Source organism: Felis catus, chromosome A3 (assembly GCF_018350175.1).
Source record: "Felis catus isolate Fca126 chromosome A3, F.catus_Fca126_mat1.0, whole genome shotgun sequence".
NCBI classification, from domain to species: domain Eukaryota; kingdom Metazoa; phylum Chordata; class Mammalia; order Carnivora; family Felidae; genus Felis; species Felis catus.
Window position 1 is genome coordinate 123,100,421 of NC_058370.1, and position 72,089 is coordinate 123,172,509.

The window sequence follows — 72,089 nt, forward strand, 5'->3', positions numbered from 1 at the left end:
GCCACTCCTTCCTCCAGACTAATAGAGGGAGTGACATACATGGTAAGCAGCAGTCATATTGTTGATGATTCATTGCTGGAAAATTAGCAATAGATAATATTCTCTTGTAATAGGAACCCTTGCAATTTAAAAAGTATTTCACTATTTGACATTTAAAAAACATGAAGTAGATATTTGATTTGCTTGTGTGCTCTCTTAGGTAAGTTTGTGACCCCTAATTAACTTACAGAGAAGTCATTTCCTGGTGCTAGTCACTGGAGCAGATGACATAGCATTTTTCCTTTTCATTTCTGCAATTTCATTGGGATCTTTGTAGATTCACAACACGAAAGGAAAATTTGATCGTTTTCAAGTTAGATGGAAAAAAATGTACTTGTCTTTAGTCTGTTTGGCAGTAATGGGTGTATACTAACTGCATTCAGTAACTACTGGATATAGATTTGATGTTGTCAGCCTAGTCTGGGACAGAACAGTGAAGTTGAATGAGGCAGCTAAAAATAAAGCGAGGGATGTAGATTGTTGTATGAAGCAGGCTCATGCGGTATAGGCTCATCTGCCACCAAAGCTCAGATTCAGGCCATCTGAGGACCACTGCTTGACAGAGAACTACATACTCACCCACCATTAATAGGAAAGGAGGCCTTCTTAAAGGAGTTGACTTATCACTTGTTTTCCCCCCACATAAATATAATTAACTATGAAAGGTAGTGATGGCAGCAGAACATCTGTCTTTAGCTTTCAGATTTTTCACAGTCTGTTGATTAGGTTATGTTTTGTATTATTCCAATGTCCACAGCTGTCAAGTGAGATGGGAGCAGGCCTGCCCGAATCGGGGAGCGGAGGTCTGCAACGGCTCTTCACGTTCCACGTGGTAATAGCCGGTGACAGCTTCTACTCCGAACAAATTGTTTTCCGTTGGTTGATGGGTCTCAGCTGTTCTAACCTGGGAAGTGATGAGTTTTGCTTTCATTTGGAAAGTAAGATCTGTTCAAATAGAGTTGCTGGCTTCTTTGGGTATTACTCTTTGTTTGAATGGGTTTTTTTTGTTTTTGGTTTTTTTTTGTTTTTTTTTTTTTTTTTTTTGAGCTATGTGTGTATGCACATGCAGTGGTGCTTTGGTCCATTTTGACAGCAAGTTCTAAACTTACCAAAGCGTGATATGTGGAGGCTTCCAAGGTCTGTGCTGTTCCTGATACATGGGAGGGGGTGATCAACAAAGGGCACAGGAGCATTTTAATCTCACTCCCACCAAAGTCTCTGAGATTGATTTTCCATCTTGATTCAAGAGCATTTGTTCTCAGGCTGCTACCTTTTCCTGGAAAGTGAGATTAGCTCACACCAATATCCTTGGTAATGCCAAACAGTGGAGTGCTTATTAAAATAATAGGATGGGGAAACACACAGGGTCTTCTTTCAGCATTGTTAGATCTGTAGACTTAATTTTATATGCTGTAAGTGGGAGCACATAGCACGGGAGTTGAGTATGCTTAAAATGGGTAAGTCGAGAAGATTTTCCTCAGTTTCTTCCTGTTCCTTTCCCCCTTTCTCCACATCAGAACATAGCCTTAGAAAAGGATTTAAACATTCTTTGTCCCAAAGGTATAAATCACGAATGATTGCTTGGTTACGTGCACTTTAATAAGAAACAAGGAAAGGTATCTATTGCTATTCACTACAACTTTCTGTGATGGAAGAAACGTTCCATAGGAAATGTGTATAGTATGCCAGAGGGACTCAACTTTTATTTTCATTTCATTTCAATTAACTTAACTTTAAATAGCCACATGTGGCTAGTGCCTACCATATTGGAAGTATGGAAATAGACCATTAATGATGAGCTTTATTTAAAGCCTTCAGCTATTTCGAATGCAGTGTGTATTTTTGAGGAGGGCTTAATTATCCTGACATTAATGAAATGGTACCATTGCCACCTGAAAGACTAACTCTGACCAATTCTAGTGTCTAGCACAGCAGTCTTAAATCATAATAGGCAACAACAAGAATGAATATATGAGTATAATGCATTAGATCTCCAGTGTCCCTTTCCTTTCTTAACTTTGATGATTACATTTGAAATGTCTACATGCAACTAGCAAAGAGTAAATACTCCATTAAAGGCAGCTGCATTCCTTTTTACTATCATAATTATATGACATTTCTATACACTCTAATTGCCCATGTGGCATCAATCAGAAGGGTCATTGAGTCATAGAATCCCATAAGTGATTCTGCACTTAATGTCACCAATGACAAAAGTATCACAAAATTATAGTTCTAAAGATTTAAGCATCCCAAAGAGAGTACTAAAAACATTACGTCCCAGACAGAAGAGCTTTTGCTGTATGTGATTCTATTCTCCACTCAAAATCAGCATTACTACTTATGAATATAATTACCAATATCACAGAATTTTGGACTTTTAAAAAATCCTGTACCTCCTTGTCTGAGTAACTATTGTATGGTGAATTTGGTGGGGGCAGGGAGGGGGAAGGTATCTGTAAACTATATTTAATTGTTAATTAAGGGTGGATTGAATCTACCCTCATTTCCACTGAGTGTAGCTATAAATTTCTGCCATTCATTCTTCCTGAAATGAATTCATTCCTGTATTTCCTAGTGTTCCCACCCATAGGACTTGTCAGCCACTGCTCCAGGCATTGAGATTGGTGGAAACTTATCCACTGGTTATATTAACATGGGAAAAAAAATTCTACCACAAGGCACTAGCTGTCAGCCATATGATCTGAAGTAAATTCAATGGAATTGATTTGTTTTAATTCTTCAGTATTTCTAATTGGTCCCAAGCTGATTGCCAGTTAGTGTTTATAGCATTAAATTCAGGTTAACCATTTGGTTGTCAATCTTTGCATTAGCAATGGACTCAGTAATGTCAGGGCTCCTCAACTTGACTGTAACTTCTTAGTGACCATATTAATATTTATTTTCTATTCCTCTTGTGACATATAGAATGATTCTGATGACACGAAATATATTCAGTGGGCCTCTAATAGATTATTAGCAAAACAACTGAATTCCTTGGAGAAGGGGTCAAGACGACGATTTTGTTGTTGTTCTGTAGCAAAGAAGACTTGCAGGTATGGTCTGCTGTGCAGAGATGGAAATACAAAACTACAGGAGAGATCATCAGGTTTGTGAAGCCTGGAAAACCATGAGTAAGAGGGCAGACTGGTCATTGGGCAGGGGAATTGGTGGGTGGAGAGCCAGTGTTGGAGGCTGAGACTTGAGAAATGTCAAACATATGAGTAGAGTGAGGAAAACATTGCTGGCCCAAGAATCAGTTTGGGATGGAAAAATAGAGACGAGGCAGAGTGAAAAGATGAGTCTGAGTCCTCCTTTGCTAGAGAGCTAAGCTTTATCTTTGTAAACCCAGGCACAGCATCTGAGACTGGATAAGTAGGACACCGGATTCAGTTTATTTTGTACATTTTTTTCCTTTGATAAAAATATAAATCTCTACTCACTCATTTCCTTCATTTACATTCACATTGATCAGTTAAGACAAGCAGTTGAGATGGGGATAACTTTCCAGTTGAGCATGTGTCAGCATGATGCTAGGAAATGTAGTTGGTGCACTGTACTCACCCTCCAAAAATTTGGATGTATTTCCTTTATGTAAACAGGCCATACGAGAGGTGATCTTAATAAGTAATAAGGAAGGAAGAGATAACAAATTTTGAAAAAAAAATTAACTCACAGGCCAAATCAACAGCATTTCATTGAGCAGGATGATGGTCCTTCTTCCCTACCCTGCTGTAACTATAAGGGAAGGAAAATCACACTGACTTGGTTCTGAAATTCTCTCCAGGGGAGCCTGTTCATCTAAGGCTATACTTTTGCCTGTAGTGAGTTTTTACCAACAAGTGAATAATAATCTGAAATTAAAGGAGGGAAAATCAGAGATGATTATTCAATAAATTGCAATCAGAAGTTAAAGGAAGGCAGGCCAGCGATCCAGGTTTGAATAAAGTGGCCGTGAGAAGTCAGAAGCTGCCAAATATTACAATCACAATTTCATGCTTTGAAGGGTCAGCTGAGTTGATGTAGGAATCAGGCAGCAAGGGTATAAAAATTTTGCACAAAACGTTCTGTGATGAACATTCTCTGCTACACATCTTCATTGTGTTCAGGAAGCAGAATCTTATGCATGCTCTCAGAGCATGAAAGTTTCAAAAAAGAACATTATAGTCACAAGACCACGTTATTTTTTTTAATGTTTATTTATTTATTTTGAGAGAGACAGAGAGAGACAGAGAGAGACAGAGAGAATCCCAAGCAGGCTACATGCACTCAGTGCGGAGCCTGAAGCGAGTTGATCCCATGACCCTGGGATCATGACCTGAGTCACAATCGAGAGTCAGTCACTAAACCAACGGAGCCACTCAGGCACCCCATGAGAGCACTTTATTTAATCTACATATATATACATATATGTGTGTGTTTCCTCCAAAATAGTATCTTTTGTACTGTTTTATAATATGCTTTTCTCACTTACCAGTATATTTCCCATATAAATATTGAAATCTAAATTCATATTCATGGTTCTATATGGTTCCTAACAAGAAAAAATATGCTGTTTTATTTGTAACTATTAGCTAATTTTATTGATCTCATGTTATCTGATAGATCATCATTGGAGCTAAAGATATAGTGACCCAAGATTAGCAAACTTTCACAAAGGTTTAAAGGGCATCAATATATTCTTTTTCTCTATTCTACTTCCAATTCTGCTTTTACCCCTTATGATGATACTCAAAGGCTATAATGAAAAATATAAACATTACAATGCAGATTGGAGGAAGGGAGAGTCTAGGGTTTGTTGGGTCTGGAGCCTCAACTTTTTCTATGCTATTACATATTTGTAGGGTTTATTTCAGATTTCATAAGTTTTTATTTGAAAATTATATTGAGATAAGTATAGATTTATATTCAGAAGTAAAAGAAAAATACAGAGTGATTCTTTGTTTATTTTTCCCAGTTTCCCCCAAAGGTACCATTTTGTAAAACCATGGTATAATATCACAACCAGGATATTGACATGAATACAATTCACCGAGCTTTCGTAAATTTCCCATTTTATTTTTACTGGAGTGTGTTGTAAAAATACATGATTATATTCTTTACTAATGCATATTTAGTAGTTTTTTTACTCTTTGGTCACCTTCTCCAAGTTTGAATATTTAATGTATTTTACCTTTTGTGTTTGGTGTCAGATATAGTTAGGGTTTCTTTTTTCTTTCTTTCTTTTTAATTTGAGTATAGTTGAAATGCAATGTTACATTAGTTTCAGGTTCAGTTCTTTTTATTTTTATCCTTTTATTTTTTATTTTCTTTTATTCCTTGAGTGGATAGAATTTTTTTTTTAAAATGCCTCTTTCTCTTGGATTTGAAAGACTTACATGATCGTATACTATGATTGTAATACATTTGTTTCCCTGACTTTTCCAACATGTGGCACTGATACATCTGCCTTTTCTTGGCCTCATCCAACATCCTCTAGTTAGTATAGCTTTAAAATATATTTTATTCTGTGGGAGAGAAAAATCTACTCTACTGTCATTACTCTATTTAAAATGAAAGCTTATTTGCAATCCTTAGACATTTATTCTTCCATATAAATAATTCATATAACTTGGTATTTGTTTTCATTTCTTAAGGAAATCATGTCAGTATATGATTGGTTTGTATTATGTTCATGAATTAATACTTGGAAACTTTTTCTTTCTTTTTTGTCTTCTTAAAATTTTTTCAATATAAATTCTTGCCATTTAACTTAATGCCATATCTTTCTTTTTTGTTTAAGTCTTTTCCACGGACCTCAGCAGAGTTACTCAGTTTGCTTCACACAGGCACGGCACATTTCCCAAGAGCCTTGAAGAAGGTCCTGTAGCAATTAGATTGAATTCTTAAAAACAGGTCTTCCTCACATGCTTCAGTACATTTCTCTTTAGACTTGCTAGTGTCAGGGTGGCCACAACTGTTGGAATGTTTCCAGTAAGTGAAGGGAAGACTGAGTGACATGATTGTTTCTCTCTAATGGAAACTTGGGGTCTAATTTCTACCAAGACTCAAAGTTGTTACTCAGTGGGACAGGACTGATTTCTGAGCAGGCTAAATGATCTCAGAAGAGTCTACTGCTTTCAATATAAGCTATACATCTCCCTAGTTGTGTTCTCTCCGCAATTCCATTTCCCCCCACTCCATCTATGCCCTCACAATACAGAAAAGACAAGAAAGTGCTCTGTCACTCAGAAAAGTAGCCAAATGACTCTCACATCAGGTGGGAAAGATTCAAAGATAATTCAAGTAGACCACATCAAAGTAAACAGAGGATGTGGGAAGTGGTTTCTTGGAATACAGCAGCCTTTCGCCACTATTTTTGCCATTCAAATATGATCATAAGACTTAAGTTTTGACCAAAGGGATTTGACCTCCAGATTTTTCTTAGTATGAGAGGAAAGTAAACTATTACCTTGTTAACTCACTGTTATTTTGGGGTTTTCTGATCATTGCAGCTCAACTTGATTTTAATAAATATAGGATGAGACTTTTGCAGAAAAATTCATACATAACAGCTGCTGCCACAACATATCCTCAACAAATTATTGAACTTCATGAATGGAGAAAGAAATTTTCAATCATCCAATCAGGAAAACAACTATGTGAAAAAAAAATCAAGTTTACTTTCTAATTCATAAGAACAATGTTGAATTTTTACAAAAAGGCCTAGGTCTACAAGTTAAGCTTGCAATAGTACAAGACCAAATGATTATAACAAGCTGAGTTATGTCTCCTATCCAAATCTTAGAAGAAGACATTCCAAAAAATGGTGATAAACTTGGAGATAACTGTTCTGTGGGAGAATCTTGGGGAGAATTTCTAAAGAAAGAAAGAAAGAGAGAGGGAGGGAGGGTGGAAGGAAGGAAGGAAAGAAGGAAGAAAAAACCAAGAACACCTGACAGTGAAATCTATCCAGAATCATGAATGGGAAAACCATGGTAAAAAGGACTGGTGAGGAACACTGGTGGTATTTAAATATTACACTGTAAAGAAATGGCATTGGAAGACATGATATTTTTAATCTTACGCATAATGAATGAGTAACAAAACTCCCAGAGTGAGAAAGGGGAAAGTGGGAGAAATCATAAAGTCTACTTGTTCCAGAGTTCTATATCAAGTCTTGATATATTGTTTGGACATCTTAAAGTCAATGTATATAAGGCCAGATTTGTGGTCTTTCTCCCCAAATGTGGGCCCTTTTCATTTTCCTTATCAGTGAATAATATCATTCGTTTCCAAACCTGTCTGAAAGATTCCAGTGATCACTTTCCATAAGAGGCTTAGTGTTCTTGGTGCTTAATCTCAGGTACATGCATGCTTTTTCCTCTGTGTCTTTCTGTCTCTCACCTTACCCTGTTTCTCACTCAGATATGGACATGCAGGGAAGCAGCCTTTCACTTCTACTTCCTGGGACAGGATCATAGGGCCAGGACTCCTACAGATGCCTTCCTTGAGTGGATAGATTTAATTCAGGGATTAAATCTATGTCCCCAGTATAATTTTACCAAAATAGGCGCTGTATCGTACCTCATCTGTATTCTTGAGTAAATTCTCAACATTGTTCAGAAACAAGAGAGAGAGGCTTATAATTAATCTCTGCCCCCTCAAATCACATCATTATCTATTGTTTCTGCCTGTGTGGGTGAAGGACATTTTACCAACTCACTGTAACTGAAGACTTTGGTAACCTTTCTGAATCATTTAAGTGTTTCTCTTGTATGGAGTACATGTGGGGTTTTGATTTGTGGTCCAACTGATATCGTTTCTTTCAATTAGTATTGTAGCCAATTTACACATGCACATAATATAACAAATATGTTTAGCTTTAGAATTTTTGTGTGTGATATGTTTTTATGCTCTTTAATCTTCATGTGGTGATTTTATTTACTATGTTTTGTGTATGCGTTCTGATAATTTTGAAGGTCTGTACATATTCTCCTAGTAGGTTTGTAAAGATAACTATAACTAATACTTTATATAATATAATTAGCATTTTTTAAAAGTAATATCTATTAAGCAATAATAGCCTTACAAATTTTACTTTCTCTTCATTTTTCTGTTCTTAACCTCCTGCTTTTCATTGAACTTTGGTTTCAAAACATGAAGAAATTAGTATCTATATTCTATTTCCAACCATTTATTTGGTTATAGCATACCTACACTCTCAGTGTTTATGACTAAATCTAAAACTAAAGTTTATGACTAAATTTAACCATAATCCCCACATTTCTTGTACCTCAGTTGCATAATTAAATGAATTCAATGCCACTTGACTATAGACTGTTTGAATCTTCAGTAGGTTAATAATAATAATAATAATAATAATAATAATAATAATAATAATAAAGTACACAAAGGACCATGGGAGAATCTTCTTTAAGTTAGCATTGAGATACTTGAGTAGCTCCCTAAAAGTATTAAGGTAGCATTTTAATAACCACCATAACACAACTAATATATTTTTTAATTCCCTCTACTCGTGTTTGGTTTGTGAATTGGTCAGTGTCTGTAGAAGAGAGGAGAGATGTTCATTACTAACATGCAGAATTCCAATAGAGAACATAAAATATGCAAAATGGTGGTTAAAATAATGGCTACAAGTTGTGGGATCAATGGCCTGATTTGAAGCCTTAACTTTACCACCTACAGTTTGAGAAAAGTACTAATATTTCCTATAAGATGGAGATTAGAAATGAGACCACAAGTTAAATGAGTAGTATAAAAAAAAATAAAGCATGTAGAAAAATGTCATCACATAGTATGTACTCAACAAAGGCTGGCCATTATGGTATTATCCATCTTTTTAATGTTTGCTGGTCTGCTAGATGAAAAATGGTAGCAAACTGTTGTTTGTATTTGCAGCTTCCAGATCAATAATAAATTAAACATCTTTTTAAAAACATGTTTATTATCCATTTGTATGCCTTCTATGAGTTGCTTGTTAATGCTCTTTGCCCATTTTTCTCCTGGGTTATTTGTCCTCTTCAGATAAATTTGTTGGAGCTTTTTTTTACATTAGACACAGTAACCTTTTCTGTGTGTTGTATCTTTTTTTTGTAAACTTTACTCTTAGCCTTGTTTATGCTTTTAATTTTTTTAGTAAAGTGATCTACATTTAGGAAAATTTACATCTTGATGAACTTTCATAATCTGAACAAGGCTGTGTAGCTAGCACCTACATCACAGAAAAAAGAAAATAATCCAGCAGCCCAGAAACTTTCTTCTTGGTCCATCCTAGGCATTACCACATCCAAGTGTAATTATTATCTTCACTTCTGACAATGTAGATTAATGTGTTTAAGTGAATTGAATCATATGGAATTGAACTCTTCTGTGTCTGGCTTCTGTCACTTTAATTTAATTATGGCACCTCGCATTTTAGTTTAGTGTTTTTTGATGTTTTAAATAATTTAATCTCTTAAACACTCAGTGAATAAAGAAAATACTTTTACACATGTTTGTAGAAAAGGAAAATCTAGTAAATTTTAGTATAATGTGATTTTTTTTAGTAATTTTATCTCCTAAACCAGTGTTTTTCATAAAAAAGAAGGAAAAGTCTTTTAATCATTGGGATTCTAATTTTCAACAATATCTCATCTAATCTTCATTATGTAGTTTTTAAAGATTTCTATGGTCTGGTTCACCTGACCTTTGCATCCATATTATGTGCTACTCTCTGAAGCAGTCTGTAAAGGCAGAACTGTCATTATCTTCCACACCTAAGGTCTCTTCACATCTTTCATTCTGTTGGAATTGCCCTCTTAGTACCCCTTTGCTATTCAGATCCACATTATCCCTGATAGCTAACTCTACAGTCACCATGTCTTCAGGCCAATGCATATTTATTGTGAAACTCTGGTGTTTCACAAAGGTCCTGAGGTTAAAATACATAAATAGATAAATAAATAAGCAAGCAAACAAGTTAGAAAGTCATTGTTATTAATGTGCTCACAATGTACAAAGAGAAACATTATTAAATGCATAATTATAATCAAATAAGTTTGGAAATATGTGCAAGTTACAAAATTTGTATAAAGGAAAGAGTGGTTTACTTTGCATACATCAAAACACATTACAATTGTGAAATGAAAGCTTGACAGTCAGAGTGATATATGAGTGTTAGGAACAATGCCTACGAATTCCCAGACAGTGGGAAGGGTGTATTAAGAAGAGGGAACAGATTGTGAAAACCTACAGAGGACTGAAACATTCTAGCGGTTACAAGTGCAAGTCACTGCATCCTAATGGAGAAGGCAGAAATCAGTCTCCATTTGGAAAGGAATCCACAAAGCACTGAGCAAGATTAGGCAAAGGGGCATTTATTAGGAGGTAAGGTTGAAGAGGTAGATTCTGCGCATATCACGAAGGGACATGTCTCATAGAAAAAAAAAAGGTATGAATTTTCTCCTATTGCTGGTGAGGGATATATAAGGGATGACTCTGCTTTAAGTAGATCACTTTGCACTTAGGGTAGGTGCAAAGTGACAGGGCTGAGGGGAATAGTTGTGCCACTAACAGAGTAGGGTGATACATCTGAAATCCTCTCTCACTAGAACCATCAGTGAACCATCATTGCTATCTTCCCCTGGTCTCCTGGTGGCCCAGGCCTGGGGGATGCCATGATCTGCACTCTCTATTTGCATGCCTAGGTGATGGGTAACTTTTGAGGAAAACACCACCATGCCTGTAGTTGACAAACCAACCCATGTCCACTCCTGAAAGAGTCTCAGCATCACTCAGCAACCATTGTAGTTTTTTCTTCCTAGGAAGGATTGCTCTCATTTTTTGTAGTTACTATTTCAAAACTTAGATCTTCTCTTAAACCTGCTCTCCAACTACATAATTTTATTCTCAGCAAAGAAATTTGCCTTTTATTTCTTGAAGAATATTGGAGACTTCATGAACAACTTCTCTAAATACTTCCTCTCTCCTATATTTATCTCCTTCCTCTGGACGTCAGAGATATGATGTCCCTTTTCTTGAATGAAAAAATCCTATCCAGTTGTGTTTGTAACCCCATATCTCCGTATTTCCTTTAGGGGTTTTCTCCGCACTTACTCAGTTTCTCTCTTAGAGCATAAATTCCACATCCCCATTTTACTCACATTAGCTTATATTATTGAAGACCACATTCTAAATTCAAACCTAGAAACACTGGGCTTGTGTGTCTTTGCTAGAGTAGCATTCCTGGAATGCTGGAAGGAAGGAAGGAAGGAAGGAAGGAAGGAAGGAAGGAAGGAAGGAAGGAAGGAAGGAAGGAAGGAAGAAACAGTAAGCCACTTCTCTCAGTGGAAGCGACTTCATTCCATGTGTCCTTGGTTCCCAGTACTGTTGGATACTGCCATAGAAATAGACTCTTCAGTTCACATGCCATGCATGGTAAAAGTTCCATGTGAGGGAGGACCATGACTCATTTCTATGTTATCAGTTAAGCATTTCCCCATCACTGTGTCACAGCTAGATCTTGACTTTCAGCCCTACCACTTGGAGCCTAAGAATACAGATGGGATAACATTAAATTACCCTACTCATTTACCCTTGTGGACAACTCTTTCTTTGCTTGTGGGAATTCTTGGGTCAATTAACCCTTTTTTTTTTTTTCTCAAGCTGAACCTATTTACACTTGGTTTTTCCCTGATATCAAGTGCTAATGAATATTTCCTAGTTTTGTGTGTTTTGGGTAAACTAATCCAAATACACTTCCTGGAAACCTTTGCCTCATGTAGTGGTCGAGATTCTAAAAATACAAATATGAATAAGGCAACTTTCATGAATTTGTGGGTCTTACATTTGGAAGAGTGGGTGGGAGTGAGTAGCATGCAAAGAGACAATACAAAATGTTTTAAGATAAATAAATGCATAAATGGGTTTTTTAAAAGGAGCTAGGGCTATGAAGGAGTATTTAAAATCACTTTGTTTTCTTCATTTCATACCGCCTGAATGGAGTTTTCACACTTCTGTGCCTCCAGTCTTTGCATCTTTGTAGGTATGTTCTGCAGACCTCCGCACAGCTCAGTTTTGCAGCCAAGGTTTTTCAGGATAATGTGATCATCTTTGACTTTGAGAAAATGTCTCTAAGATCATCCAGGTTCTGTGCTACAAACCGTCTTGTTTCTTTTCATATCAATTTGTCAATCTATGCTTCAAAATATTGAAACTCTCTTTCATCCCATTGAGCTAATTTGGGATGAAAGCCCTTTCACATAAGAGAAACTCCTTACCCAGTTCTTGGCATGAACTTTTGGTTTCCCACCTGTGTTCGGTATTAGTAGGAAGGACAGGACTGTGCCTTCCTGGCATCACAGTTCAGTGCTGAACAAGGTGTGTGATAGATGGGGCAAAGGCATTTTTTTAAGGGAAAGAACTTTACACTGTAAGAAAGCAGCATGAGAAACACTCACCGGGCTAATTTGGCAAATTCAGAAATCGGTCAAATCAATTAGGCGCAACACGAGGACCAAATCTCTAGCTTGTTCAACTATAGTTTGTCTTCCTACCATCTGTGTTAGCCTTCTGTGTTATAGGAAAGATTTAAGTGGCTTCAGGAAGCTGTTTTTTCATCTTTTACTTTGCTAATGGCCAATCAAAGAGCTTTGGCAAAGAAGTGAGGATGATAACAATATGCTCAGAGTAGATTCCAGCCTTCTATCCAACATGAGCCAAGCCTACATAGTGGAAGAAGAAAACCTGTACACAGATAATATGTGGAGCTTTATATATTTTAGCCCCAAAACTGAAACATTGAACTAACACTTTATGGCCATTTATCTCTGGCCTTTAATGAGCCACTGCTGAGGCAGGTTTTGTCATTTCCACCAAAGGCTCACAATAGGCACTGAGTGATCAGCAAAGATTAATGACACAGAATGAGAAAATTTAGTGTTTAGCTACAGTGCCATATCCAGGCTTATATTCAGGAATAGGTGGAAATAAAACATGGATCATAGGGAAGGCATATTTCACAAATACCAAATATTCACTGGGCTTTTTTCTCCATGCACATGGTGAGCTCAGGCAAACCACTTTCCAGGTAATGGCACAAAGCATGCTCTGAAGGAGTAAAATTTCTTCTTCTTCCACTGTCAGAGCACTTATGTCACCTACTACTGAATGTTGACATTCATGCCTTTCTATACATGTGATGCTTAATTTTTATGTCAACTTAACTGGACCACAAGGTGCCTAGACATTTGGTGAAGCATTACTCTGGGTATGTCTGTGAAGGTGTTTCTGGATGAGGTTAATATTTGAACGTACATACTGAGTAAAGCAGATTGCTCTCCCAGTGTGGATGGGCCTCATCCAGTTAGTTGAAGGCCTGAATAGAACAGACATACAGCTGAACCTCCCACAAATAAGAGGAAATTCCTTCTGACTTATTGCCTTGAGCTGGGGCATCAATTCTTTCCTGTCTTTGAACATGAACTGAAACACTGATTCTTTCTGGGTCTCCAGGATGCTCAATCAATCTCTCTCTCTCTCTCTCTCTCTCTCTCTCTCTCTCTCTCTCTCTCACTCACTCTCTCACTCTCAACTATTGGATCTTTTTCTCTGGAGAGCCCTTACTAGTATAATAGTCATGTGGCTCTGTTCTAGGGCTGCTGTATGTATTTTGAAGGGAAGGATAATGGACACGAGGAGACTGAGGAACATTTCTGAGTTTTTAAAAGGCTCATCCCTTCCTCTGCTTCTTCTTTGTTTTTCCTCTTCCCTGACAAAGGGTTTTTGTTAATTTGCATTATGATCTCAGGGATATCTCTGTTTTCATCCATTTCCTCATTCCAACTTATTATAAAGCTAGAATTCTTTATGTAGTCATCAAGACTCTATAACTGGATTCCTGATATTGCCCCCAAATACCTAACATTACACACAGAGTAGTGGCTAGTGTACCCAGAAATAATCACAGCAGATTTCTGTATACCCAGAAGCCTCATTCTTTTTATCCAGAAAAACAGTAAAATCCATCCAGAGATTTCAAAAAACAAACAATGATATGGAGGAGTATGACTCAGTACATACTGAAAAGGAAAGGAAGGAAGGTGGGAAGGCAGAAAGGGCGGTGGAGGGTGGGGGTGGGGAGAAGAGTATGTTTGTTTACACAAGCCATTATATCTATGAGGTAATGTCACTGAGTTAAGTAAGAAATGGCATCTTATTTTCAGGAGTAAATAAGCCAGTGAAAGGTGGGAATTGTACACAATTAACTCCAAGCATAAAGTAATACTCTTAAGAAACTTTCTTAGCCAGTGTGCTTGCCAGTGAATCTAGATCATTCCTAGTTTTCATTAAGTGAAACATTCCAAACATCAGCAAAGCTCTTCTTTTCTAATGCAAGTAGATGTCTGACTCAGACTGAAATAACTTTTATGCTGCATATTATTTCCAGTGATAAAGTCGACAATTCCAGAAAGCAGCAGGGCATTTGTTTACTAAAAAGAAGTGTAGGAAGAAGGGAGAATACTCGAGAAATAGCGCTTAGATTGTGTTCCCCTTTGTTCCATGTGTTTAGACATGATGACAAGACCCTAACAAGCAGTGGTGTCTCAGGAGCTTAGAATTCAGAACTAGTGTTCCTACATCACCCAGTGAGGACCACCAGAATCTATTTTTAGCTATTCCCATAAACAAGGATCTGTGATTCAAAATAATTTATATTTATGAATAAAATTCACTGGGTAGACATTTTTACCCTAGTAAAGTTGTCTTTCCTAGTATACCTAAGTTTAATACCAAAGTATAATGTCTCAAGCACTAGAGAAAGTACTTTATCAACTGTTTCTTATTCAGGCTTCACAATAAAAAGGAAAGATGAATGATATTTTCTCTGTTTTACCGATGAGAAAAATGAGGCTTAGAGAGTTAAAATGAATTACCCAAGGTTATCCAGCTGTCAGGCGGGAACATTAGAATTTAATTTCAAATTTGCCAGGATTTGGGACATGGTTCTGGACACCAAACCATGGATCCTGAACTCATACTCACATTGCAGTGGACACTAAGGAAGGGGTGAGGTTGTAGACAAATCAAGATGAAAAAAGCCCAGCTCTCTTTTCATTCAATCATTTATTCATCAATTTGTCCATTCATCATGTATATTTAGCCTCATTTTATACCAGTCATTGAGCAGGATGTCACAGCACATATATTAATCATAGTCCATGGCTTCAAATAACTCACAAATGTATCCTTTGAATTAGAAGCATTTTGCTTTTATAGTTCTCTCCTCTTCCCCTCCTCAACTTCTTACTCCCAACCCTGTCCTTTGCTTACTCACCTCCCTTGTCCCCTGATGCTTAATATCCAGGTAGAGTTCAAGCCCCAACATTTCTAGTAAACCTACCCTGAGTGCACCTACCCTCCTCAGATACTTAACACAAGTTGCAGCCCAGTAATCAATTGCCCCCTAAATATTCTGTTTGGTTTTTCCAAATGGACCGTAAGGTTATGGACAACAAGATCTATGTTAAGACATTTCCCCTTATTTAAAAGCACAATACTGGACCCATAACAGCTGCTAAATAAATTCAGTATAATTTTCAGCTAGGTGTACTTCTTAAAATTCAGCCATAAGTTACTGGGGCCTCACTTAAGGTGCCTAGTCCTTTGTTTAAAATATTGAAGTTACTGGCATCCTTCCAGTTACCTAGGTCCTTCCTTAACTCCTGGTAGATATTCAGTCTTCAGTCTTGTCTGACTTCTCCCAGTTCCAAGGAGCATGATTCCATTAATTTGCAACCACATTTGTTCTCCATAATAACAAGAATGAACTCTGAAATTCTACTGGAAAACAGGTAGCTGATTATCTAAATGGTTCTCATGCACAGCAATATAATTTTTCAACTGGGCTTTAAAAATTGCAAAACATGATACTCCACACACAAAACTGCTGATGTACATTTTTTGTTATTTTTGCCAAATGCACTGGGCCCAAATCTGGAAGAGAATTCCTCTTTTTCTATCAGCCAAGATTTTCTTTTCTTGCTAGCACTCTGGAAACTTGTATCTTGTTGAGATTTGATGGTGACCTCACAGGTACCTTATTAATAATAAACCAGAGGGGCTCAGCAGAGCTTCGGTTTGGTGTAATAAATCATACTGTAAGTAAGTGCCATGTTTGCAGTTTTGGAATTTAGAGGAATATAATAACCGAGATTGAGGGTCTGGCAGGTGGGAAGAGTGAGTAGGGGAGGGGACTGGTCTTTTATGGGTCTGACACATGCTTATGGTTATTAATTACTTTTGCATTTTACATTGCTAATTGTCACTATTCTTTCCAGTTACAATGTAATTGAATTTTAAAAAATGAAGCCTCAAATATCAGGCCCAGATATTACATTGTGCCTCTTCCGAAGGAAGTATATACAGTTTAAGTTACCTGAAATGATGGATAATAAAGGTGACTAATGATATCCAAAATAGCAAATACACAGCATGAGAGATGCCAGGGGGTTATAAAGGAGAAATAAGATCTCAAAAAGTTAACATGCGGAATTTTGCTAGCCAGTGAACCAACATGCAATTGAGTTGTTCTGTTTATTGAAAAAATTCTTTAAGTCACTAAGGAACATAACTGCTAGTGTAGATCCAAGTCCGTATGTTTTAAAAATACAGTCTATTTTCCATGCAGTTTGTTCCCACACTGTGCCAGGTGATGAAGGTGACAGCATCTGTTAAAAGCATGTCATCAGCCATATGAACATTGCTATGAGGGCTACTTAGCATAGTTCAGTGTTTCCTAACAACTTGGATATGAACCTCTTGGACAGTCTAAGGAAAATGTGGAATTCTTATGCACATGCTTATAAGCACAGATACAGTAGAACTTGTCAACAAATTGGGGAGCACAGGTAGGGGATCTTTGTATGTCTGCTTTGATCCATCCCAGAATAGGAATGCCTGGTGCAGGGGTGAGCTATATGGTGACCCAGCAGCTATGTTAGCACCCCAACGCAGTAATCTATTGTCATAATAATGACCCTTGGTTGCTATAAAAGATTAAACCATGTCTTTTGTCCTTTCTCAAGAAGGCAGGTAGATAGGTAATTCCTTTGTTGGTTAAAATTTTCAAATAAAGTGACTTTTCTTTAATTAAGCTCTATAGAGTAAACTTTGATGGTAAAAATGCTATTTATTACAATGACAGTTTGCTCCTTGACAGTAATTGCTAAATAAGGAACTAGTGTAACTCAAAAGACCACCTGTCCAGGGTCACCTTCTGCACATGGGAGGCTTACAGCAAGGCGCTGTTCTGCCAATTCTACTACCTCCTCTCATGAAGTCAGAATCCCCTGCATGGTTTAGGCCTGTGCCCATTTCTGAGAAAGATTAAATTGCCCCCACACTCTACCATTCACATCTTGAAATGTACATTTCCCCTATCCCCTTCCTCATCACACCCACTACCTGAGACTTCATCATCAAAGAGGAATTTGATTGGAGCCTGAATTTCACATAATCATAAATCTCTTTTTGTAAAGATGAGAAAACAGAGGCTCTAAGGAGGAAGGGTAGTGATTCTCCTAAATCTCCAGGAAGCATGATATTGGAAATGAAAGCCAATCCAGTGCTCTCAGACTCAAACCACTGGGAGTTCGGTTCCTTGGGATTTAGCAAACCTGTGGTAACTGCTTTCAGGCAGAAAGCAGCTTGAAAACAACATTATTGACCTCTGTTAGAGAAAAGCCTGCTCGCAGATCTAACAAAAGTTCATGTCTAATGGATGTGTTCTTCAGTGCCTCTCTGTAAGGCAAGATGCCTTTAACAGCATCTTTGAAATTATAGTACTTTGTTCTAGTTTCACAGTAAATGCTCCGATGGCTGTGTGGGCTCTCTTGGGTTTCTTCTTTCTTTGCTGTGCTGTGAAAACACACACTGCATATACATTGTTATTATCATTGTTGCTAAGAAGTAAGAGAGCATGAGTTTCTACCCCATCATCTGTGCAGAGCAGAGGCAGTGAATCCTACTGGAGCGTAATAACAATCTATAAGTAAACCAGTCATGGTAAAATCTATCAAAAATGTGGCAATTTACGAAAATATGTCCCTCAAGCACACCAAAGTTGTCATCAAAGTGAGTTAGCTGCCAATTAACTTCTACATCTTGCACAAAGGGCACAGAATTCTAGTGTAAAAATAAAACCAGTTAATGCATACCTACTGTCTATGAACAATAAATCAGAAACAAAAATGAACATACCACTTGGTGCTTTTTCAATGTATGTTACCATCTTATGGACTGCTGCTGTTCAGGCTTCTGATTTAGGAAGATTACTTTCAAAGAAGACAATAATAAAGATATTTTTGCCTAAAACTTTGAACTCCAAAGTTCAGCCACTGAGCACCTAATTGAGTGCCAAATATGTTCTAGGCATTGGCTCACAAAAAGCAGAATAGTTTGTTAAAAACGCTTAGCACTGCTATTCATTCCTATCACAGATTATAGTCAGTATATTTATATTTTCAGCAAATAATTTCATTTTCACATTGGGCATTCAGTTAATTCACTTTTGGCAAATTCACCTATACCCCAAATAGTAGTATGTAGAGGGTAGAGGATGCTACATTTATGGGAGAGAGAGAGAGAGAGAGAGAGAGAGAGAGAGAGAGAGAGAGAGAGAGAAGAGGCGAGGCGAGGCGAGAGAGAGGAGAGAAGAGAATGAAATGGTCAGGAAAGGAGACATTTATACTGGCCCTTGAGGGATACTTAGGTTTCTATCATTTCCAGCCAACCTATTAGTGTGTTCTTGTTCTGCTTCACTGATTCAGCTGAATTCTCTCAAAAACAAAGAAATAAACAAAAAATAACAACAACTATCTCTGTAACCTGCCTCCCAACCCTGAGCTTACTCACTCTGATGAGTTTCTGGAACACTTATCGTCTGTAGCACAAAAGGTTGCACATCTTTCTAGCATTCCATTATCCCAGTATCATGGGGAGTTTCTTGAAGTTTTATGACGGACTCTAATACAAGACTTTCTCATCACACTTTGCTCGTAAGAAAAGTATGTAATTAGTCACTGAGGATACAGATTAATTTTCCTCTGCCCACATTCATCCACCCAGCTCTTAGGCAACCACTTATTCACTCATCTTGATGGTGACACCATGTTTAATAGGCTCTTCCAGGAAATCCCTATGCACCCTGCACATCTACTACCCAGTTCACCATCAAACCTTCCGTGACTCTCCGTGTCTGTTAAAGTAATCCTCTCACCTAAAATCTCATCACTCATCAGTTTTACTTCTTTTATGCTTTGATCATTTTCTTCAATCATGTAATTCAATAAATATGTATCGAGATGACTGCATTGTAGGTATAATTGTGGAAGCTTTGAAAAAATACTGAATTAAAAAACAGATCTTTGCCCTCCTTGAGTGTATAGTATATCGTGGGGAATGAGATGATAGACAAATAAGTAGCATATATTTTAATAAGTGCTCTGGAGAAGACTAAATTACAACACAGAGAAGGAGTGCTTGAGTCCTATGCAGTAGTAAAGAGGATGTAAAGAGCAGTAAAGGGGATGCTTCATGGAGTAGGGAATATTCAAGAAAAATCTGAAGGAAGTATAATTAGACAAGCATTTATCAAGCAGCTGTTGTTTTACTACTCCCTAAGATTGTAAAATAAATATATGATAGGTAGATAAATAGATCAGTCTCTTGTCTCTATATTATTTCAATCCTATATTAGGCATTAAACAGCTTGAGACCTATTCATTATTTTTATTATTAGCATCCAATACAGAATCAGGTACTTAGTGCTTATGAAAAGAATGGATGAATAGTTGAAAGCATGAGCAAATGTAAGCTGATCTACATTTTCTAAACTTTTTAGGTCTTAGTCCCCCTCCCAAAAAATGTTATGGAGGATTCAGTAAAATAAATCCAATATTTCATGAGCTCTTCCATATTTACCAACCTCCTTTGGAGTTAGCAGTGACAGATGACTGTTTTTATCCAATAAAACGCAAGCAGAAGTGAAATGTATCACTCCTAAGCCAACGCATTTAGGAGACAATGCATGACCCTCCAACATTCTCTTCCCTCTACTTTGGATATCTTGAAGGCTACATGTTGAAATGAGATTGTCAAAAACAGAATATCACGGGTAGGTGGATGGAGAAGAGTCTGATTAGCTTGCAGCAGATTTTATGAGAGAGAAATAAACTATTTTGCTAAGTCATTAAGATGCTATAAATTATTTTCTATCATAACATTGTCTAGTTTATTCTTATCAAATGAGTATAAGGATATCATTGTTTGGAATATGTAATCAATCTCTTAGACATCACTAAAAATATAGCAGAAATAGGACTAAGTGCACTAAAAGTTCTCAATAATTATGTTGAGACACTTTGGTTATTTGGAAAGTCATAATATTGGTGTCAGATCAGTTCTAGGAATGTAAGGGGCTTTTCTGAAGATGCCCATGTGGTATCTGGAGACTCTTTAATAAGCACCCCCCCCCCCCAACTAAGTTGCTTTAGTTGAGCCTTTAGTTGCTATTCCATCCACCCTAAGTTGCATGGTAGAAAGGTGAAGAAATAGGCTTATTTAGGTTTATTTAAAATTCTGAAGTGCTCCCAAGGAAAAGGGTAGACATGACGTGTAGAAACACTTAATGCCTTGGGAAGGCTCATGTTGAGTATACATGCTGCAGCTGACAATTTATTCTCATAGTTTTCACCAGACTACCTTGCTGTCCTGTGAATTCCTTGATAACGGGAACTTTAATCTGTTATTCCCCCACACTGAACATCAATGAACAAGAGAAGTGTCAATAAATTATTGATAACTGTATTTGGTTACCTAGTTCATCAGTTGGTTGCTTACTTGGGTAGTTGAAAAGCAATGAAATAAATAAAAGAAAGAGACAAGACTAGTGAGAACACAAATGTACTTTTAGATTACTTAAGATCTCCAAGTTTGAACCTGGAGTTCTCAAATACTAAATTAATTACTCATTTATCTTTCATTGGTCTAGATGTTGAAGACCAAAATATCAGTAAGTATACTCATTTGAAAACAAACTAACTCTGGATGATTTAAGCAGAAAAGACAGGTGCATAGAAAGCTAGGATAAAGCCAAGAACATGTTCACATCACCTTCAGACACGATATGGTGAGGATACCAACACCAGACATCACACTGGGCGCTAAGCACTAACAGATTACACCACCAATATTCCCAGCCCTGGACACTGGGAGGTACAGCCAGCATCACGTCACTGCTTCCCAGAAGGCTATTCTCTCTGTAAGCTCCTCCTCTCCAAGCCTATTTAACATCTCTTATGTATTCTTTATAGTCAATCTTCTAAATACACCATTTGCTGCACTCATTTGTTCACCTCACCTTCATTTTGCAACCCCAAACAATTGGCTTCTTGCTTCATCACTTCACTGATGCTGCCCTTTGGCTGAGATGTCAGTGACTTTCTAATTAGTAAATGCAATGACCACTTTATCCAACTATATTCTGATAGATTTAATACTCTGGAACACTCCCTTTGTCATCAGCACCTATTTTCCTGCCGGTGCCTTAAAATGCCAGTATCTCAAGGGCTTAGTCTGCAACACACAGGCCCACTCACTATAAACTTCCCAGGGATCTCACCCACTCTGGAGATTTTAACTACTACTTATATGGTGATGGCACCAATCTCAATATTTCTAGCCTCGTCTTCTGAACTTCAGATTTACGTATGAAATGCTGGTAAACATCTCTAATTGGATACATCATAGGAACTTTAAGATAATGTATCTTAAATTTAACTTACCATGAACTTCCAAATATAATTTCATTTTTGTGCTCTTTGACTCCATGAATGATACCACTATTTACCCAGGTTCCCAACGAGAAACCTAGCAGCCATCCTTTTTCATCTTGCTTACCCCCAAAACTAAATCAGACAATCTCATGTACTTTAATGTTGTATTCTCTCGAGTCTGGTGAAAATGAATAACCTCTTAGTTCACCATAATTTTCAATAACTTGTGCAGTGGTTCTGCTAGGTGGGACATGTATTGCCAAATGGAGTGCCACCTGCTCTTCTTTTAAAGTGAAATCTTATTTAAAGAGGTAATATGGTTGAGCTCTTTGCCTCTGTGAAACTGATTTCTCTGTCCATAACTGCAGATTTCGTCTTGAAATTAGGCATTCCATGCTTATTAATTTACTGAAATAAATTATACCTCTGGGATCATTTATTTATTTTATAAAACATATTTAAACATTTTGTTTGAGCATATACACCAATGGACAAGGCTGTATGCTTGACCATTGGGGAAATATATGACAGTCCCTGCTATCAAACAATTTACTGTCAGTAGAGCCAGGGACAGATATGTGTAAATATTTACACATGATGAAGGCCATAAAAGGGGTACGAACAAAATACTATGGGAATTCTGAGACAGGAAACTCACTGTCACATTAGGATCAGGGGAAGCATTTCTGTGAAAGTGTCACTTTAAGTGGGGTGTAGGAAGACAGTGCCGAGTGGCTTAGTGGGAAGTAGACAAGCTTGTATGGAATGGGCTTGACAAAGTTTGACTTGAACTTCAGCCCTTTCTAGGTCCATCAGCTAAGGGTTTTACAGTCCATCCCCACACAAGTTGTGTATTCCCAATAATATTGGTCATTCCTCCCCCACTCTCAGCTCCATCTACTCTCCCAGGAACCCACAAACCCTATTTACTATCTAACAAGTTAACAGTCTCAACTGCCACGTGCTGTCATATACATATACCAAAATTTGGCATTTGTATCAATGCTAGAGAAGTATAAAAATGATTTAGGTTTTAGTCTAATAGGATATTATTGTGGAGTTGTATAGAAAAGTGAAAAAGAAAGATGCATGGATTCCAGAAATGATCTGGATTTTTACACTGTTTTTCCAGGCACTCCTGCTTTTCTAGGACAAAGATGGGAGTGAGGATGGGAGGAGGCAATCTGAAACTGGCTTTGGCTAACCTGTAGCTGGCTAACATGTCTTGTTAATATATCTATACATCTATTTATATATACCCACACATATGTACATACACATATATCCAATTTTAAATTTGCAAAATTATTTTTCTTAGTCAAAAATGTATTTATAGAAGCCATTATTTACAGGTTTATATATATATATATATATATATATATATATAGAGAGAGAGAGAGAGAGAGAGAGAGAGAGAGAGAGAGAGAAGCACAAAACAAGAAAAAATGTCCTTAATTGGACTTTCATTGTAATTAGAAAATAGGCATTAAATATAAATATAATATGATATGATTTAGAATAACTTCAAATGGTAATACATTCTATAAGGAAAATTAATGAAGAAAGGTTATTTTAGATTGAGGAGGTTAGGAGAGACCCAGAGGTAACATATGGGAAGAGAAATGAATTGAGAGGTAGAAGGAACTATATGGAATGTGGAGACAAAGCATAGTAGACAAAAGAAAGAGCTAGTGAAAATGCCCCCAAACTGGAATAACCCTGATGTTTTGAGAAACAGCAAGAAAGCCAGTGGGGTTTAAAGAGAATAAATGAAGAGTAAAGAATATGAAGTCTAAGACATAGAAAAGGTCTAAATCAGGTGGGTCTTTGGAGGTCCAGGGTCAGGAGTTTATCATTTATTCGGAGTATTACTGGAAGCCACGAGGGTCTTTTAGAAGACAGTAGTTAGGTTTCCATGAAGAAATGACTATACTGGCCATGGGAAGGAAGAAAAATGGAGCAGAAAGAGAACTTTGGTGGCATTTGCCAGGATGTAATCTTAAACTCAGTCATTGTACAGGAAGGAAGATTTAGATAAATTTAGGCTACATTTTGAATGTAGTGTTGGAAATGAGGAGTGCGAGAAAAAAAAGTCATTTAAGGATGGCTCGCTATATATGACCTGAGCAACCAGGGCAATGATGTTATCCCTTAGTGATTTGGGGAACATGGAAGGATGCAGCAGGGATGCATAGAGTAGATTTCTGTGGGGGGGGAGGGGTGGAATTTGAAACATCCTCATGTGGATGTCAGGTTCACAGATGGAACTTGGGAAAAGGTAGGGGGAAATTTGAGAGTCATCAGAATATACATGGTATTTGAAGACAAGGATTGGATGAAATCATCTAGGGAGTGAGCATACAAAAAAAGTTCAAGGATTGGAATTTGAGACACTTGATCATAGAAGTTTAATCAAGCCTTCCAAACACTTTGCAATATGTGTACTGTATATTGTCATTTAACCTTGCCTCCCTCTTTTCTGTCCTCTGAACTCCAGGAGGCTGATGCCTACGGAATGCTTCAAACAAGCCCCATGGCTTTCTTGCTTTAGTTTAGTTTAGTTTAGTTTAGTTTAGTTTAGTTTAGTTTAGTTTAGTTTCACCATTAGGTGGAATCAACAGGAAATTGGAAAGGAAAAAGAGGTTGGAGTATTTATTTCCCTTGCTTCCTCAATACGAGAGTTCTTGGCTGTGATAAGTGGCTATTCAGAATTGGAGGTAACTAATTCCCATATATTTGCTATGATATTAACTAATCCCATTTAACTCCAAAGTCACACATGAAAACATGTTAAAAAATGAAAGCATTTGTCTCTGCTTAGAAGTTTAAGGGTAGCTGGTTCAGTCAGTGTATCATCTAACTCTTGATTTCTGCTCAGACCATGATCTCCTGGTTTGTGTGTTCCAGCTCTGTGTTCAGCCTGCTTGGGATTCTCTGTCTCCCTCTCTCTCTCTGCCCCTCCCCACAACACAGGCACATGTGCTCTCTGTTTCTCAAAAATAAATAAACATAAAAATAAAGAAGTCAAAGGGAAGAAACAAGTATCAGCTTATTACTATCTTCCTCACTAGCTTAAACATTCTGTACCAGCTGCTTCTAAGTATATTTGATGAATGAATAGATGTGTGTCTTTAGTATTTTCCAGAGACCCAGAATTAAGATTGCCAGGGTGAAAAAGCAAGTGGAAACAGAAACTAGAGTTAGGTTGGTTAGTTCCTGGGAAACTTGGAAAGAAAAGATGGAGATAAAATATCTCTGTGAAAACATCTCATTAGCCTTCAGGAAGAAATAACTCAGAGCTGCAACATGGTCTATAGATCTTGACTTGGACTTTCACCTACCTCTAGACTCTTCAGTGTCTTATGGTAAAAGAGCACTGGAAATTTGTATGTTTTATTTTGAATCCAGTTATCTGAAGAAAAAAAAACTAAAGCCATAGACTTGGATATTTTTCTGCTGTCTGTGCTCACATAATCCCCCTGCACCATTTGTGCCATGCTCCATGGCAGGCCAAAGTGTTGGCTAAACTGACAAAATCAGTTAAAGAGACTGTCCAATATGAAGGGGTGGGCAGAGAGTCTCCCTCCTGTCCAGTCTCATGCATTTCTCCTTGTAATAGGCTGATGCAAACTTGACCAAGTGGGAAAGGTTGATAGACATTTATGTGTGTGTTTTACACTGGATCACTTGCCAGAGTAGCCTTGCAGCTCCCTGATGTCCAGTGATAGTGATCAAGACCTTCTCCAGGAGTGCTGAAGTGACTGGGGTTCAAACCACTCGGCTGCAGGTTAGCACTAACAGACTCATGCTGATGGGCCCTGGCCTCCAGGTCAGAGGCTCTCCAAAGCAACACTGACTCCATTCCATTTCCTGACAGCTCCAAGGAGTCCCAGCTGTGCCTGTGATTGATTTCAACACAGCTTTCCAGCCACATTCATTTTGGCCAGAAGCTGATGTTCTTGTTCACCATCGTGTGTTAAATCCTCCGCACGAGAGAAGATGCTCTCTGTCTGAAGGCAGGAAATAAGTTGAATTTTTGAATTGAAGTCATTTCACAAAATGGATTCTTAGGAGGACCATCTCTAAAATAATAAAAACAAGATATCTTGTTAGTTATAAGTTTGCCCCAGGCCAGTTTTCTGAGATGTTATTATTTAGCAAACAAACTAGTCCTTGGTAAAGTGAGTGAGATGGCGTTGATCTAAGTGTAAAATCTCTTTTTCCGTTTTATAGAAGCTATCACATAGCATCTGCAACAATCTGGCAGACTTTTGTTTGTGCGTAAAATATATCTGTATTGAATATTTAATTTTGCCAGTAAACATTATTTATTTGCTTATTTTTATGGTAAAGATGCAAGAATAGGGTTTTTTTTTTTAGCTTTACTGACATATAATCGACATATAAAATTGTAAGATATTTAAAATATGTACATCATAATGATTTGATATACATAAACATTATGAAAAAGTTTTCTCCCATTTGTGAATTACATTTATCACCTCACATATTTACCTTTTTTTAAAAAGAACATTTAAGTCCTAGCCTCTTAAAATGTCAATTATGCAATACAATGTTATCAACTATAGTCACCATGTTATATATTAGATCCTCTGGCCTTATTCATTTTATAGCTGAAAGTTTGGAGCCTTTTACAAGCCTCTCCCTAATTCCCCTACCCCCCAGTCCCTAGCAACCAAGTGTCTGCTCCCTGTCTGGTCTGTTTCACCTAGCATGATGCCCTCAAGGTCCATCCATGTTGTTACAAATGGCAGGATTTCCTTCTTTCTTGTGACTGAATATTATTCCATTGTATGTATAACTTCTTTATCCATTCATCCAGTGATGGGCACTTAAGCAGTTTTCTTATTTTGGCTACTGTGATTAATGCTGGAATGAACATGGGGGTGCAGATGTCTCTTTGATACTCTTGTTTTATATCTTTTGGATGTATAACCAGAAGTGGGATTGATGGAGCACTTGGTAGTTGTTATATCTTTAATTTTTTGAGGATCTCTATACTGTTCTTCATAATGGATGCACATAGAATGTTAGTTATTTTTAACTAAGTTTATATTTCAGTATTTCAAGGGAATCATCAAAACAGCTGCTTCCATTATGGCCTGGCAAGGTGAGCATGGTCAAAGTATTCACTGTACTCATATATCAAAATTATTATACTAACAACATGTGTTACTTCCTGTAATTCACACTGTTATGTGTATGCAATGAGATATTCATGGAAAGCACTTTAAAAATACTTTTTGCAAATATTAAATCTTTACATTAAAAAACTATTATTACATTAGCATTTTTAGATAAAACATTTGGCTACAAAATACCTAAGGGCTTCCTTTGTTCAATATACAGAACAGAGTAATATGTAAGTAGAGGCAGGTTAAAGGAATTTGACGTTGATGGACCAGAGAAAATAATAACTTAAGCATTTTTGGGGTGATTGGATAAAAGGAATCCAAATTCTTTTAAGAATCTAAGGTTCACTAAGAGTTGGACCACGGCGGGGCGGGGGATGGGGGAAAGTTGGCAGGTCTCTTATCCCAGCCTCAGCATATCCATGAAGAGCTTTTGAGGCCAGCAAAGAAGGAAGCAGAGTTTTTTGCTTTATTTTGTTTTAAACTGGGGCTTTAATCTCTGACAAGGCTGATGACTTCTACATCGCCATTGTTGTCCAACCAGATGGCAGTGGTCTTGAGGATAGGGGTCATTTTATCTCTTCTGAAGCAGAACAGTAGAGGGAACAAGCTAGGTGTTTGATAATGACCCCTCGATGGCTTCTCTTTCTTCATTTCAGTTCCATTTCTAAATAGAATGTAAAATGCCATCTGATGCCTAAACATAGCAACACTAAATATTTTTACAGATTCAGTACCATGGGTCTTGTGATATGAGGACCCATAAATTGCTCTAAAGATACATTCCCATGCAGGGCCGTGGCTCTGACCGGCTTTGATGTGCTCACATCAGCACAGATCCCGTTCTCCAGCATCCGTGTTTATTAAAGATGGAAGAAATACCTCTTAGTGCTTGTACCCAAACCTAAAACTGCTGCTGCACTGCACAATAACTGTCTACTGTTCCTTATCCCTCTTCTTCTATTAATAATACATTAAACCTCAGTTACAAAAAAAACTCAGAGAAAAAAGAAAAAGAAAAGATAATGATTTCTTGACAGATCTTGAATGAAAGGCTTTAGCACAGCTTTAACTGAGCTTGACACACCGTTTTTTAATGTGCACGTCCCTTCTATTTCCCAATCTCTTCATACTTAATTGAGAAGTCCCACTTAGGGATGAAGCAAAGAGTTTAATGAACCTCCTCCCTAAAATCATTAATTCAAAATATCTGATGTTGATTATGCATTTTCTGGTGATAAGTACTCTCCCTGGTGATGTCTGCATAGAAATGGGCTGAATAACCATGTTTTGTGAATAGAACCCACACTGTTCAAATTGGAATGTTTTATTAATCACAGTTCTTAAAAGATATTGAACATTGGAGGGGGTAGATCAGGAAATAAATAATACATACTCTTGAAATGGCCCTGAGATGAGTAGCTGTTCTCTTTATAAATATTACAAACCTCACATAATCCCTTAGGTAAAGACACAATATTCAACACACATAATGATAAACAACAAAAAAACCTAGCATTTTAATTTGAACCAGAGTAGCCCTGGTTGTGGTTTGCTCATTCTGTTAATACAATATTCCCGTAGGTCTTATTAACTAGGCTATTAGTAGCCCCAAATAATAGATGATTACCCTGAGATACAACAATCGACCGACATAGGAATACATTTGGTCACTGTCAGTGATTAAATGATATGAAAAAGAAGAGATAATCCATATGCAGGGAAGGTGAGGGTATCATTTTCTTATCATGTCTACTACCAAATTTATGTTGGACATATATGTTTTTATAGCTTCTTTAATCATTTACCTATAAAAACAGAACCTAGGTGTTGCTGAAATTTGGAAAATATTTTTGATTGCATTTATTCTTTAGTAAGAATTATTATGGCATACATTAGCACTGTGAAACTAATTGCTCTAATTTGCAACTGCTATCGGGACAAACTAACACAGAATATTCTGTTTTCTACAACTGTCATTGATAATTTTTTAAAGAAGAAATAAAAAGAAAAGGAGTTTTCAAGTAGCCATCATTTTCTCTTGGACCAGAATGACTCATGTTCCTTTTTCCCTGACGTTGGCTCCAGCGACTGAGATCAAGGATTGTACTGGGGTACCTCAAGTCCCTGGAACCCCTTCTTCCCAGCAGTTCTTACATTTCTGGCTTCTATTTTCAACTGATCTCCCACGATCTTTATAGCTAATTATCTGTTGACATATTTCAAGCTTGTCCTTTCAAGTAGAATTAGGGTGTCAACTATGTCTAATTTATCTCTGTATGACCAATATTTGAGCTTGGGATAATGTCTTTGTACAATGTCTCTACACGTACAATAGTATAATAGTACATTCACAAAAAAGACAAGCTGGTTGGCTGTTATTTGAATGACAAATCAATTTAAGGATAAGCAAGGGTTTTTTGGGGTTTTTTTCTTCTGAAAAATTAGAAAAAAAAGCATTTCTGCTTATATTATGTTTAGGTAGAAATGATGTATCATATTTGCAATTCCTGATCTTACTCAGATTGCAATAATAGCAGATAGCCCTTCAAGTTTCTCTTATAGAGAATTATACTTATGAGAAGATTCTGTGCTATTTTACTAAAAATTTTTGAGGACCTACTATGGTCAAGTCATTGAGGATGCAAAAACAAGTAATATAAGGCACTGTCCTCAAGGTACACTTTGGAGAATACAGAGAAAGATATATGATGGAAATAAAATAGATATCATACAACGAAAAGAATTTTAAATAAACACACAATAGACATGCTATTGTCTGAAATTTGTGGTTGTTACACACCTGTTGAACTCAGAAGATCCTTTAGTATGATATATATATATATATATATATATGATTTATATAGTATATATATATACTATATATACTATATATATATATACTATATATATACTATATGTATACTATATATACTATATATATACTATATGATATATATATATGCTATATGATATATACTATATGATATATATAGTATATATATATACTATATATACTATATATATATACTATATATGGTCAAGTCATTGAGGATGCAAAAACAAGTAATATAAGGCACTGTCCTCAAGGTACACTTTGGAGAATACAGAGAAAGATATATGATGGAAATAAAATAGATATCATACAACGAAAAGAATTTTAAATAAACACACAATAGACATGCTATTGTCTGAAATTTGTGGTTGTTACACACCTGTTGAACTCAGAAGATCCTTTAGTATGATATATATATATATATATGATATATATAGTGTATATATATACTATATATACTATATATATATACTATATATATACTATATGTATACTATATATACTATATATATACTATATGATATATATATATGCTATATGATATATACTATATGATATATATAGTATATATATATACTATATATACTATATATATACTATATATATACTATATGTATACTATATATACTATATATATACTATATGATATATATAGTATATATATATACTATATATACTATATATATATACTATATATATACTATATATAGTATATATATATACTATATATATGATATATATAGTATATAGTATGATATATATATATGATATATATATGATATATATATAGATATATATATATATCTATATATATATCTATATCTATATATATATATATATATATATATTATGTCTCAATTTCCAGCAAGTCCTACAAAGAAAATCATATTATCAGACATTTATCCAAAAAAGGATACTCTCTAGAAATTTCTCTTCTGCTATTCTTTTTTGTAGTTTTACAAGCTAATAACTGGCTCATATAGTCAACTCCTATGGTAAGATTAACAGATTTATATCTGTATTTTTCTTCTCATTGTGTGACTGGTACCTCAGTGGGAATAACACACGGAGGTCAAGAGACAGATGTTCTCTTACAAATTGCTCAGCTTGTTCAAAAGGAACAAGGTGTTTGGCAAGGGAAAAAGTCAATTTAATAATAATTTATTTAATAATACTCTATTTTATCTGCAAATGCTTTATTTTCAAATAAATTGAGAGTTCTACAAAAGTAAAAATATTATCATAAATCGAATGAGTGACTGGATAGATAAATACTCTCTGTTGTATGTAAGAGTCAACAACAGCAGACATGAAATAATTATAAAAATGAAATGAACTTTGATTAATTTGCCGCCAAATTTGCATATGTGTCTTGCTTTTTTATTGGGGCAGGGGAAAGAGAATTGCATGTTGGAAATGTGGGGTTGTAAATGCAGTTACAATAGTATGGCGAACATCACAAATCAGAGTGCTTTTTTTCTGAAACTGGTCACTGTTTGATCTTTGGTAAGGTTAGCATTTCCAAGCACTTCATACTGATTTCTGTGTTTGAGTTGGTTGAAATCCTTCTCCCATCCCATATGCATGTGAGCATGCATCCCATCCCATCCCATATGGATGTTTGCTCATCCCATAGGGTGAGCAAACCCTTCCCAGGAGCTAAGATAGAAGAACTAGATAGAGAAACTCTGCCTAGAGAGTGGCAGAAGCCTCTAGAAGGTACTGTGTTTCACAGTGAATTAAAATGCATCGTGGTAACTTCCAAACTAGCAAATCCCTACATGATTTGCTCTTTTATAGAGTGAATGCTCCCTGGGAATGAGAAAACTTATCCTCAAATCTTTTGTGAAACTCTTCTTGGGTTGTGCTTAAAGACTAGGATATGGTGTCTGTTCTTGAGTTTTCTGGGTTTATGCATTGTGCTGAAAACATAGGAGATCCAGGCAAGCCACTCTCCTCCCCCTGCATTAGAGCACATTACTTTTTGTAGACCCTAGTAACATGCAAACCCTCTCCCACTGCCTCATGAAGCCCTTAACATTTTCAAGAAAAGTTTTCATTGGAGCCCCAACAATGAAGAAGTCAAGGAATGGAATCCTGAATTTGTGCTGATTCGTGAATTCAAATGCCCAAAGCACTTCAAATAAATCTAAATCTTTGCTGACAACTGCATGCAACCATCAACGTGATCTTGCGCAAGTTACCAAACCGCCCTGTGCCTCAGTTTACTCATATGCAAAATGGTGCCAGTGGTGTACCAAGCTCAGAGGAGTGTACGGTAAGGGCCAAGAACATGCTCTGACAAGTATCAAGCATCCCATATGTCTAAGGCATGCTTCTCATACTGCTTCTGGAGGCAGCTGTCTGGAGTCTATTGGAAATCCACTGTATCACTATAGGAATGGGGACTGAGAAAGCTCTGCATCCTTGGATTCCTGATTCCAGAGCTTGACACTTTTCTACCCTTCCTTCAGTAAAGGGCATCATTCTCATCTCAAGTCATGTAATGAGGAGTAGTGAACCTGTCTTCTCCAGGCCACACTGTTCTTCTCTCCCTTGTTCCTCAGTGCAGGTGCCCCCACAGCTCACCACATCACTTCTTACTGGGTCCTTGTGCTTCTTCCCTGTTGTCCCACCTAGACTGGAGGACTCACCAGTCCTTGGTGTTTTAGTAACTTGAAATTCTTTAACGTTATAGTTCACACATGCAGAGTAGATTGCAGCTTGTTAAGCCAGTATCTGGTAGGAAATACATTTGTGTGTGTGAGGGGTGCTGTGGGGGGCATATTACTCTTCTTACCAGTGTGGGTACCAGAATTCAATGGTAATTGCACGTTGTACCTTCCTTGCCCTAAAACCTATATTTAGCAATCCCTGAAGGGTCTCTCAGAGCTGTACATAAAGGCAATAAAGATTAAGTAACAATGGCTAAACCCAGTTTATGGAAATAACTCTATGTAGTTTTCTAACTTAGCATAATTATGTAGTTAGCAAACTATAAATTGATGTTGGAAGTGTGCAGAGATGTTTCTTTCATTGTTAAAGCACTGCAGAGGCTTTCAAACTACTTTATTCTATTCTGTTTTAATATATTATTTATTTTCTACCTGCATGCCTCTTTCTTCTAACAAAATCTTATGCTGAGAACCAAGTACGTAAACAAGAGAGAGAGAGAGGGAGGAATGAGTGTGTGAGGAAGAGTGAGTGGTGGAGAGCTGCTGTCTCTAAACAGAGAGCATGAGTGGCAGTCCTAAGACCTCCTCAGTCATGGGCACTGTCCATGGATATTTAGGAAGCAGTGGAACCGACCAGCTTTAAAGAGAATGAGCTGTGGGATGGGACAAGTCTTGGTTCTGTCACATGCATGCAAAAAAATTATCAAATGATTAAGTCACAGGAATAAAAGCACAGCCTAAGAAATGACTGATGATGACTGTGATAGCATTGTGTGGTGAAAGATGGTAGCTACCCTTATGGCGAGCATAGCATAACCAAAAACTTGTGGGGTAACTATGTTGTGCACCGGAAATGAATGTAACATTGTGTGTCAAATATAATAAAAGAGTTAGAAAAAAATTATGGGAAAGTCTTTTGATATCTATGAGCTACAAGATGAAGATAATAATAGTTAATATATTACCCTCAAGAGTTGTAAGAACCAACCAATATGCGGTGTGGGATATAGCGTGTCCTTCTACAAGGTAGATACATACTATTATTCTTTTCTGTGCTGGAAACCTTGTTCTAGCCCGTGTTGAAATGGCTGCTTCCTTCCACAACATGATTGCATAGGCCCTAGTGGAGAAAACAGAAAGAGATCACCACTTACACCTGATGCTCATTGTTCCTAATGCTCCACCTGCTTTACCACAGCAAGTCCACAAAGTACCGGCTGAGAGATCTACAAAGCAAAGGTGTGCCCCCTGGTTGGTTTTCACTGCTCTGGCATCAGTCTCATCTCCTGAAGGTGTTGCCAAACTAGTGCTACACCTACGTACCTTTGCTCAGTCATCTTTTTTTTTTTAAGTCACTCTCAGATTTCCTTGCCCTTGAAAATACTCCTTAGTTGATGATGAAAGTAAACTCCAAATGGACCTCAATATAAGAGAAACCTTTCACTACCCAAGCAAAGGTAGGCATATGGCTTTTCAGTACTGCTTGTGACTGGACTTCCACAGAAGATTTGCCTAAATTGGTTAACAATCATTACTGATATGACCTAATGATCCAGGTAGCCCAGGGACTCCTGGCTATGCTGGAAGATTCCCAGGCAGGTCAGAGTTCTGCATTCATCATCACTGGTGTCTCTAGCATCCACCTGCCCTGCTGATTTCAGAAAGTGAGTAGACAGTGTGCCTTGGCTGTGCTCAAACAGGAATCAGGCCAGGGTTTCTTGCATTTGAGGGTGTCATTACACTGGATGATGCATCTCTTTCAACAGCCACATGCAGTTCTCTCCTGGGTAGACACAGCCAGTTAGAAGGATCTTAATGACTTCTGGCATAAGGTTATATACAGAATACTGGAAATGCAGTCACTGCTATGATATGGACTACATCATTATTTGATAATGTTCATTAGTAGTTCTTATGATCACTATTGTAGAGTATATGGGTCCTGAGCAGGGCACACAGCAAAGGTCACTTAGGACTTAAGAATGGATGAACCATTTTAATATGGCTCTCAAGTGTGCATTGTCTATAATTAGAAATGCTTCGGGCGAGGTTCCCTTCCCACTTTCTCAGGTTTTTAGCGGGGAGGGAATTTGCGTGGTCTACAAATTGCATCTGCCCTCTTTCCTATTTTCTTATAAATTCCTAAATGGAGGTTTTGCACCTTTGGACTTGTTGGTAACCTTGGGATTCTGCCAGGGAGAAAAGAGAGGGATTAGCTTAGAGTTCTCCCCTGGCAACCAGGACTGGTTTGCAGAGATGCAAGGGTGGGCAGAAAGTCATTCTGGGCTCCACAGTCCATCCTATTTCCACTGGGCTTTTCTTTTCTGACTGCAATTTTCACCTCACCCAGGTGTGAAACCTTTCCTAGGGGAAGGAAGGTGGAAGCTCTTCTATCAGCAGCAGGTTGAAGTTACTGTCCTCCTTGTTACTGAGGAAGTAGGTCTGTGGCGTGGCCTCTACTTTTGCTCAGACACTTGAACTATTCATACTCTATTAGACATGTATGAAGGAAGGAAATTGGACTTTCTCAGGTTGTAGATGGATCAGCGGGGATGTACGACTGAAAATTAATTCCCTGACACAGACTGATGAAGACAGCAGTTTCCTGAAATACTGAGATTCATTTTATATTTTTATAACACATAATCTCAATGCCACATATTTTCCCTAGTTTGAAGTGCTATTGATATTTTGACAAGGGGACCCGGAATATTCTATTTTCATACACACACACACATATAAAAACCACCTTTCTTGTTAATTATTCAAAATGTCAAGAGATTGGTCAGTGTGTCTAGTAATGAAAATACTTTAATGAAATCTATGGCTCTTTTATTGGACACAGAATGTCACTTATAAAGCGCTAGATGAACTAATGCCTTGTTAGATATAGAGTTTAGTTACAACTGAAATTGAAAAACTAAAAGTCCCTTTTCTTAGTATTTTTATTTATTTCTAAAATCTACTTTTCTACATGTGATTTTTTTTGTCCCTCATATAGTAATAGTGAAAACATCACTAATCAGTCAAGATTCTTTCATGATGGATGTCATTCTTAAGCCAACCTTGCTAATTTTTAAATGTGATCTTATTTCGTTTTCATTTTTACTCTTACTTATTATGCTAAAGTTTTATAAGAAATCTCTGGTCATTAAATTTTACATGTGACTGTTATCCATGGCTTCTAGAGTAAGTCCCTTTAATTTCCTGACCCCTTGTCCACTTGAAAGAAAGTAGCATATGCTTTATTTCACATGGTTGTTTTGATGAACAAATTGCTGATGTATTTTATAGAACTTCAAAATCTATGAAATATTATACAAATTTGTAAGACTATTGCTATTTCTGTGTTATTATACTAACCCATATCATGCTTTGTAGCAGAAACAATAATCTAATCAAGATGATTAAAATCTATACCAGGGAATAGCATCCAGAGGATGCTCAATATATTGACTGAAAGGTAAGACTGAAGGATTTAATGAAAGATGGCAGGATTCTCTCGACTGTGCATCAAAGCCAAATAATTGGGATCTTTCTATGATACAAATATTTGACATTAGAGGGATTTTTAGGAACCAAGATCTATGTTGGAGATAAAAGGCAGAAACAAAGAATCAACAAGACACAAGGCTTACAGACATTCCCCAAAATGCATCCAAGAACAAATTCTCATCAGCTCTAGCAACAGCCCATGGCAGACCTGAATTCAGAGATAAAAAGCAATAGTTCTTTAAAATATTGAGTAATATTGGTAATGTGACGCTTGTAATCACCTATCAGCCAGATCTCTGCATCTCTCTGGGTTTCAAACAAATTACTTTGCAGAAGGAGTCTTGAAAGGAGTTTGAGCAGACCAGACAATCTTACTACAAACATATGAAGCAGCTCATTGTCCTCCCAGTAATGGCTTCTCAGAACTGATTTTGGTGTGTGTGTGTGTGTGTGTGTGTGTGTGTGTGTGTGTGTGTGTGTGTTCATGCATGCATGGTTGTTTCCTTCTAAAAACCAGAGACATTATAACTATAGGCTAGTGTTTCTGAATGCAGTTCTCTCTACAACTCAATTCATTTTGTTTAAGATAAAATATGGAATAGCAATTAAAGAACCCTGTAGTTATTGGAATAATGACAGGTTACTTACATTGTGCTTGTTGGTGGATAGAATCAGGAGAGAAAATGTGACTAAATGAAGCACCAATGATAAAGAAGGTAGGAAGTAACTGATACCATTCTGACTTATAGTGTGTTGTTTCTGGTTTGGAAGGATCACTGGGAGAACCACTAGGAAAAGGCAGGGGATGGTTGCAGTGGAATCCAGAGAAAAAGGTCATCTTTGGGATATTTTCATATACTAAGGTACTTACTCGTTTGTTAGAATATGGAGACTTGCAGTGCAATGGCCACTGAAGGCTTTCGGAGTTCACAACCTGTCAAGCTTCAGTGTGCGTGCCAGTTGGGATTGGGGGTTCATTCTCCCTCACTGTCCTACAGGAAGGAGCCATTTGGAAGTTCCAAAAGCAATCTCTTGCATTGTGGCAACTCTTTGATTGTTGTTCTTTTTCTCTGTTTAATCTGTTATTATGAAAATAGATATAAAAATATAGTAATAGTTTCATATATATCCAAAAATGAATTAAACTTTCTTGAATCTGTCTATCTCTGTTTTGTGCTAGGCATATGGCATGTACTCAGAGATGTATGCTACAGTAACAGTATAAGAATAAATTCCACATCTTGAGCTTGAGGAATTAATATTTTGTTGAAATGTATGCATATATGGTAAAAAAAATAAGGGGGGGATGCTACAGTATCTATTACAGATATAGTGCATTGTAAAGTACCTAACAGCTAGTAGGGCTTAGAGTCAGGTACCTGATAAGGCAGACTCCAATTCAGTAAATGTGTATCAAATACCTCTCTCATCTCTTTGTAAACACTTAGGACATCAAGATGAGTCCATCACAGCCCTTGTTTTCTGCTTGCCTGTAAATCTTTAAAAGAGGCTTGGGCAAATAAGAAAACAAAAATAAAAGTATACTTAGTAGGTGGGCTATTATTTTTTTTATATGGGGGAATTAGAAATTAATTTTACTCCAGAAACAGCCTGCCTGCAACATTTAACCCTAGTGCCATTGCTTTCATAAATCAAAGGTCCAAATTGCCCAGGATTTCACAAACTGAAAGTTGGGAAAGACATGGGCTGGGTCAGCCTGATCTGATAACCAACTTGATTTTCTCTCCAATGTTCTCAGTCATTTTGAAATCTCATTCCCATGGGTTGAGACATTCTGGAATGCTTTTTCTGTCCATTATTACTCTAAAGACCTTTTGTTCATAGAGGGCAAGAATTGGAAAGAACAAGTTTGGAAATCTCACTGTAATGGAAACCAAGACCTACTATTCCTCTTCATTTTCCTCTACTTGACATGCCAACAAAGTATTATTAAGCACTATTTCTCAGAAAAGTGAGAAATCATGCTTGGATTGTATATCAGGAAAGACTTCACAAAGTAGTTAGAATTTGAAAAGAAATCTAAATACAGATTAAGATTTTCATGGGAGACAGAGTAGAGAAGACATTTCACTTGCAGAGAATATGAGTGGAGATACAAAGATAAAATACTGTGAACCATGATAGGGACGTGTGTAATTACATTTTGTGGGAACTTAACCGTATATTGATGAAAAAAAAAAATGAAGTAAATTCTTTAATGTAGGTGCCAACCACATTTTGCACAGTTTTAAATGTTAAGATGTGTGTAAAATCCAATAGACATACTGGGGGAGTCATAGAGGTTTTGCTGGAGATAGTTATGTGGTTGAAGTTTATCTTCACCAAATTAGTATGGCTGTCATATGTGAATTATCTAGAATAAGGCAAGTAGGTGTTAGAGAAACCAATTAATGAGCTATTAAAAATGCCAAAGCAAAATATAATAAAAGCCTAATTAATTAGATGGCAGTGGGTAGGGAGAGGAGTGGGTAAATGAGATGAATATTATGAAGGTAGAATTCTGTGTGACTTGGCATATAGATTTAGAGTAGAGTGAGTGGCTGTAATGAATGTAAAGAAAAATTGATGGGTAAATGAATATGACTCCAGGAATTGGTTGTTTAGGAATAAGAGAGGGCCATTATTGGAAAGTAGATAAGCAGGAGGAGAAGCTAGTTGAATGATGGATGCATAGCCACATGGAGGGCTAGAAGTTTTAGAAGTAGGAGTGTATTATTTGTAAAGCCATATTTTAGAATGATCAATTTGGTGAGAGTGAGAGAGGATGGATTGAAATGGGTAAGTGCTTTGAATGGTAGTTGGTTTATCATTATCAAAAGCTTCAAGAGGATAGGGGCACCTGGGTGGCTCAGTCAGTTAAGCATCCGACTTCGGCTCAAGTCATGATCTCACAGTTGATGGGTTTGAGCCCCAGCATTTGGGCTCTGTGCTGACAGCTTGGAGCCTGGAGCTTGCTTCGGTTTCTGTATCTCCTGCCCTGTCTAACCCCTTCCCCACTCACGCTCTGTCTCTTTCTCTCAAATATAAATAAATACTAAAAAAAATTTTTAAAAAAATTGAAAAAAAATAAAAAGGAAGCTTCAAAAAGACTATCACAAAATGGCAGGATATATAGTTAGGAAATAGTGGGTCATCACAATAAACAAAGATGATTTGTGATTATGTAACTAAACAGACTTTATGTCTAGCAATCGGTTATGTATTCCCATTGACTTTTAAGAAGAATTTACAGGGGCACAGAACCTACATAATTTCCGTATAGAAGTCAGTTTTCACACACACACACACACACACACACACACACACACACACACAAAAGCAGTCCTTACTAATCCTTCTGGAAGACACACACATATCCACAGGAGAGGAGGGGAGAACTCCATGTATTTTCATTGAGCCCCCCCACCCCCATACTCAAAGGATAAAGACAAGAAAGACACATATTGATAAAGAAATTTTAATAACTGGAAGGAAAGGATAACACTTTTCAGCTTACAGAACTTGAGTACAATTACCTGACATCTATTTTTTAAGAAAGAGAAGGAAATTTAATTGAATGCACAGTTAGACATCTATCAAAATGAATTTTCTTTAAAAACCTCATATAACAATATCCCATTTCTCTCTCAGCATAATGATTTCTTACCAACAAAGCCTGTCAGTGTTTCCTAGAAGCAACATTGAAGTGACTTCTTGCTGGAAATTCAGCAAATGAACTTTTTCTGCTCCCAGAATCTCTGTCCTCATTAGGCTAGTTAGAAATTCGCCCGGGGCTCCCAGCCCTTCTTGTCTCTGACGGATGCTAAGTGTAGAGGAGCTAATGGACACTTTAACTGTTAGGGGGCTTTCGATTCAATCCCTTGCAGCCTGGCAGCTCATTCTAAGTCTTTTCAGAGGAGCTGCAATCATATGCTCAAATATGATAGTTAAATATGGGCTAGAAGGGAAATAGCACCCCCCCCAACCCCTGCCCATGACCAGAGATACTTGTGGAAAACAGGAAGTATTTCCTGAAGTTTTCCAAATGGCTGGGAAGCTCACCGATTCAAGGCGTCCCTGACATTAGATGTCCCTGTAGCAATTTGCTCCTTGTAAGGAGAAAAGGGGGAAGGAAGATCTTTCTCTAGTGCCAGCTATGTTGATACAGCCTCCTCCTATGGGCTAAGGTCAGATATTTCTTCTTCAAAATGTCATCTAATAGCAATTGTTAATAGAATAAAATAGCCTTAAAATAGTTTGAATTTCAAATAAAGGAAAGCTGACAAGCACCTTGTGAACATGAACCATGCTTCCAGGTAAATGTGTATTATCTGAGAATAAGTGTAATTAGCAGTTTTCCCAGCTACATTAACTTTCTCTGATCCCTACCCCCACCCTTCTTGCCCCAATATCTGCACAAATACATTGTTCTCTGATTGTGTCCCCTGTTTCTGCATTTAGCTGGAAGGTTTTTAAGTGATTGTTTCTTTTCTTCCACTTCTCAGTTCGCCCCCGACAGACCTGGCACTGAAGCTCTGATTTTACAATTCTTGATTGCATTCTTAATCTACAGGTTAAATTTGGTTTCGGGAACATTGTCTTGATGTTTCAGATGGTTTAGATTCAATAATCCACAAATGTCTAGACATTCAAATGAGGTCAGGAAAAAAATCTATTCTTTGAAATTTATTTAGCAATTTCAGACATCGATTTGGGGAATGTGTCTTCCATAGGCAACTGAAAGAGAAATCTGTACTGGTTCTAAATATGAATCAAAGTGGCAAGACCCAGACTGTCTTATCTTTCTAAATGTGAGCTTTTTGAAATCTGTAAAGATGCTCCTGTGAATTTGGCTGGTGCTGAAGTGTCAAGGCACAATTTATCCAAAATGACTGCCATTGCTGGAAGTCAAGAGCTGAATGTAAAGAGGCACTGGCTTGCCAAGGCACTGGAGTTCAAAATTCAGTATTGGTGGGATTGTTTTCTCCAGAATGTTACCTCATGATTTCTTCAAGCCTACTGACTATTTTTCTCTTGGAAAAAATATGATATATCTTGTATGGTGGCCACAGAACTTAATGGTACAAGATCCAGCTCATGTATCTCCCAGAAGTGTGTAAAGACCAAAGGCTTTTGAATCTGTGGCAATCTATATGCTGCTGCTCTGGCAATAGCATGTCCCATTGTTAACTCTGATGGCATGACCTAACATAATATGACACATACTAGAAGAAGTAATATGACAAGTGGATCATGCAGGCAATGCTACACATGAAAAATATGGCATCTTATCTGAAACCAACCCTGCTTTTAGCAAAGATACTACCTCAAAGGGCACATCACTTTTGTCCACATCCTTCAAGCTTTTTGATAATATGAGACCCATGTGAAGACCACACTGGATATGGGCACAGAAGTAAGCAATCTCCAGAAAGTGACAAAAGTCAATCTTTGAGAGCTGACATGCTCTAGCAATCAGTCAGAGGAGGTGTAATTAGGCCGTGAGCATAAAGAGGGGTGTCTCTCTCCTACACTACCAGGTCTCTAGAACTGAGATCTACAACTAAGAAATAAAGTTATTCTTCAAGAAGATAGTTGGGATGAATGCTGTTGATAAAGCATTAATCTGTTCCCCTAAGATTTCATTGCAGAGTTTGACAACTTGGTCCTAGTTCATGTCCTCATTCAATTGATATAACTTGTGTATATAGTATATGCATCAGCCAAGGTCCAGTAAGGAAGATAGAAACCACTCTCAGAATTTCAAACAGAAGAAAATTTAGTATAGAAATATATTTACAAATTGTTGGAAAGGGTTATAGGGAAATACAGAAAATGGTGGTAATACTCTGAGATCAGAAAGTAGAGAAAGCTGCTATCCCCCTCCTCCCAGGGCTAGAAAAAGAAAAGTGAGAAAGTAGAATTAATTCCTTACACTAACCCCCAGATGCTATTGGAGCCCACATTTTCCCTTTATCTGGTACTTCTTTTGGTAGGACCCAACCCCAGAATCCATCTGATAGAGGAGTCCAACAAATGTCTTTCTAGTCTTCCAACCCCAAAATACAGAGCATAGGACATTTGTCAGGGGTGGCAGGGGAAGCAGGATTTAGTACAAGAAGACAATATTTGCTATATTATGTTTTAGTTATTGTAATGAAAGGTGAAAGAGGCAAGGAGATGTATATACATACATAAAACAAATTGTGAATATACTGTAGGCAAGTAACAGGTAAATGTGCATTTATCCTTAGCTATCTTCGTACATCGGGGCTGGACAGTAATACCTGATAGGCGTTTTCATTAATGGGATACAGAGGATGCAACATTATCGAAAGATATGACATGCTTAGCTACAGTGCACATCAAATGCTTTAATATGGCTTATACTTTAATCCTATTTGCCAAAGGTTTGCAAATCATTTTAGCACTATAGTTCTCAAAGTTTGGAATGGATTTCAAATAGTGAGTTAGAACTTATGTTCTGTTATTTACTGTCTTGTCAACTGAAGCCCAATAAATATTGGATATTCAACTTAAAGATTGACCTTAATACCCATGGAAGAGATACACATACTTAATATTTTACTACAAATCTTGTAGAACACCACATTTTTCTTTTTGGAGCAGCAAAAAAATGTAGGAAAAAATTACAGAAAATTAAAAATTTACATTTAACTCTCAAAGAATTTCCTACAGTAAGCTTTTTATTTTTATTTTTTTCATTTATTTTTATTTTTTTACATGGCACAGAAATGCCTAATTATATTGATTATCAATGGGAAATGAGGTGTTCCACTTAGCTGGTTTCTTCACATAAGCAAACACTAACTTTTTAATTTATTTTTAATCATTGGAATATTTTTAGAGTTTATTGTTTTCCTGCATACAAAATTAATATCTGACAGAGGAGCTGGATCAAGATTACAAACTTAGGTCATTTTTCTACTTCCATTCCCACTGAAAGGTAACGGAAGTGACAGAAATACCATTAAGAAAGAATACTTCTGTATAAACACTAAAAAGTAAGAAAGGATTCAAAGCATAAACCTTCTTCACTTCAAAGTGCAAGGTAGGATTATCTTCATTCTGAAGATACACACTTTTTTTTTCCTTTAGAGCAGTGCCACAATTTTATGTATTTTGTCAATGATTAAACAGCATGTAAAGTTGTGCGTCCAGGATTTAATCCAAGTCTGTTTGTTACTAAAGGCCACGTTCTTTATTTATTTATCTTTTTAAATTTATCATCGTAGCTTAAATCATCAAGAAGGTGTGACTTAAACTAGGGCTTAAAAAGTGGAAAGAATTTTAACACTCAGAATGACAGGGGTAGGAATACTAAAAGGTGAGAGAGAAGTTGGAAAACAATTCAGAATCAAGAAATCACATACCATTTGGGATACGTCTATTTTCCCTGGAACATATGTGGATCAAAAGTGGCAAATAAGGCAGTTAGAGTGAAGACACTGCACCCCAAGCTATTATACCCCAAACTGATGGAAGTAGACATGATTCTGTAGGAGTTAAGTGTCATTAAAGCTGACACATCTTTGTAATCTAGTATGTTTGGATTGGAAGAGATTATAAAAGTAATAAGGCATATTAAGAGAATTTTTTGATTGAGGTGAGTTGTATGCAGAATAAAATCAAGCTTCATTTAGGGGAATTGTTGAAGAAGTAGTTAAATACAACACTAAGATTTATATATTGCTGACTTAAGTAATACTCATATTACTTATATTATGTTAATCGGAGAAGTAAGTATACTCTTATTTTAGAGTAAAATGATAAGTTTAGTTTTGGATATGTTGAGAATGAGGAGATTACAGTTACCCAGGAGATGATGTCCAATAGACATTTTGGAATTAGATCTATCAGATAGCTGAGGGCTGGATTTTGGAATATTCTATAGAGAAGTAGTCATGTATTCAGTACCTAGTAATTGCTCAGAAATTAATGAAACTGAATTGAATTGCATTGGACTGAAATTAATTGAACAAGATCATCAAGTACACCAGAGAAAAAGTAGTCAAACAATTAGCAGGAAACCAAGGTAGTTAACTTGCTGTGTTACAGAACCTTAGGGGGAGTAATAAAGTATTACATGGGGGTAAGGCAGGGTAAATGCTGGAAAAAAGACTCTGGAAATGGGGTCATAGTTCAAGGACTTTTGGAATATGTGAGTGATTTTGCATTAAAACACATGTATACTGAATGTCTACTACAGTAAATACAGCAGACAAAATAGTGAGATGCTTTTACATGGATGTAGGAGCTTCCTGTTTACAAGGCAGGCAACTCGACTGGGTGCTTAGTACTGAAGTGAATCCAGTGTTTGGTCCGTGGAGGTGGAACGCATTGGTCTATGGGAGGTAGAACAAGTGCAGGAGTAGAAAAGTAAAAGTGTCTTAAGAGAAGACAACAATTTTGCCTTTCTCCCAGACATTCCTATTCTAGTAACATCTGATCTTTGTCATCAATTTCTGATGAATTAACAAGAGCATAAAATTACACTCTTCCTTTGTTAGACTGTAAGCTCTGTGAGGTCAGAGACTGTGTCTGCCTTGTTCATGCTGCTTCCTCAGCACCTACAACAGAACCTGGCACAAGTGTTGCTCAATAAAACATTTTTCAAAAAAAAATGAACTGGTAGATGGATGGAAGGATGAATGCAAGAATAGTTCCCTGACCATTGTTCACAATGTGAATACTGCTTTACATCACCCAGTTTCTTTTTTTTTTAGTTGTATTTACCATTGACATATTTCTATTATTTCAATTCTTATTTTGAAAATAAAAAAAAAAGATAGTAAAGTACTCAGCAGCTCTCCTGTTTGAAATCTGCCACATTGTATCTCTCAACCTTGTGTCCTTGATTTGTTCCTTCAACATCACAGCAGCAGCCAAGCTACCTTAAAAATACAATAAAAGATAGTTAGATTCTTTGGAAAGATAGAAAATGCAATTTTCTTCACTTTCTCAAAATGATACAGCTTTTGAAAATGTTAGACTTTTGACCAACTTCTGAATTCAGAACTAAAGAGTTGCCTTTCAATTACTTTCCACATGAACATAATGTGATTTGACATTGTCACCTGGTTTGGATAAATGGGAAGTTATTTGCAGTTAGTCTGAGAGGTACTGAAGGACTCTTTTTGGAGAGTTGATCAGATTTTGCTAGACATTGAAGTCCTTGGGGTCCCTGCAACCACCCAAGTACATCAAATTATTTGAGAGAGATGAGAAAACTTGTTTTGATTAAGCTGGGGCCATTCCCTGACTGTCTAAGTCTTCAGACAAGTTAGGACCTAATGCACACTGCACATGTCTCCTTCTGAAATGTTCTCCAACTTGGTTTTTATATAAGCATGAAAGTACAGTACTAAAATACATGAAGAAATCTGTATTTCTACATGAAGGATTCTGTAGATACAGGAATGGTGTGACATAAATCTCAGGAAGGCATCTTATTTAATAATTTGCCAGTTGATTTCTGCTATTGTGTGAGGCTGGGCTCTTCATTTGTATCAAAATCAGTCGGGAAGACTTCTGAGATGACCTCATGAGGAACTAGTACTCCTGCAGATTGGACCAAAGAGGCCATAGCCCTATAGGCCAGATTATACGTTTACAGAGTGATGTGCTTTAAAGTTAGATTGTAAATGCATGACTAAATTTGTGTATTTAGCATCTAAATTAGTTGTTAATAGGCTTCATGTGAGAAGGGACCTTGAGCCTACCCTTGGGGACTTTCGTCTAGGAAAGTCAGATAGTCCTGTATCTAGGGAAGTATATGGTAAAGAAAGGCCAGAGAATATGATATATCCTGACATATCAATTTTTTTTTCCATTTCCATGCACTGGAGAAAGGAGAGAAAGATTTGTACAGTAAGCATGTGAGTGTGGAAGGCCAGGTGTATTTTAGATCAACAGAGGAATGGCCACGGTACTCTAGTGAAAGAAACAGCATTGAGGCTGAGATCTGAGAAGGGTCTCAGAGACGGGAGAGGCAGTGAAGAAGCCACGTCTAGCAGGAGTGTCCAGAAGAAGGAGAAGCATCTGGATATGTCCATATTCAAGGAATTTTCTGTTTATTTTTTAAGATATGGATGGTTTTCTGCTAAGTGAAAATGCCTGGGCTTGATCTCGACACATTCAGAAGCTACTTGATGTCCTCGATATGGAAGAGCATTATGATAAAAGTAATGTTTGAAATTAAGTCTGAAGTACTTATTATTGACAGCTAACTTTTTTTTAAGCATATAACTCACGCCAGGCACTATTCCTTTATATTTATGAATTAATGTAAACCTTAGAACAATTTGATGAGATAGCTACTATTAGCTCTATTTTACAGAGAAGTAAACTAAGAATCAGAAAAGGTAAATAATTTGCCCAGGACTACACAGGGAATAAAAGGCAGGTGCTATGAACCAAGCCTGGACACTTGTACTCCAGAGTCTGCTAAATCATTCTGCTGTACTTTCAGTTTGTTCAGTATCTGTCATAGACCTTTAAATAACAGTCAAGTTTTTACAACAAAATAACTCTTAATAGTTTCATATTATTGTTTGTTAGGAATATATGAAGTTATTCACTCAGTTCTCTCTTTGGTCAACAGTTAAGATTGTTTTCCATTTTTGAAAAATGCTATGATAAACAAAGCTGCATGAATTTTTATATTTGAAAGCACACCTCCAGGAAAACTAACTTTTTAGCAATGAAATGACTGGATAAAAGGACATGCATATTTTTAAGGATTTTGACATATGCTATCATGAATCACTCTCCAGAATGCTTGTCCCAAATTGCATTGCACCATCAGAGTCTGAGATGATCAATATTCCTAAACCCTCAGCAGAAGTGATCATCTTTTATCTTTGATAATAGCAATATAACTCACTGTGTTTCATTTTGAATTTTTTATTGCTAATCAAAAAGTTGAATATTTTCATTTTTAGTATTAATTATATCTCCTTTTTTTATGAATTAGGTGATCCCATTGGTGATTAGTTGCAATGTTTTATAGAGTATGATTATCCCTAAAGATTTAATTTTATATCATATATTTTTTATTTTTTTTAATTTTAATGTTTATTTATTTTTGAGAGAGAGAGAGACACATCATGAGTGAGGGAGGGGCAGAGAGAGAGCGAGACACAGAATCCAAAGCAGGCTCCAGGCTCTGAGCTGTCAGCACAGAGCCCGACGCAGGGCTCGGACTCACGAACTGTGAGATCATGACCTGAGCTGAAGTCAGACGCCCAACCAACTGAGCCACCCAGGTGCTCCATAATGTTTATTTATTTTTGAGAGACAGAGAGACAGAGCAAGAACAGGGGAAGGGCAGAGAGAAGGAGACATGGAATCTGAAGCACGCTGCAGGCTCTGAGCTGTCAGCACACAGCCTGATGTGGGCCTCAACCCCATGGACCGCGAGATCATGACCTGAGCTAAAGTCGGATGCTTAACCGACTGAGCCACCCAGGTGCCCCAAATTTTATAATTTTTCGATGTAAAAAAGCTTTTTAAAAATTTACACAAACACATCAATATTTTTCTTTAAAGTCTCAGCACTTGTTTGGATAGTTGGAAAATCTTTCCCTAATGTCAATATTATATAAATGTTTGCTCTCATTTTGTATCTTTCTTTATGGTGGTGTTTTTTTTTTAAAGTATCTGATTTATTTTGATGAATGAGATGAAGTAGGTGTCTTGCTTTTTGTTTTTTCTCAAATAATTAGCACTTGTCCCGCTTATCAAGTGACTTTTTAGCCACTAGTCATTATGATCATAATTTTTATTCATACTATTAACCTGAATTATTGCATTATTAACATATATTAATATATTGATTAATGTTGAAACATACAAACTTCATTAATTTAGATGCTAATATGAATCAGCTCTTTTCCTTGAGATATTTATCTTAATTATCATGGTGCTTTTGTTTGGCTACTAGAAAATACATTGTTTCTAATTACACAAATAATGCGGATTTATTGCAGAAACAAATCAAACACACAGTAGAAGAAAAAAAACAGGTAATAATTGCTATTAAGTTTTTAGGTTAGATCCTTCCATCTCTGTTGGCTCTTGTTTTTGATATGCAGTTTTTAAGATACTCTACATCTTGATTTATAATCTATTTTTAAATTCAATCATAGCAGAATTTTTTTCTCTACCTAGATATATATCTTATAACATCAAGTATAATGGCTATATAGTTTGGCAAACACACAAATGTGCTGCAGTTTATTCAACCAATCACAGATTTTTTTTCTTAAATTTAGTCATTTTCCAAGGTTGTTTTTACAAACAATGATATAGCCTTCCTATATCTACATCTTTGGGGAAAGATCTGCTTGGTTGTAAGAAGATAAAGCATAGTTTTTCATGGGAGTTCTAACATTCTTCTCCTTCATTCTGCATAACATATCTCAACCAAAGTCCTTTTCCTAAAGCATTGTTTTCAACATAGGAATAATTTCTTTTCAGTGAGGTGCCTACATTGGAAGTACACTTCTTTTGAGATCCCATTTACATCCAAGACTGTGTAAACCTCCCACAGAGGAGGCTCTGTCCTGCATTTGCCAGTCTGGATCTGTTTACCTTCAGATTTGTCTCTCAGCTTCCTGCCTGCCCCCCAATTTTCTTTACCTGGAAGCCTGGACTGCTGGAGCTAAAGATGTCTTTGCTGTCCCTTGCCCCCATTACTCTGAGGAAGGAGGAGGATCTTCCAGCACTATTTTTTCCAACTGCCCCCTAAGCTTTTGGATACTCAAGTGCTCCATGAAGGGACATAGGGATATGTTGGGAAGGTGATGGATTCCTGTTTGGTGCTTTGCCATTTGGGGACTCTATACTATCACACCATGTCGGCTCACACATGGTCAATTCACAGTTAGGTGGATATTTTATTTTCTTCTAATTGGGTAAATTTGACATGTAACACTATATAAATTTAAGTTGTACATGGTGTCATTTTTATATTTTTATATGTTGTAATATGGTTGCCATTGTAATGATATTTATCACATGTACTAATAGTATAATACTGTCTATGTTCAATAAGCTGTACATTAAATCTCAATGGCTATTTGAGCACTTTAAATAAATTTTTACTCTTAAACACAATCAGTCTTATGCTACCCGCCATCCCCACCACTTAACTGTTTTTTTTTCCACGTTTAATTTTTTTAAGATTCCACATTAAGTGATATATAGTACTGTCTTCTCTGTCTAGCTTATCTCATTTAACGTAATGTGATCAAGTTCCATCAATGTTGATGCAAATGGCAGGGTATCCTCCTTTCTCCTGACTTTATAATATTCCATTGTGTGTATATATCATATCTCTTTTATTCATTATCCATTGATGGGCATTTGGGCTGCTTCCATATCTATTGTGAATAATGTTGCAGTAAACATGGGTGTTCATATATCATATCTCATCAAATTCCTGTTTTCATTTCCTTGGCTATATTCCCAAAAATATAATTGTTGGGTTGCATCATAGGTCAATTTTTAATTTTTGGGAGGAACTCATCCTATTGTTTTTCATAGTAGTTGGACTAATTTACATTCCCACCAAGGCTGTTTAAGGGCTCCCTTTTTACTACATCCTTGCCAGCACTTGTTGACTTGTCTCATCTTCTTGATGATAGCCTTTTTTTTTTTTTTTTTTTTTTTTTTGTAAGTAAGCTCTATGCCCAACATAAGGCTGGTCTTGAACTCCTGACTCTAAGATCAGGAGTTGCATACTCTACCGACTGAGTCAGCCAGGTGCCCCTTGATGGTAGCCATTCTTTTTTTCTTTTAATTTTTTTTTCAACGTTTATTTATTTTTGGGACAGAGAGAGACAGAGCATGAACGGGGGAGGGGCAGAGAGAGAGGGAGACACAGAATCGGAAACAGGCTCCAGGCTCTGAGCCATCAGCCCAGAGCCCGACGCGGGGCTCGAACTCCCAGACCGCGAGATAGTGACCTGGCTGAAGTCGGACGCTTAACCGACTGTGCCACCCAGGTGCCCCAGTAGCCATTCTAATAGATATGAGTTGATATCTCATTGCAGTGTTTATTTGCATTTCTCTAATGATTAATGATGTTTAGCATCTTCTCATGACCCTGTTGGCCATTTTTATGTCCTGGTTTATATTTTCTTAGAAGATTCCTCCTCCTCCTGCATTGGCAAAGAGGAGAAAAATGGTCTCTTCTTTCTTATAAGGAGAAATCCACTCTATTGTTAAGTTCATTTTAGTTTCTTTGTGTCCTCAACCCTCAAATGTTTTTCAAAAACTATGATATTATACCTTCTCAAGTTTATTTTGGTGTTTTCTGGGAGTTCTATTGTCTCTTGTAATTATCTACATCAGAACCTAGTGTAGGACCCTCATGTTTTTGATCTCGGGATATAGATATAGATGTAGATACAGATATGTATGTCTATCTATCTTTTGTCACTTTTTTCAGAACATTTTTTAAAGTTATTTTTGACAGAGAGAGACAGAGCATGAGTGGGGGAGAGGCAGAGAGAGGGAGACATAGAATCTGAAGCAGGCTTCAGGCTCTGAGCTGTCAACACAGAGCCGAATGTGGGGCTCAAACTCATGGACCACAAGATCATGACCTGAGCCAAAGTTACATGCTCACCCGACTGAACCACCCAGGCACCCCTCTTTTGTCACGTTTTAAAAATAAGGAAACTTTCCTAGAATACACCTCAGCAGATACTTCCTCAGAACTCAGTGGCCAGAATTGTACTGTGTGCCCAATCCTAACTAATTATGGGCAAGAAGATGAAATTAGTGTTAAGATTACCAAGATTAAGACTTTGGGACATTAAAGGCTGACTTCTGATCCTGTAAAAAGAAAAAGAAAAAAAGTGCAAATTTCTATTAAGAGTAAGGCAGGGAGTGACTTTGGGTAGATGACAAATAGTGTATTTGGTATAGATACAAAGATTGGAGATAAGAGTGAGACAACGGGTCCCAAACTATTATGGACCACACATCCTGGGAAATGGGAAAATAGATTGTTATTGAGAGAAATATGAAAAGAACAAAAAGATGTCAGTCTTGACAGAAAGATGATAGCTTTGGTTTGGCACAAGTTGGTCAGAGATGGGATTTTCAAAAGGAATTGCAGGCACATAGTTACAAAATTTGAAGCACACAACAGCAGAGTACATATTGACTCTTGAAAACTTCTTTATAGATATGTTTGTCAATGCCATGGAAGTAAGATTACTGAGAATGACACTGGAAAAGAACAAAGCCTGAGCATTAGGAATCATCCCTAATTAAGACTACAAAGACTGAATAAATGAAGAAGGTACAGGTGGAAACAGAATAGATATTATTTTTAAAAAGCCAATGTCCCTCCCTTGCAAACACAGACTATAAGACTCATCAATGAATTATTAACATCATCCATCGTTTTTCTTCTCTATAAGCAAATATTTTAAAAATTTTAGCTGTTCCATCTAGGAGCTGTACATCATTTATTTAATCATTCCTCTGTTTTGGGATATTTACTTATCTACAGTTATGTTTTTTTACATCTGCTCCTTTAATCTAGTTCCAGTTTTCCACCTCAGAGTCTGAACCAAGAGGCGTACAGTCCCAGAGCAAGAAAATAAAGATATTTTTTGCAATACAGTTGGCTTGAAAACAATGATTAATATAAGGAAAACCTGCTTGAAATTCCTCTGGTATATGATGAAATAAGGTTGACCTACTGAGACCATATATTCTCTCAGTTCAGAGTGATACATTTACTCTCACAAAAGCTTAACTGCAAGGTTGCATTCAGGAAGAAGGAGAACGTGATGTAAAGAAAGTAAAAATAAAATCCTATCCTCCTTATCTTGAAGTATTGTGCAAAGAAAAGAAGGCAATGGAAGAAAAAAATAGTTGATCAGGTGTGTTCCCCAATATTCCTTATAGGTTTAAACCCAGAGAGGCCAAAATGAGGTGTATTGATTGAAAAAATGGGGGGGGGGGCTCAAGAAGCAACTCTTCTTCATTTGGTCCTGTACAAACATGAAGGAGCTTGAATAATGATAAAATTTTTACTCAGAAAGAGAGGATTCTGGTTTGCCTTCCTAAGCTTCCCTTAATTCCTGTGTGGCCTAGACACTGTGGCAGAGGCAAGGTGGCCTTTTGACATAAACTGAAAATCCACTAATAACATAGGAGGTTGCATGACAGAGGAAGTGACACAAAATCAGAAATATCTATCTAGAACCTGAACTAGATCTGAACAACAATTGAGTTAGCAGAGATATCATTAGGCTTTAAGTGAAATAAGGAAGTGATTTAAATTTTATCAACTAAAGATATCAGCAATAAATACCAGAGAAATGCCAATGGATAATATGATAGTTATCTCCACAGTGGCCACTATCTGTATCTTTTCTACCTGTACATGAAATAATATTCCTCTGACTATTCCCTTTGACTCTGGATTTTCCTTTGGGACTTCACAATAGAATGTGGTCAAAGTAATGTTCTAGGATTTCGGAGGCTATATCATTAGAGGCTTTGAAGCTTTCAAGTAGGTCTCTTGGAGCCCCAGCTACAATAGTATAAGAAGCTCACAGCACATAGAGAGGGCCACCTGTGGGCTTACCATCTGACATCCAAAGGTGAGCCTCATCCATGGATAGAATCAACTGTCATCCATCTGAATAAACCATCTTGGACATACAGTCCAGATGAGACTTCAGATGATCTCAGCACTGTAGCTACAGTCCTGAGATATCTGAGGATAGAACCATCCAGTTGAGCCCAATCTACCCACAGAACTGTGAAAGATACTATCAATTTTTATTTTAAGTCACTAAGTTTTGGGGTGGTTTGTAATGCAGCAAAAGATAACCAGGCCAGATGTGATAGGTCCAAACATCCCAACAGAGGCCTCTGAAGCCAAACTCAAACTGGATCTGGGGGATGACATTTTGGTATGAAGAATTTTTCACCAAATAAGCAAGAGGTCATGAAACCATTTTCCTAAATGCATTTTTAAATATAATTTATTGGCAATTGGCTAACACAATGTATACAGTGTGCTCTTGGTTTTGGGGGTAGATTCCCGTGGTTCATTGCTTACAAACAACACCCAGTGCTCACCCCAACAAGTGCCCTCCTCAATGTCCATCACCCATTTTCCCCTCTCCCCCACCCCCCATCAACCCTCAGTTTGTTCTCTGTATTTAAGGTCTCTTATGGTTTATCTCCCTCCCTCTCTGTAACTATTTTCCCCCTTCCCTTCCCCCATGGTCTTCTCTTAAGTTTCTCACATTCCACATATGAGTGAGAACATATGATATCTGTCTTTCTCTGACTGACTTATTTTACTTAGCATACCTGCCAGTTCTATCCACGTTGCTGCAAATGATTTCATTCTTTCTCATCTCCAAGTAGTATTCCATTATATATAAAAACCACATGTTTTTTTTTATCCATTCATCAGTTGATGGACATTTAGGCTCTTTCCATAATTTGGCTATTGTTAAAAGCACTGCTATAAACTGTATTTTTGAGTAGAGAAGGAAGTAGGGGATAGACATATGAAAAACTGAAAATTCCCCCTGCCCCCCAATACAGGACATTACCTGAAATCGTTTTTAAATTACCATATTAGGCTAAATAAGATTAAATATAGTAAGTGGAAGCTTATGAGGAAGACTACTAGCTCATGTACAGGCAAATAAAGAAAGTGCATTTTATATGGGTCACACTATAATCAAATTGAGCAGGAATCATTCCTTTGCAGCCTGTTTTTGTCAATAAAGTTTTACTGGAACACAGCCATGCCCATTTGTTTACATATTTTCTGTAACTGTTGTAGTGCTATAATAGTTGCAGAAGAAACTGGCCTGCAAAGCCTCAAGTACTTACTCTCTGGCACTTTAAAGGAAAAGTGTACTGACCTCTATATAAAGTGAAAACTGGAACCATGATTCACACACAGACTTTAAATAACTTGCAATTATATTTTCAGGGTAAATTCCTAGAAGTAGAATTGCTAGGCCACAGAGTTTGTGTAACATTAAAGTCTTTTGTAAATTTCGGTTCTAATTTATCTCCAGAAAAATGGTATCATTTTACATATAATCATATCAATATGAGATGCCACGTTCTTTGTATCCTCACCAGTGTCATAAAATCTAACTTTAGAGTCATATAAAAAGGAGGAGGAGGAGGAGCCAGAGGAGGAATAAAAGGAAGTGGAGGAGGAGGGGGAGGAGAATAAGGAGGCGATAAAGCTCTTGTACACAAATCTTTATCTGTATCATTTAGGATATTTCTTACAAGCAAAATTACAGGGTCAATGTATTAAAAGTGTATTAAGTCCCCCCCATAAAAACAATAGTGAGTACCCTGCTATATATTGCCAAATTAATTTCCAGAAGAGTTGTACCAATTTACACTCCTCCTTATATTGTATGAAATGAACACATTTCACTTACCAAGTACATATGTTAGATAAATGGTATATTTATTTCACATAGTAGTGTCAATTACGTTGCTCACATGTTAGACAAAAACCGTATCCCATATTTGTTTTAATTTTCCCTTTATTCCTCAATACATTTGAATATTTCCTATAAAGTTATTAATCACTTTGGTTAATATTAAAGGTCTCTTACAGTTTTTTTAACCAGCTTTTCTTTGTTTTCCTAATTGTATTTATATAACATATATTCAAGAAATACATTTTAAAAAATAGGCATATGAGTCTGTTGCTAGACTTTCTGTTCTATTTCTGTGTTGATCTACTTCTATGCTGGTACTAATCAGAAATAGGTATTATAGATTATGATGTGTTTTGGCATCTGGTAAGGCTTAGGTACATTTATTGTTCTTTTTTAAAGTTTTGAGTTATTCATATGCCTATTCTCTTTCAGATTATTTTAGAAACACCCTGTCAAAGTCCATAAAAATCTTTCTGAAATTTGCATGGAGATTGACTTGATATGTTTGCAATTTCACCCAATTTTCTACTGAGATATTTGTTACAGAAAATTATTTTGAATTGATTACAAATTAAATAATTGTTAATATTTGTGAAAATTATAACTTTTTAATTTTTGATGGTTTTTTGGTAGAAAGTATTTTTATCTTGATTAGCTTATATTGATCTTATAAATTGTGTAATTTTCCTTTATTGACATATTTCAAATGGCAAATACTCTATTGAGCAAGTGGTAAAATAAAAATTTTACCTTCAGAGAAAGAAAAATGGTTTAAGCTTTCTATAATGTAAATATAAGCTATAATGAAAATATTAACTAAAAATACAAACTATAATAGAATCTGTTGAGATTTTTTAAATAGGGAGGCTAGTTTGGGTATAAATAGAGCCTTTATTTTGAGAAATTCAGAGTGTGCATAAACAATTTTGATAGGGAAAAATGGATTCACGTCCAGATGTTGTGGCATTCATACTTCATTGGTGTTTGATACTGGGTGGAAGGTGGGGTTCATAGGTCCATAGTGTTTCTGGCTCATTTATGTATCAACCCAGTTGTATCCCAGAGAATGGGAGCAGGCTTTCATTCTTGGTCCTAATATGTGTTTTTCATCTGTAGGTTATGTCTAAAGACCCTGGTCATTCGTAAGTATCAGTGGCCATATAGTTCTCTTTACTGTAGCAGATATTTCTCTGGCCTGTTTAGTTGGCATAGTTATCTTACTATAGAAAAATTACTTTGATTTGAAATAGGTCATCTGTTGCCTCTTCTAGTCTGAATATAGACCTATGTCACTTCAGAAGCCAGGAGGAATAGGGCAGTCTAACAGTAGAATGCAATGAAACTTAGAGTAAATCTGAGCACTGTTAATGGAAGCATAATAGCAGTAATAGGATCTTCAGTAGGCCTCTAGGGATTAAGCTATCAACCAGCAAATGCTCATCTTAATTCTCCTTAAGATGGGACAGCCAGTAAAGCTGATATCAAGATTCCTAAAAACTTCTGCAAAGACGACTAAAAGTTAATATGAGCCTTTACATTAAACAAAATACAACAAAACAGATCCATAGGCTATACAGCTTGAGACGCATGGGCCTATGCCCATCAATGCAGGGGGATGCTAACTTTGTTGCTTTTTTTTTTTTTTTTTTTTTTTTTTTTTTTTGTCATCATCCCATTCCTACTGTGGATGAAAGGCAACCATATTTTTTTTTCTATTTTTTATTTATTTTTAAATTAGGTCTTTAATCCATGTTGAGTTTATTTTTGTGGGTTTTTTTTTTTGTTTAATTTTTTTTTCAACGTTTATTTATTTTTGGGACAGAGAGAGACAGAGCATGAACTGGGGAGGGGCAGAGAGAGAGGGAGACACAGAATCGGAAACAGTCTCCAGGCTCTGAGCCATCAGCCCAGAGCCCGACGTGGGGCTCGAACTCACGGACCGCGAGATAGTGACCTGGCTGAAGTCGGACGCTTAACCGACTGCGCCACCCAGGCGCCCCTTTTTTTGTGTATAGTATTAAACAGAGGTCCAGTTTCATTGTTTTACATGTAGCTGTACAGCTTTCCAGGCACAATTTATTGAAGAAACTGTCTTTCCCTATTGAATATTGTTGCCTCCTTTGTCATAGATTGACTATATAATCATGGGTTTATTTCTGGGTTGTATTCTGTTCCATTGATCTATGTGTCTATTTTTGTCCCAGTACCATAATGTTTTATTACAGATCTATAGATATCTTGAAATCTAATATTGTTATACCTCCAGCTTTGTTCTTCTTTCTCAGGATTGCTTTCCCAGGATGGCTATTCAGGGTTTTCTGTGTTTCTATACAAATTTTAGTATTATTTGTTCCAGTTTTGTGAAAAATTCTATTGGTATTTTAATAGAGATTGTATCAAATCTATAGATTGCTTTGGGTAATATGGACATTTTAACAACATTAGTTCTTACAACTCGTGAGCATGAAATATCTTTACATTTGTTTGTGCCATCTTCAATTTCTTTTATCAGTATTTTATAGTTTTTGGAGTACAGGTCTTTCACCTCTTTGGTTAAGTTTATTTTTAGGTATTTGATTATTTTTTGGTGCAATTGTAAATGTTTTCTTAATTTCTCTTTCTGCTATTTCATTAGTAGTGTATAGAAATGCAATTGATTTATGGATATTGATTTTGTATACTCTGACCCTTCTGAATTCATTTATCAGTTCTAGTAATTTTTTGGTGGAGTCTTTAGGGTTTTCTGTGTATGGTATCATGTCATCTGCAAACAACAACAGTTTAATTTCTTTGCCAATATGGATGCCTCCTATTTCTTTTTTTTGTATGATTTCTGAGGCTAGGACTTCCAGTACTATGTTGAATAAAGATAGTGAGAGTGGACATACTTGATACCAAAACCAGATAAAGACACCACAGGGAAAATAAAAAAAGAACAAGAAAAAGGAAACTACAGGCCAATATCCCTGAAGAACATAGATGCACACATCCTCAACAAAATATTAGCATCCTACATATAATATGTTAAAAAATAATTCGCCATGATAAGTTGGGATTTATTCCAGGGATGCAAGGATGGTTCAATATTCACAAATTGATCAAATTCATATACCACATCAACAAAACAAAGGAAAAAAGCCATATAATCTTTTCAATAAATACAGAAAAATTTTCTGACAAGATTGGACATCCATTCATGATTAAAAACTCTCAATAAAGTGGGGTTAAATGGAACATACCCCAACATAATAAAGTCCATGTATGAAAAACCCTCAGCTAACATCTTACTCCATGTTGAAAAACTGAGAGCTTTCCCTTTAGAGTCAGGAAAGGCAGCCATCTTTGATAACAATCTTGGTAGCATCCTATAGTCCCCAAATGTAAAAGCAACTTTGCCCAGGATGCTAAAATTATCTGGCTTCCTGCCATAACTGTTATATTCCAATTCAGTTATCCCCTGAGCATTGAAAAGATTATTGGACAAAATGGAGCCTCAGTGGAATTGAGAGTACTTTCCCCAATTTTTGGTCAAAATTATTGTCCTACTTTGGCTCCAAGCTGGAACTGTAATACCCTTTATTTTAGAAATATCATAATCTGCAGAGTGTCCCACATGACCCTGGCCTACACTCAGGCATTAATGTTGCCACCACCTTTGCTCTAAAGGCTACCACCACAGCTTTCTTCTCTCACTCTTGTTATAACTCATTTTTCAGTTTGCCTATTTTCTCATTCCCTTAACTTTCTCTCAGATTTGTATTCCAGCAGTTTTTCTGTCTTCCAAGGCACAGCACATTTCTATGAGTATCATCTTTTTTGACTAGCTCATGAACTTGATAGTGGAGATGCAGACAGTCTTGATTTATCCAAAGACTATTCCAAACTATGCTATGGACATATCTTCTTCCTACTGAAAATATATATCCTAATAATATTTTGTGGAGATTTGGAAACTACTTTATCATTTAGTCAACCTTACTCCCGTTAAGTTTAAAACTAAAGCCACATATCTACATTAACACTGGTTCTTTTCCATTGCTAGCCACAGTTGTGATTCAGAAGCTCTGATGTGGGGAGGGGTTGTGGCCTAATTCTGGCATATAATTCAGGAGTATTTATTGAGTATTATTTTATGTAAGGGTCAGATCTAGGCAATTAGACTTATCAGTTACCCTCAGAGAAGGGCCTGCTAAAATGGAGTAGATGCTATACAAAGGTTATTGCCTTATGATTATTACTTTTATTATTGTTTGTCACCTACCATATATTGCCTTGTGTCATGGTGATTTGTCAACATTTAATTATCTTAAATTTCTCAAAGGAAGAAACCATGTCTCAATTTCATTTCAATAATTATAAAAAGTCCATTTATTCAACACATGTTTATTAGAGACTTCACTAGGCACTAGAGAAACAATGATGAGCAAGACTGGCATTATCTGTACTGCATGGAGCTTACAGTCCAGGAGAAGTTTGTTTAAACAAGTAACTGTAATCAGTATAATCAATATTAATGACTCTGATAGGAAGCACAGCATGCTAAGGACATATAGCAGGGGAATCCAGCTAAGGGATTACTATCCACTTTGAGAGTCTATATACTCAAAAATATTGTTGAATGTATGTATAGCAGAGTCAGGCCAATACTTCTTTCCACTTCAGAGCCCCTGAGTCATAACTGTGACTAGCAATGGAAAAGAGACAGTTTCGATGTAGATATGCATCCCAGGATTTATATAAAAAGTAATATTTATACCAAAATGAGTAGTATTTGTACAGGCAAATAGGAGAATGGGGTAGAGGCTGACTAGGGAGAGAGTAGTCCAGGAAAAGAGAAGAGATGAACAAAAGTTTAGAGGTGATGGAAAACATTGCATATTGGGATACTGAAAAGAATACCATTAATTGGAAGGCAAGTCAAGAATAACTGTATGAGACATTTTAGTGGGTTTAGACTATAACTTAAACTATTAAATGATTCAATGAATGAACAAAAGAATCATATTTGTGTCACAGAAGGAAAATTCTGTCCTCTTTGTGAAAAAAAAAATAGATTGAAGAGATGCAGGACTGTACGTGGAGACAAGGACTAAGAAATAGTCTTAGTAATCTAGTCAGTGAAATTGGGCTGTAAGCATAATTATAGCTAGAATGAGAAAGAAGGGATTGATTAAAGTTAAGTAGTAGAATCGATAGGAATTCTTGATTAACTGGATATGACTATTGAGGGAAAGTAAAGACTCTAGGATTACATCTGGGTTTCTGTCCATGGTACCAATTACTGAAATAAGATACACAGAGAGGAAGGTTTGGGGAGAGAATGATGTGTTCAGAGTAAGTGGAAATAGTTCTGTTACTTCCACGTGGTAATTTCCAGTAGGGAACTTGGTGTAAAAACTTAACAGTGTACAGCCATCTCATGTGCATGATATTATCTGATTTGCAAGTCCTCAGAATTAGGATTGACGTGACATTTTCGGAACTAAACTGGAATCTAGACAGACAAGATACTCATCCACATTCAACCAGGAAGTAAAGAGGATGGGCAGGAAAGAAGCTTTGCCCCTTATTTCTTGTCTAATGCTCTTTGCCCTGTGGCTCATGATCTCCCAGAAGGCACTATGCTAGAGCTTGCAGAATGGGTGAATTTTAATTCTTTGTATAGAATACAGTGGACTATTTTACCACATATATTGTACAAGGTTATTTGTAGATATTGAAGGATGAAGTGAGTAGACCATGAAAAATGAGAAAAATTATAAAGGACCTGAAAATAAAACTTCTACTTCATTGGAAAGGCACCTCCATTATTTGGCTTTCAGCACATTTAATTCTTTATTTTAAGAGTGTGTGTCAGTGCAAAATGATCTCAAAATGCATTTTTTTTCATGCTGCAGATGGAATGCTGCTTTTTAAAGTGCTGGCTACAAATTAATCAACATTATGTAAAATAAATTGTGGGAGGTGGTCAAAGAGAAGCAGAAATAATATTTCCTGAATGGTTGCCCTTAGTATCTTCACAGAAATGACATCTCATATAAGGTTAGCATGAGGAGCACAGTTACAGAATAAATTATAAACAAGATTAAATGAAACAGTGGTGAAGAAAAATAGAGGGCTTATGACACAATAGAGAGAAAAATGTTGGATGAAAAGTGAAAAATTATAAATCGTGGCACATAAAAATTGCAATTTAGGACAAGGAAACTATTTGAATATAGAGAAACAAGATTGGAAGGTGCATGGAGAAATAAGTACCAGGCAAGGACAGAAGAGGGCTATGTAACTGACAAGTGTCAGTCCGACTTTCTTCTGGAAGAAGTTGGTCCCTCCAGGACCTGATACTGTGCTAAAGTGGCCACAGCCAGAGCCGTGTGACAGCTCTTATTTCCATCATCCCGCTACCATCTTCCAAGGCTTTTTAAATGCATGTCTAAAAGAATATTTTCTCTTTTGAGATACAAAGAGAGTTCAAACTCTGTAAATGTTAAAAATCTTGTTTGTACCATGTCAGTCTTTAGAGTATGATCTAGATTAAGGCCCAATTGCTAGAATATAGATGTGTGATCTGAATGAGGGAAGTATCAATCTTAGTACTACCATTGGCTTTATCTATATGATTAGCTTTGAAACTAGCTCCTTAAGGGGAGCCTGGGTGGCTCAGTCATTTGAGCATTTTACTCTAGATTTTAGCTCATGTCATAATCTCACAGTTCATTAGATCGAGCCCTGCATTGGGCTCTGCGTCGACCGCACAGAAAGTGCTTAGGATTCTTCTCTCTCTCTCTCCCTGCCCCCATCTTTCCCCCTCTTCTCTCCCCCTCTCTCTCCTCCCCCCTCTCTCTCCCCCGCTCTCTCTCCCTCTCTCTCTCTCCTCCTCCCTCTCTCTGTCCCCCACCCCAGCTTGTGCTCTATCTCTCCCTCTCAAAATAAATAAGTAAATAAACATTAAAAAAGTGAAAAAGAAAATAGCTCCTTGATAGGTCCCTGAAAGACAGGGGGAAAGAAGGAAGCCTTTCCACCTTAGAACTGGCAGTCCTTGGTTCTAGGTGATCACAAAGACTCCAAAGATGTTGTCATCATCCCCTTGTAAATAAGGAACAAGATGTTCTCCAAAACCTGAGAATATGTTCCACAGAGCCCTTTCAGATTCTGAGCCCTAATTACCAGTCACTTTGCCCTTTATGGGGATCTAGATATAGTGGAAGGGTATCAAGTCCAGGAGATAGATGATATGAGCTATTTTTATCTGCGGCTGAAAAATTCTGATTCTAAGGAGCTCCTTGATTTCACATTGACAGAGCACAAAATGATCTGTGCATGCAGTGCAAATAGAGAATACAGTATTAGTGCAAATTTACAAACACTTATCACTTTAAAATGGTTCTCAAACTTAGCTGTACATCAGAATCCTCTGGAAAGTTTGTTAAAACATTACTGGGCCCCACCTCCAAAATGTCTTAATCAGCAGGTCAAAGGTAAGGCCTGAAAATGTGTGTTTCTAACATATCCCAAGGTGACGTTGATGCTGCTGGTCCAGGACCACCCTTGAGAGCCACCCCTCAATATCATACAGTAATGAGTGGCAATGCCAATACTGAAGCAGGGGTAACCTCCCAGCCAGCACAGAGTTCACTCCATGGCAGTATGCCCCTTCCCCCCATATGCTACATGGTCTGTGCATTCATCAGTCTGTGTGTTTATTCGTTCCAGAATTTCCTAGTTTGGATTAATTAAGCTATTACTCAACAAGACAGAGAGGAGGTCCTGTGACCTCTAGCCAATTCTATCTGCCTGATTTTCAGCATTAAAATCTTCAAGACACCTACATATACACACTATTTAAACTGGCCAAGCTCTGCAAGTGAATTACTTTTAAACTGCCTGACCCATGGGGTCAGATAAGTTCAAAGGTGCAGAGTGATAGAGTATGGTCTACCCCTTTCAGTACTTGTGATCTACCTGCTATAACCTATACTCTGGAACATCTGAAAAGCAAATGGTCCTCACCCACGGTCATTTCCATGATCTACCCTGAGTGTGATTCAACCCCATCTGCCCTGTTACTCTGTTCTCATATCTTTTATAGTTTAGCTCCCTTTAATCTCTGTTCTTTTGCCCTCGTATATGCTCATTCGTCTTATATATCACCTATGCAAAAAGTGGTTTATTAATTTTTTTTTGAGTTAACTTCCTTTTCAAATAAGATTTTGATATTTACCTTCTGGAGCCACCCACTCCCGTGTAGGCAACAAGACTAACAATAGACAGGGTGCTGCTGGCCACCAACCTGTCACACCTGTCCTCCTGTAGATGGATTCAGGTTATACAGAGGAGGGTCAGAGATAAATAGCATATTGTGCCTACAGACAAGACACTAGAGCTGAAAGACAAGACTCCTCTGAAGCAGATAACACTCCATCACTTTCACTGTTGTTACCATACTGAAATCAGACAGAATACCCAAGTAAATCTAAATTTTTGAAGCCACTCTGTATTTACCCCTTGCAGGAAGCTTTCTGAAGCAGCACAGTCCCAAAATCTCCCATTTGAATTCCTGATAACGACTGTAATAGCTGTGGAAGGTTGAGTTCTTGCCAAGCCCTGGGTGAAGCATTTGACTTGTATTATGTCATTTAAGAACTGCAATGCCTTTATCAGAGAAGTACTGTTTTTTTCACATTTCACATGTGAGGAAATTAAGACTTAGATGTTAAGTAACCTGTCCAAAATTACATTCCTAATCAGGGTCACAGCTAGTAGTTCAGCCCCATCAGTTGGATGCCAGATATCACACACTTGCTGGTGTGATTTCTGCTTTCCTATGGTACAGACAGCCAATCACACAGCACTTTCACAGTTTTTGTTTGGCAGATTTGAGATGAATATCTTAGGAGCAAATGTACCTCGATTCAACACAGACATGTGGTGCACCAATGGAGTTTCCAGCCAGCTGTGTGCAAGGATCCATTGTAATGGGGAGGTGGGAAAAGGAAACCATTAAACTTGGTCCCTACCTAGGGAAAATGTATATATGCAAATATGCTGTGAGAATAGGATGGAAGAACATATGGCTAAGAGGCCAAATGTGTGAAATGCAAACTGCAAAATTTGTATTTTAGCTAAAACCGAGAACTAAAAAAAGAGGCTAAGTAGGCTAAATAGTATAAAGGCATATCTTCCAAAACCATTGGCAGAGCTGCCCTCAGCCCAAATGGTGACAGACTGGCTGCCTAATGTCCTAGGGACTTAGGCATGTATCTGTTGCACTGGGGGTATTTACAATGCCCTCCCATTTTAATATTTATTTAGAAGTTAATTACTGTCACTGTCAGCTCTTTTATCTCAACAACATTTCAGAGAAATGTATTCAGGCATTATGTGACTTGTAAGTAAGATTAACAAGAAAGTTCAGAGAAGTGTAATAATCAAGGGATTTGGCTGTTAATAAAGAACTTAATGAAAAACAAATGAGTTAACACCATATTGAATTTGAATTTGGTTAAAGCAAATTCTAGAATCACATACAGTACACTTTCTTAAGCATAAGTCATTGTACACCTAGAATTGAAATTAACGACCAATGACCACATTCATGTGCAAATGGCCAATGAGAATACCAACTTTGAGGATTATTTTAGACTCAAAAGCCAGGGCTTTGCCTGTATTATTTAAATCTTTAAATAAACACAAATGAGCTTTCAGGTGGGTTTCATTGGATGTATTATCTGCATTACGCCCTCATGCACACATACACATACAGACACGCAGACGTACTACTGATGAGTTGATAGAGTGTATTACTCCTGCTCTACAGATGGCTAAAGGGATTAAGCAAATATCGTTGCTGCAGCATGAGGCTGAGCCTTTGTATTCATTTATAAAGTTAGGGAAGTCACTGAAGAGAAAGAAAAATCATGCAACTGGAATGGAGAAGAAAAGCTCCAATTATAGTTCCAGAATTGGCTGCCACCTTTAGTGTTAACAGAGTGTGCACGTTTCTCAGAAGTGACACCTGCATTGTCTATTGGGAAACATTTAATCCCTGAAGTTGTATTAAGGAGGCTGGTGAGCATACAAGTGAATAGAAATGATGTCAGCTCTTTCTCTGATAGAAGAAATTGCACTAATTTAAATAGGGGCATATCAGAGGGTTCTCTGGACCCCTCTTAATTTGATTTCTGTTGCAATGTACCACTGTGCCCCTGCAGAATACCTGGAAATTACGTAAACATGTGACTATGTGAACGTAGGTATCATCCTGATGTTCCCCTGCCCTTTTTATACGCCTCTATCCAGGATTTGATTAGCTTGTGTCTCTTCTAGAAGGGAGGCATTTTGCTTTATTTAACATAGTATGGCCAGTGACCAAAGTGTGCTATATGCATCTGGTGGGCACCTGGGGAATGTTTGTGGGGCCGTATACTTAGAAAAACACCTCTTTTTCTCAGGGTCACATCCAACAGCTTCCCCTATGATAGACCACAGCTGAGAGCTGGAGATGTCATACAAAGTCCTCCCAAACAGTTAGAATGGAGGCGAAGATGACACAGTGATTGAAATCTGTGCTTCATCTGAAATAAATTCTCTTCTGCCTTCACATAATATCCAAACTCCTGTCTTTATTTTTGTCCCCAATAAGTGTAGCAGTGCCTGGAACATAGTTAGTGGGCAATAGATGAATGTTGCACAGGAAAGCATTTGATATATGTTGAGAGAATTCAGTTGGAAAATGTTGACTGTGCTTAATGTTTGGGCACTTAACATAAGTTCTGGTAATATGACAAAGCCTCTCACGGTAGTGCTTATTCTCTTGTGATAAAAAAAAAGTGTGTGTGTGTGTGTGTGTGTGTGTGTGTGTATGTGTGTGTGTATTGATGACTTCCAGGTGGCATCATTTTCTTGTCCTGATCAGGAGAAGACCTGGGTTGTTCAGCCTGCTGCTGAGTTTGCTATGAGAGTGTAAAGTCAAGACAGATGCAGATGCTAACAGGATGCTGACACCTTTTCAGATAACTGGCTTCATCTGTCTGCCTGTTTATGGGGAGGACTGATTATCAGCCATGTGCAAATGCAGGGGAACCGATCTGATCTCTGTGCTGTTTTACACCATAGGCAGAGCCACCTCTCTATCCCACATTCACTCAGAAAGGCAGGAAATATAATTAAGCTTTCATGCATATTCCTGCAGTACCCTGCATAGTCATTCAGTCATTAGAAGGAAAAAAAATGAGTCAGTGTCAGCAATGCTTTGCTTGTTTGAAGACACTACCTAAGACTTCAGAGCTCTGAGAGGCAGAAGAGGGGATGCAAGCAATGTGAGGCAGGGGTGTGGACAGTGGGTTTGTCAGGGAAGCAAGAGGGAAGCTGAAGGTAACTGTGGGCAGTTAGTCTGCAATACACACAAAGTGGATTTAGTCAGTTAAACAGAAACCAAAGAGTTTTTTAACAAAAAAAATATTAACTTCAACATTGAACTGCTTAAAAGATTACAAAGTCCTGAGGCACCTTGGTGGCTCAGTCGGTCAAATGTCCAACTCTTGATTTTGGCTCAGGTCATGATCTTGCAGTTTGTGAGGTCAGGTCCCGCATTGGGCTCTGTGCTGGTATTGCAGAGCCTGATATGGATATTCTCTCTCTCTCTCTCTCTCTCTCTCTCTCTCTCTCTCTCTCTCTCTGCCCCTCCTTTGCACATGTGTTCTCTATAAATAAATAAATAAATAAATAAATAAATACATACATACATACATACATACATACATACATACATAAAATTGATTTAAAAAAATGATTGCAAAGTCCTTGGCTGTGGTCAGTATTGCTAGGGGATGGGACTTGCCAGTTAGCTGGACATGGAGTGGCATGGGACTTCATTGAGACCATCTGTAGAAGCTGTTCATACAAAGAAATGCTATTGTACCAATGATCATAAGACCTGATTTGGGTTCTAGGTTTGTTAATTATTGTGTGAACTTAAGCAAATAATGTAACCACTAGAACATCAGTTTCCTCATCCATGAAATGCAGGTGCTAATACCTAATCATAGTGTCATTGTGTGGATCAAATAAAACAACATATTATATTTAAAGAAACCCATAAACTGTGGTTGGTTTTATCAACGCTTTGTTGTCATTCCCAGAATGAGCTCCATGAAACATTAGTTATACCAAATATAAGTATATAGAGAAATACATTTAGAGAGCACTACATACTAGATCCTTTTTCTTGATGGTTATAGTGCATGCTAGAATTTTAAGGGCTCTGAAGAGGCCTGAGTTTAAAGCTATAACAAAAAATAACAATACCAAAAAACACCTGTGTGGTTAACCCAGCATTTTCCAAATGTATTTGACAATGGACCCTGTGTGTCTTACATTTTATTCTTACTAATATATCTAATTAGTCACTAATTGTGACTCATATGTCACAGAAATACGTCACAAATTATATTTTGAGAAAAGTCAACTTCGTCCAAATTCTTTAGTTTCCAGGCCTCTAAAGTCCCTAAATCAATCTTTATCCTATACAAGTGTCCCCTGCTATCTGAAAGTAGAACTTTCCTGTGAAATCTTCCACAAGCCATAATGGCAAGAAGCAGAGAAGCAATTACTAATAGTTTATATGGAAAATTTTTTGAATGTTCCCAAGCCCAAAAAACAACCTTTCTTAGGCTTTTCTGATATCTTAGGACACATCTTGCTAACAGAGTCACAAAAGGAATTGAGATAAAACACACATGCTCACGGACACAGTTCAAGGCCTTGGCAGTGTGAAGCTGAGATGATGACTGAGTGTGGTTCCAGAGGAAGGAGCCCGGCAGTGCCACTCTCATTGCCCACGCTACGAGCTGCCTCTGTGCAGCTTGCCACAAGACAAATGCTGAACCTTATTTTCGCTTTTAGCCTTTTTTTTTTGTAAAAGTGAAAAGCATCTTTGAAATTCTTTCATTAGCAAAAACAGGTACCTGTGTTCGGTCATTCATAAAAGCAAAGTGGTGTCACGACAACTTTCAGGTTACAGCACTTACCCGAGGGCACTGGGTATCATACTGCACTGGATGACAAAATATAACTGCATCTCAAATTTGGCTTCACAGTGCATTCAGCTAGGGTGCTTTAAAAATTATTGATGCTTGGGTCCCATCCCTAGAGATTATCAAATAATTGGTATATTGGTATACATTGTGGCCTTGGAACACTGTTTGAAACATGATAGGTAATTCCAAAAAGCGGCCAAGTTTAAGAACTAGCAAAAAAAAAAAATCCCAGGGCTATTATTTATTTCTAACACTGTAGACATGTTTTTCATTCATATTTGAGAGTAAGCCTACAGTCTTTCTCACAAAGCTCATGGGTATGGTAAATATTCACTGATTATGAACAGTATCATTCAGTCTTTAATTCACTTAATAATTATAGTCCGGTCACAAAGGCAATAGCCATATTCAACAGGTTTTGTTGAACCTTTACTTCTGGCTACTGCAGTTCTCAAAGCTCTCTTGTTTCTCTGAACTACTGCTCATCTGATTGTCTTTTACCATGCAGAACAGCATATGCAGTTCTGCCCAGTTAATTACTTTTTTGTATGTGTCTAACTCACTCTTCCCTCCACCTAAGCTGAAACCATGCTCTCCTAAACTCAGACACCAGCTATGAAGTGTTAAGGCAGAGACGGCATCACATAAGAAAGAACAAGACCTTTGGAGTAAGACAGACATGAATGCAAATACTGATTCTACCTCTCGTCAATCATGTGGTCTTAGACATTTTCTCTAATTTCTCTAAGCTCAGTTTCTTTAGCTATAAAATAGTGCTGATAATACTGACCTGGAAGAGCTGTTATGAAGAGTCAATGGGATAAGGCCCTCAAAGTTCATACACAAAGGGCATAACACAGGAGAGAGAAACAAAGGAAGCTCCTATTACTATCTATGTCGACCATTTTGAGGTTCAGTTGTTTGCACCCGCATGTGTAACAAGGAGAAATGCTGACTCCAGATGGAAACCTTGAAAAATTCTTGTCTCCAGGCATAGGGAAAAGACTTCTGGCATTTATGCAAAGTGACTTTCCCTAAATTCATTATTTTCCTGCTATAAAAAAACAAAAGACAGAATTTAGAGGAAAAACTAATGTGGTCACATTAATACATGAATATGGAGAGGGTATATAAAACAATTCTGGATAAGTAATGTCCTTAAATAGGAATAAAGCTGATGGAATTTTATTTCTGTTGGATTTGAAGGTATTCCCAGCAAATACCATCAGAGGCCAAGAGAGAGAAAACATGAAAAAGATTGGATCTCCATATAACAAACACATTATTATTATCCATCTAATGAAAACTATAAAGAAACCAACTTTAATGACTCAGGGAGGCCCCAGAGCTTGTGGGGACCTGCATGTGGTTATAGTGTGGCCTCAGAGGTTCAAGACTGCTGTACATCTGTGCTAAACCCAAGAACATGGTCATTTGGCATTTATACAGCATCAGTCATTACCTTCTCTTCTATCAGTAGCCCATCAACATCATCAAACATGCTCCATTTCTGGTTTTGTTGGGCCTTGTTGACTCATTCCTAAACTATCTATACGGCACTTGCTCCCTAGAATGGAACCAAAGTTGGGTGTATAGCAGTGGCCTTATTGCCTCAGCTTCACCTGTTCTCCATGTGGCCACACAAAGTTCAGAGCAAAGATTATTGTGGAGAGAAGGAGAATGATAAAGGAAGGCAGGCAATCACTAATCTCTGGTCACAGGTGTGGGGTGGCATGCCTGAATCTTTAATTGCCTGATGAGTTAGTCTCTGATTTCCTGAGGTCTTTAAAGTGGAGTGTTAATGCTTTTTTTTAGCACAGTGATGGCAAATATTTAACACTCAATAATATTAGCTTTATTCTATGATGATGATGATGATGATGATGATGATGATGATGATGAAGAAACAAAGGGAGGGAGATATAATACCTAGTGATATGAAAAGGTCTAGTAAGATAAATGTCCAAAGGTCATTGGCTTTAGCAATATGGATATCATGGTAACCTGACAAGAACATTTCTGGCAAAGTACATTGAGTAGTAAATGGAAGGGAGGAAACTGGAAAGTAGAAAGTGGTTTTAATAAATCAGCATGAAAAGGAGCTGCAAGAGATTAGGTTGAAGCCAGAGAGGGAACACCAAGTCAATAAAATCATTTTTAAAAATGTTTTCTCCCCTAGGATAGGGAACGTGTGGTAATGCTGAAATATGCATAATTCCCAGCTAACCTGCACCTCCCCTACTTCCTGGTCTTGTCTGCTTGAGGTCTCTGTGACATTCATGGCTTTCCTGGTATGTAGGTACCTTCCAAAAGCAAGACCTTCTAGGACAATTGGATATTTTTGTTTATATTGCTAGTCCACAGGAAAGATGTAAGAAAGGAACAGAATGATGATTTTCCCCCCTCTATTCTTTACCCACAGTTGTGACCTCAAGCTGAATTATCAGCAGCCTTTTTTTAAGTTATGACTCATTTACTTGTCTGTCTGGGAACCCAGAAGGAGTGGGTAGATCATTCCGCAGAGGCCTGATGGCCTGAGCCTGAAGAAAGCCCCAGAGCTGCTCATAGGGCAGCTGTTTGAAGGTGTCTGCCTAAGAGGCATTGAGTTCCCTTCCCTGGAGAATGACAACTTTGTAGTCTTCCACTAGAATCAGCCGTTCTGGAGGTTGCACGGTCTTTGTTTGAAGAGTTCAGTCTTCTTAAAAAGATTTTTAAGAGCTTTAGAAGCTTGGGTAAAAAGCACTATGCTATCAAACCATTTCTACTTTGTTTCTGTTGTACTTTTTGTCTGTTCTTGAAGGAGTAGTGCAAATGAATAGCTGGTCAGTAAAAATCAGTCTTTGGTCATCTCTACTTCTGAAGTCCCTTAAATGCATTCATATCATGGTTTTCCTTAGTGTTCATTTCCTCAAACTCTTTCTTAAGTGTGTTAGTGATTCTTTTTCCTTCTTGCTGGTCACATTTGCCTGTTTTCTTATTGACAAAAGAGCTGTTTAGAGCAACCGAGAAGTTGGGCTTAAGATCGTATATGAATCCTTGTATTCTAAGATTATAGAATCTAGATGGTTGACACAACTAGAAGTGCCTATTATATAAATGATGTATCTCTGTTTTGAGAAAATAACATAACCAAGACTTTGGAAACTTCACAGATATTGATTAAAAATGAACTCTATGGACAATTTATTTATTTTTAAATTCAGATGATGTATTCTTTTATTTTTCTTTAATTTTTTAATGTTTATTTATTTTTGAGAGAGAGACAGAGCATGAGGGGGGAAGGAAAGAGAGGGGGACAGAATCTGAAGCAGGCTCCAGGCTCGAGCTGTCAGCACAGAGCCCAACATGAGGCTTAAACCCACAGACTGAAGATCATGACCTGAGCCAAAGTCTAATGCTTAACCAATGGAGCCACCCAGTTGCCACCAGATGATGTGTTCTTTTACACCCTCTAGCTCTCTGTTGGCTTTAGGATGAATCCTAAACCCTCTGGCATAGCAAAAAAGTGTCTAACAACCAAGTCCTAACATACTTTTCTATCATCATCATTTGAGGTTGTCTGAATCTGTGTTCTAAGGTACAGTCATACGTATTTTCTTTGAATTTGCAAATGCTGTTTCCCCTGACTAGATGTCCCTCGTTCCATAACTAAGTCTAATTGGAAATTATTTCTGATAATTTTATATATAATTCAAATATTAACTCTTTTGTAAAATTTCTGGCAAATTCCTACAGATATCTCATTTATATATACCTGTACCACAATTTTATTACATTAATTTTAATTGGCTGGTTTCACTTACTGTGGGCATCTTATATTAATATCTGATTCCAAGTGTATAGCTGAGTTTCTTGTAAATAGTAGTTAATAAATGAAGTCTTTACCTTATTTATTGCTTACCCAAAGTAAATTATATTATATCCAAATTTGCATACCTTATTTAAAATATTATAGTCACCAATTAATCCTTGACCAGCTAGTAGTGTCTGACATCTTCCCAAAAGAACAATCATGTCCTTAATTTAGGTCTTTGATTTCTGTTAGAGAGTACCCATTGCCTTCAGAGAAATCAGAATGTGAATGGGTTAGCTTTCAGTTTCTTGGCAGTCTAGATGATCCAAAATGAAAATTTGGGGGAAAAAACAACTTAGTGCTTATCTGTATCATCTTATTCTTGCTAAATACGGGAAGAATCAAGGAATGGGTAAGTAGCTGGTCCAAAGCCAAGCAGTGATCTGGAATCCTTACAGGACTAGAATGTAGGTCTCCTGATTAACATTTCTAGGATTACTGAAAATAAAATTAGATTAAAATATTTGAGTCCTATTTTTGGTTATGCCATCAATAAACTGGGCGATTTAAAGCAAGGCTCTGTATTCTGGGTTTTGGACGCTTTCTCTGCAAAATGAGTAAAACCACACCTGTAATATAAAAATGTGGTGGAGATTAAATGTGATAAAGGAGAGGCAAAGAATACTGTGTGAACCACATCACAATATATATTATAATTGTTATTACAAAATTAATCCCAGTTAATGGTTTTGTGGAAAATA

General features: G+C 37.0%; 2 long non-coding RNA genes across 5 annotated transcripts in view; both read right to left on the bottom strand.

The window, feature by feature from the left end:
* The window catches only part of LOC123384591, a 17,828-nt gene extending 16,908 nt beyond the window's left edge, over positions 1 to 920 (bottom strand). Inside the window, exon 1 of one of the 4 annotated variants that reach the window (XR_006595918.1) lies at positions 619 to 920. This is a non-coding gene — a long non-coding RNA (uncharacterized LOC123384591). The remainder of the gene's footprint in view (positions 1 to 618) is intronic. The other 3 variants (XR_006595917.1, XR_006595916.1, XR_006595915.1) reach the window with 3 other exon arrangements.
* Positions 921 to 23,345: 22,425 nt separating this feature from the next.
* On the bottom strand, positions 23,346 to 46,941 carry LOC123384592. Its single transcript, XR_006595919.1, has 3 exons — positions 36,885 to 46,941; positions 33,557 to 33,638; positions 23,346 to 25,936 (listed from the first exon to the last, which is right to left on the bottom strand). It is a non-coding gene; the product is annotated as an uncharacterized LOC123384592 (long non-coding RNA).
* Positions 46,942 to 72,089: the final 25,148 nt, after the last annotated feature.